The 72,089-nt window shown below is 43.5% G+C and overlaps 1 protein-coding gene across 1 annotated transcript; it reads left to right on the forward strand.

The window, feature by feature from the left end:
- The first annotated feature begins 13,744 nt into the window (after positions 1-13,744).
- On the forward strand, positions 13,745-20,452 carry LOC111156738 (endothelin 1). Its single transcript, XM_022517793.1, has 5 exons — positions 13,745-14,048; positions 15,603-15,771; positions 17,171-17,329; positions 17,480-17,593; positions 19,163-20,452. The coding sequence occupies exons 1-5, from the start codon at positions 13,985-13,987 to the stop codon at positions 19,263-19,265; spliced, it is 609 nt and encodes a 202-aa protein (XP_022373501.1). The 5' UTR covers positions 13,745-13,984; the 3' UTR covers positions 19,266-20,452.
- The last annotated feature ends 51,637 nt before the right edge of the window (positions 20,453-72,089 follow it).

Raw genomic sequence — 72,089 nt, forward strand, 5'->3', positions numbered from 1 at the left:
GTATTTAAAAATATGTTTTACATAGAGGATCATAGAGAGAGGAAAAAATAAAATAAGACAAAATCAGAGAGGAACACCAATCATAAGAGACTCTTAATCACAGGAAACAGACTGAGGGTTGCGGAGGGGAAGGCTGGGGGGATGGGCTAACTGGCTGTCAGGCATGAAGGAGAGCATGTGATGGAATGAGCCCTGGGTGTTATATAGGACCGACGAATCACTGAGCTCTATTTCTGAAACCAGTCGTACATTATATGTTAATGAACTGAATTTAAATTAAAAAAATAAACTAGAAAAAAATGCCTTACCTGGGACCTCCTAAAGGTAAGTTACGGTGTGAGAGCTGGGAAACAAAGATGAGTAAGTGCATTCCTTTCTGCTAAGGAATTTACAGTGTCTCAAAGGTGAGGCAGAAGAGTAACTGGTGGTTATGGTCGGGTGTAGTTAAGTGTTGCACAAGAAGGCTGTTCAGAGTCACTCCACGGGAGCGCTCGGGAGGGGCTCCTCCCTTCGTCTCAGCCAGAGGATGAGAAGCCTCAGTATCAGCTTGGTAACATATGTGCGTGGAAGGGTTTTAGGGAGAACTCCCCCAAGGAGGTGGCGTCCGTTGTGAGTCTTGAAACCCTGGTTGCAGAAGTGAGGGACAACTTCCCCGCAGGCAGAGGGAAAAGCACAAAGAAGCTTTCAGGGAGCCCTGGGTGGGGTGCATAAACAATGAATCTTGGAGCACTGAAAAAATAAAATTAAATTTAAAAAAATAAAATGTAGAACCCCCCCCAATTTTTAAAAAATTAATTAATTTAAAAAAGATAAAGAAGCTGCTGCAGGTTCAAAAGAGCCTGACCCAGTCAAGGACACTACTTGCATACATATGGGGTGGGGGGGATGGGGTGGGAAGGGGACAAGGGCTTTTGGGGGCTTAGATTCCTCGTGAGGACTGTGGGAAATCACTGAAGGATTTAAAGTGAGGGCGAAAAGCAGAACTAGTTTTGCACTTTCAAAAAATAAATCTGTCAGTATTTTGAATCAAGAAGTATGATTATTTTGGTGTGTTTGTGTACTTTTGATTATCTGGAATGATAAGGAAGGAAGGACTGGGACCTTGCTATAAATAAAAATGCATATGATCTCCTGATCATGGTGCTGGGGGTTAGTTTAATCTTCTCCACATGAAACTTTGTATTGAAACAGCTAGTAAGTTATGAGATAAACTGATTTATGTTCATTGTCTTGCAAAGTGGTGAATGCCTCATGGAGAATCTCATGCCTCATTGAGATCCAGTGGCAGGAGCCAGTCATGAAGTTCTGGAAGAAACCAACAAGTGGAAATGCTACCAGGAGATAGAATTGATACAACCGGGAAGGAGGGAAGAGAGGAGAACCAGGTGCCTGGCTTGCGCAACCGGAAGGATGGTGATCATACAATAGGTAATATTTATTGAGCACTGACTATGCACTAAATATTCTATGTGTTTTACCCAGATGACCTCCTGTAGTCCTTACAACAACAAATGGTTTGAGCACGAGTCTTTCCACATTTTCAGATGAGGAAACGGAAACAGGGAGCAAGGATAAGTCGCTTGTCCAAGGTTACATAATTGATAAGAAGCAAATTTGGGAGTGGTCCGTTCATAGAGATCCAAAGGCAAAAAAAGAACATGGACAGAAAGAACCAGAAGGCATCTGTTGGGTGAGGAAAGGAAAAAGCCAAGGGCAGAACCCCAGGAAATTCCAGCATCTCAGGAGTTGGCAAAGAAAGGGGCGCGCCTGAGAGAGATGGAGTTGGACCAGCCCAAGGGGTGGAAGAGCTCGGAAGACAATGGTGTGATAGACGCCAAGGACCTGTAGGCTGGGATTGCCACCTACCTTTTCCAAATGAGGCTGTGCACGCTGGGCCTCGCTGCCATCCTTCCTCCACATTGTGCTCTGCCCACCGCTCCGGGGCCCCTCGTGATTCAGGCGGCCTTTGGAGGATAGACACATGATTCTGATTTTGATTTTTGGACTCTTGATGAACCAGAAGGATGAGGAATGAAAGTCTGGGACTTGGGGATGAATTTAAATTCAGATAATTCCCTTATGATAACGCTGGGTGTTCGTCTAATTTCCTGTGTATGAACTCTTTGCTGGAACCTTTAATGACTTAGAAGATTATTTAATGGTTTAAATTATATCTCCTCTTTTCTCTCCAGGAAGAACTAGTTAGAAAGTATCGAGGAGGAAAAGCCGAAGACCTCAACTGGGGTCCAATTATTGGGATCTGGTTATCCCCCAAATCCTCATTGTTGGTATAGTTAACCCTGGATAGCTTGCAGTGGCAAAGTGTTGGCAACCTTCACTGTTTGTAATAACTGCTACGGTAACCAACTGGGATATTTTCTCCAGATTCAAATTCAACAAACCATGTGAATTCTCAGATCTCGGCTCTCAGGCCATTGGGTGGCCAGACATTTCTCTTCCTTTCCTTGAAACATGTCATCTCAAGAAGATGCTAGATGTCAGTCTTTGTCCTCGCCACAACACTCCTGGGGCCGTTCCTGAAGTCCTCGAGGGTCTTTAATCTCTGATGCCGGGTCACGCTCTGTTCATAAAACGGTCACAGCCACATACAGCTTTTTATATATGCCACATAGACATTTACTTTTCCTTTACACTCTATACTTAAAAGCCTCTTGCAAAAGCCAGCTTGAATACTTGAGTCATTCATAAAGCTTGATGCTTGGCCTGTTTTTTGGAAGAATACTGCCTTTCCATCTGAATTTTTCTATTTTTATCCCCCCTGGCCCCCTCTGGCAGTGTTTGCAGCCAACCTTCCAAGTTAGTAGTCATAAAATCATCATAGTCACTGCTCGCATAGCCCTTAGCAGAGCTTGTCAACTTTTGTTTATTTGTCCATTTACTCCTTTGCCTCTTGCTCCCACTGCCTTGAGGATCTAAGGAGACAGGAATGGTGCCTTTTTTCACTCCACAGTGCAAATTCTATTTGCCATTCAAGCTCAGGGCTTTTTTTCACTGCCACACCCTGGGACCTGAGGCAAGGTGGGGAGGTGCGCCCCACAAACATGGCCCTGAGTAAACAAGATGGGAAGGCCATAAGCTGTCTCCTGAGGCTCCCCAGAGAAGTGCAGTCGTAGGTAGTCAGTTTGAAGGAGGGGAGCTGGGTCTGCAAGGCAGAGCTGAGCTGGGAAGATTAGACAGAGGATTGGGGTGGAGGATAAAGGGGTCTGTGAACCAGGATGCCAGCCAGCCACTCCCAGCACGGACACAAAAGAGAAGCTGGAGGGATGGGGCCAGGGGTCAAAGAGAGATCAGAATTGGGCTGGTTCCAGATAAATTTTGCTAAGGCAGGGTATCCGAGAAGAGATTTCCCTTTATCAACCAATCTCCCATGTTGGATCTGCATTTTCTGGCTCATCCCTTTCTCAGAAAGATGTCATTTGGAAAACCTGAACCAGAGAGGAAAATCTGACTGGTGAAATGAAAACGAAGAGAGCCTTAAGTGGAACTAATTGCCTATTATTCATTTCAACAGTGAAAGAAGGAAAATCCCGAATGATGGTAGGCAGATACCATGGATTCCTAGAAAGAAGATTTCAAAACTCACAGTAAAAATTAGGTATGAACCTCCCGAGATTGTTAAAATGAAAGTATTCAAGAAGAATGGGAAGATAAAAATATGACTCAAATAAAGCATAACTAGAAGAAATCCAGTCAAAAATGATTTGGAGGAAGAAGGAAAGGGTAGAAATCTGTATAACTAAGCAGGAAGTAGTCTTATTGGAATTCCTTATAAAAAAACTTACATAAAAAATGTAAGGAGGAGACTATAACCAACTACAGATGTAAGGACGGCTTTAATCTATCTGTGAAAAAACAATTCTGCAACAAAATAAGGGACAAGAAAAGCTAGTTTCTAGAGTGAACGAAAGCTTGCAAAAAAACAAAAAGCAAAACAAAACAAAAACAAAACAAAACAAAACCCCAAAAAACCCAAAACAAGAAAACCCCAACTCCTGCAGAATGTTAAAAGGGTCTTTTACATTCTCAGTGAAGAGAAGCAGTACCAGCTCTGCTTTTTTTGGCATTGACATGAATTTTAATGGTATAAAAAATGTAGGACCAGGGGACACCTGGGTGTTTCAGTCAGTTAAACGGTCTGAACCATAGCTTGGCTCAGGTTGTGATCTCAGGGTAGTGGGATCGAGCCCCTGCATTGGCTTCCATTCTCTGTGGGAGTCTGCTTGAGATTCTCTCTCTCCCTCTGCCCCTCTCCCCCCTACCCTCCCCCACTTCAAAAAATAAATACATCTTTAAAAATAGGGGTGCCTGGGTGGCTCCATGGGTTAAGCCTCTGCCTTCAGCTCAGGTCATGGTCCCAGGGTCCTGGGATCGAGTCCTGCGTCGGGCTCTCTGCTCAACGGGGAGCCTGCTTCCTCCTCTCTCTTTCTGCCTGCCTCTCTGCCTATTTGTGATCTCTGTCTGTCAAATAAATAAATAAAATCTTTTAAAAAAATAAATAAATAAAAATAAAAATAAGGTAAGACCAGGAGAGAAAATTTCTTCCTTTCCACTCTGCAATAACTTAATCTTCTTAATAACATAGTCTTTTGTTATTAGTAATAACCTCATACCCCACAATAGCCTTTTCCATACACTGTTGTATTGAATAATATGTGACTATTTTCTCCTAACACTGTCCTAAATTGGAAAACTGAAATTCTTCATTCTCTTTCTAACTACGTTAGTGCTTTTATCTATGATCAGTTTAGTGTCTCTGCAGCCCAGGTGAAAATTTCTACAACACATTTCACCCCAGATCAGGAAACAATTATGGGGGATTAAAATGAAAGAGACTTTTCCTCCTCAGAATAATTTTCTTGTCCTTTTTAGATCTTTGCAGACTACATTTTCCCTGCTGCTACTTCATAGCTTGAGTCCTATGTTTTCAGTTATAATGTGGACGAACTCAGATGCTCAGTGTCTGAAGTGTATCTTCGTGCCTATGGCGTAACCTTTGCTCTTTCAAACGCCCATGCACTCTGTCTCTTGTGATTCAGGTTTTTTGACTTTTCAAATCCAAGATCTCTGCCATTACTTATGATTTTGATATTAAGCTACATATCCCCCGCCCACAGTCAACATCTGGTAATGGCAGCTTAGCTAAAACTGTTCTTCCTCTGTCCTTCTTCACACTTCTTTTATTCGCATAATACATTGGTGAAGTCTGGCCTTTCCTCTTTCAGTGGATCCTTGGCTGTAAAAAAGAATCGCACGTCGATCTCTGTATATACTTCCCTCATTAATCTCTTCCAATCAATATGGCCATCTCCTTTCTTTGACAGACAGCCTCTTTTATTCAGGCATCTTGAGATAAATAGATGATGTTTATAATGGGGTAAGGCAGCTCGAGAGGTTAAGTCCTCTGAGTGTGTGAGGGCAGGGTTGCCCAGTTAGCTGACGCCAGTCCCTGCTGAATCGGACTTCTATGTGGACCATGTCACTGTTACGAGTTCCGCTTTCCTAAGAATTGGGTCTTCTCATAATTGAGCATTCTGACTAAATTTTTAATCAGGTCACTTTGCCCAGTTAAGTTTTCCTTTCCTAATGGGTCCTTTTCGCCCCTGTTCTTCAGATAACAGGCGGGAGCTCCTCCAAGGGTGGTAGCCCTTTTTGGATCCCCTGTTGTCTGGAAGCCTTCAAAAAATTCCCGAGAATGTATTTCTTATTTATTATTTCTTCCATTACATGTCTAGGGTTTTAAAGCGACATCGTATTATGTTTCATAAAGGGAAAAAGCAAAGTAAAAATAGATTTGATGGAAAGGAACTGAAATCATCATTAGGATTGAAGTGTCCTACGTGTGATTTGGTCATCCCCTGAGAGGAGAAAGAAAACAATCCATAGCTATAAAAAGATGTTAGCCAATCAAGCGGGGGAGGTGGGCTGGGAATCTCCGTGCACGTGGGGAACCTGTGCTCTCTGTCCCATTTTGTGGGGCCCAAGTCACCATAAAGTGGCAAAATGTTCTTTGGAAGGGGGGGAAGGGCCTTGGAGAGAGAATTGAAGAAAAGGAGGCCGCTGGTGCAGAGACCTGGTCATTAGTCCAAAAAGATAGTTTCGTCCAGATAATGTATAAAAATAGAATGGACGTAGGGGGAGAAAGAACAGACAGAAAGAAACAATGCTGTTAAAATGCTTTATCTAGAAAATGTTAGCTCTCCCTGACTAGTCTTGAAACAACTTGGGGGAAAAAGTCTTTAAACAAGCTACTTTGCAGCTCACAAAATCTTTTCCACTTTGTAGCAAGATAATGAGCTTTTACATGAACATTATCAGTTTCCAAACTCTCTTAACTCATGCTTCCCTGCTTCCCTCACATCCCAGGAAGGGGGGAGACTGAGACCCAGGAGCACAGCTCCGTGCCTGACCCTCTCGCCCCAACCTCCCCTCCCTGTCCCCCTTTCCCAAGATTCCCCTTTCTTATACCCTCCTCCCTTGTTTTTCCCCTCCCCTGCTTTTAAAGTGAACCTTCTGTATTGCATTCCCGGAAGACCTCCAGTGGCCTGAAATTCAGCCATAAGCAGACACCTCCCATCTTCCTTCATTTTATTCCCATATTCTCTAAAATAAATCAGCCTAAGGTGGTAACAAACACAAGGTCATTACTCTGCATTCTTTGCTCTTGTGAGTCATACCTAGGAAAACAAGTGTACTTCAATGTCTTTGGACTTAGCTCACTGTCCTTAGTAAGAACTACACTTAGGGAAAGACAATTAATCAATAAATGTTAAATAATATTAAAACAAAAAATATGCAGGAGTTTTTTGAGCTTCACAGAAAAAAAAAAAGTAAAGACTTTAATTTCCAGGAAAATTATTCTTGTAACCACTCCAAAAGTTTTTTTTTTTATCAAAAGAACAAATGGAAAAAAGCACAAATGCCAAATAAAACACAACCCTTAGCGTTAAATATATTCTGGAGCTTGTGAAATTAAATTTGCATGTTTAAATGAATCCAAATGCCCCTTTAGAAAAGTAATCCACTTTTCCCCTAATTTTTTTCCCTATGTTGACAACCAGTAATAAATATTCTTTCCTTTCTCACTGCATATTCAGATTTGGGGAAAAAATTATTATTTGAAAAGAAAGGTACTTTTGTCAGAAAGATAGCTTAGAGAGGGAGGGTTGCATTCTTACTTGTAAGTAAGCAGCAGATAGGAATAACAAAATCATCCTTGCATTAAATTTATTCTCAAGAAAGGGACAGTCTAGAACTCCAGAGTGAATACGTGTTTCCCCCCGGAAAATGGCTGAGTCCAAAAAGGAGAACTACAAAATGTGGGAATACTTTTAACTCATTTAATATTTTCAAATACAGATAGAATCCAGACCTTCCAATGGCGACATAGTCTACACAATGATCTGTCAACATCCTTTGAGCTTATGTACTCAGAAGGAGTTCTTCATGGTTCCTGTGGCTTTTCCTTCTAGTGGCCCATGTCCATCAGGACGTCAGAAACCGCAGTGTGAAAACAGTAGACGTTTTATATCCTACTGGTATATGGCAGGGGTATGGGACACACTGGCCACATAGGTCACTTACACAATCTTTCTCTCTTTCATCATCGGCCATCTGGTCCCCCTGACACCGTAAATCCAATAAGCCAATCGTCTAATTAGAACACCCTGCCCCTTCTTAGCCAATTTCTATCCTTTGTCCCAGCTCCCAAATCCTCTCATCTTTGAAGATCTTTCCCACTATCTTTTAGACCCTCCATTCAGCCTCCTGCATTCCATGATTATTTCTGGAATCATTTGGTGCCTGGTATGGTCACAGCCCTTGCTCCTTTAGAAATACCCCAGCTTCCCCCAACCACCTGAGTGATTGTTCGCCCGACCCCTCAGTTTTGCTTTTCACCTGGTGACTTTTATTAATCCTCTGCCAGTTTATTGACTTGTGAATACAAAGTCCAATGTACTTGTCCACTGGAACACATGAAGTACGTAGAATCACTTTGACACCCAGTGGGGGCATAATATAGACATGAAATTGGAGGAGTAAAATAACGGAAATTTCCCGCTTTCAGATTTTTAATATGAAAATGACTTTCAAATGAATCTTTTTTTGCTACTTTCCTAGGTTAGTCCTCTAACGTTCAGCAGGATACCAAAGGTTTTTATTACAAAGAAGTTGAGAAAGAGCTAAGACACTTGGCTTATTTTTTGTCATTATAGATGAGGTGCAAAAGAAACCCTTTTCAACTTTATTGAGATATAATTGACATATAACACTGTGTAAGTTTAAGGTGTAGAAAGTGTTGATTTGATATACATTGATACACTTACAGATTGCAAATGCTTACCATTGTAGGGTTAGCTAACACCTCTGTCATATCACATAAATAGCATTTCTTCTTTGTGGCAAGAACATTTAAATCTATACGCTTAGCAACTTTCAAGTACATAATACAACATTGTCAACTGTAACAACATGGTGTAAATTCTACCTCCCCAAGGTATTCATCCTATAGTGGGAAGCTTATACCCTTTGATCAAATCTCCCTATTTCTATTACTGCCCCCCAACCCCAACCATTGGTAACCACCATTCCACAAAAAATTCTTAAAAGACAAAAAAAGAAATACACCGTCAATATTGAAATGGAATCACGGAAAGCATTCTGACCACACTTAACCAGAGGCAGCCTACTCACTCACACACAAGCCCCTGGCCTACGGAAACACGAAGATAGCCATTGTATTTATGGGCAAGTGCTCCAGAATGAGTTTCTTTTGTCATCTCATTCAAAAACATGGAAGGAAAGCTTGTCTAGAATGACTACATAGATCTGGTTTAATGAAGTGACTTGATTCTACTCAACTCATTCTCAAGTGGTGTTCTTCTTTAACCCCCACATCAGAGTCTCTTTAGTTCCACATGTCAGAAATTACATAGGATTAAAATTAAAGAGAAAAAGATGGGGAGGCAGCCACAGGCCGACACATTGTTTGGTCTCTCTGATGTGTGAAATATTATAATTACTCTCCCATTCCAATCTCTATGTCCATATGTGGGGTGCGAGTGTGTGTGTGTGTGTGTGTGTGTGTGTGTGTGTGTGTGTGTGATTGACATGCCGGTAGAAACACTCAAAGAGGGTATTTAAATTCAGGATAGGGGGTCAAAAACAACACTAAGTTGATAAACCCAAGGGAAATACCGACTAGAAACTTTTGGACATAGACTCTGTTTCTGTAGATTCTGAATGTTGGAATATCTGTTTCTTTGAAGTGTGCTCGTATGAGAGCTTTGATGCAGAATATTTTGAGATGACCTTAAAGCAGATTCAGAGGGCTGAATTAAACCAGGGCTTCTCAACATAACAAAGTGTAAGACATTACCGTGTAAGGAGCCATGTTCCCTAAGAGTGGTAAGCATGCTGGTGTTAGGATATAAGGTGATATATGTGGCTGAATATTTTTTATTTCCAATAGCTTAATGAACACACAATAGTTATGTTCATTTTAACATGTATTAAACTATGATTTCATGTACATTACTTAACCCTACAAAGCATGGCTTCATGTATACTGCTGCTTATGGTAGCAGTAATAGTAAATTGCCTTAAAATTACTCAAGTAAAAGAAATTAGTCATGGGGTGCCTGGGTGGCTCGTAGGTTAAGCGTCAGCCTTTGGCTCAGGTCATGATCCTGGGGTCCTGTGTCCGGCTTTGGGCTCTCTGCTCAGCAGGAAGTCTGCTTCTCCCTCTCCCTCTGCCCCTCCTCATAGCTCATGTTCTCTCTGGCTCTCCTCTCTCTTTCTCTCTCTCTCTCTAAAACAAATAATTAAAATCTTAAAAGAAAAGAAAAGAAATTCATCAGTGAATGGAGAATGTTCCGTAAAAATGTACGGGTGGCCCACAAGGATGGCAACATTGTGAAAGACGTTTATGAGTGACTGAGGACAGGGGAATACCATGTTAAAGAATTGCACACATTCTCTGAAACTAAAGACTTGCTGTTTTTGGCTTATGGATGAAAGCGTCAAGGAGACATTACATGTTTGTAAAATGCAGGCAGTGAATCTCTCCTGAGTGTCATCTTATTTCCTTCGCTGAATTGACCATTATATTCTGGGCTGTAGAGGGAAGCTGTGCTGTTGATGACTCCTGGAGGTGTGTAATGTATCACGGAGTAAGGTCAGTAGTGCATGCTCTTGCACAACAGCACGATGGGACCTCTGTGCTATGTCCTATGCAGAGTGAAAATGTCAAACAGGAGACAATATTATGATCGAACCAAGTCTAGTGACATGGAGAGCTTCGCTGCGCCTGTACTAAGCTAGTTTCCCATCCTTCGGGCTATCGTCAAGCAACCTAATGTCTGTTCTTCTTGCTGAGCTAAATGCAACATCTCACGCCAGATTTATTGGCTTGGCAAAGTTGCAAATGTTATTACGCAAAAGTTGAGAAAGAGCAAAGCCGAGGAGTGCTAAAAACAGTACACTTTGCTACTGTGTAGTATCCACATTTTGGGCTCCGGGTGTTTTATTTATAGATATCTATTAATACACAGCAAGAGATACAGAAAGAAATACATAAAAAATAGCTTTATCAAATAGTTTCCAGTATTCAAGTGTCATATCAAAAGCAAGAACAGCAATAGCAAACTGTTCTATTGAAGAAAAAAAAGCCATGTTCTTCAGTCTTCTCTCTCTTCCCTACCCTTTCCTCTCTGAGGTCTGTGGCTACAAAGAGCCCACACCCTCCGCGATCTTGGAGGGGCAAGGTTCAGGCTGTGGAGGGAGGTGGGATGTCCACATGCATTACTTTATCCGCCTTTTTCACATCCACCTCTCCTACCTCCCAGGCCAGCAATGCTGTAAGTGGAGGAGAGGGAACACAGAGCTTGTAAAACTGGTTTGTTGGGGTTCTTCCTCCCTCTCTTTGCTTCTTGGGAAAATGTCTTGCTGGGCAGTCGCCTGGCCTTTTCTGAGCTTGAGAGGGGTTTCCCCTTCCTCTGGCAGAAGGAAAGGGGGCTGCACCCCCAGTTGGAGATAGAGAGGGAGATGGAAAGGGCAGATCCCACCGCTCACCCCAAGACACACAGTGAAGGAGAGGTCAGAGGTAAACATGCCCATAGGCATCTTGGAAACTCAGGATTCAGAGATGGGGGCAAGACGGCCCTTGGAACAATGGGATTCTCCCAGATCTGAAACCCTGAGCATTTACCTTCCAGAGTCCTAGAAGGCCTGGGGTCAGGGCGGGGGTGGATTACTGCCCGCTTTTTGTATTTATAATTGAAACGCATTCACAGGTGACACACACAGAGGAGAGGAGGGGGAGACTGTGGGAAGGCGTGTGGGCAGTTTTCATTTTGCTTCATGTCTCCACCTGATTGTTGGGAGCTGCTGGCACCCGCAGGGGCAGCCTCGGTCATGTGGGGGTGGCGGGGAGAGGGGCTTCCCTGCTGGAGGGTAACCCAGGCTCCACCTGGAGAGACAGGGCGGCGGAGGCGGTCATTTCCGGGGAGGAGCTTAGGACAGGTTGGTCCAGACTGTGACCAGGGTTTTGTCAACATTGCCAGGAGGTTAAAGAAGGGGTGTCCCAGGCCACCTTTCTCTCGCTGCGTGGGGGGGGGGGGTGGGGGGGGAGAGCTTGGGACCTGTAAATGGGACATCGGTTCTTCTGGACTCTTCTTATGTGTTGAGGGGAGGAGGTTGGGACACACCAGCCAGAGCTGAGGGGGGCAAAGCTGGCTTCCAGCGGGAAGTCATCTCGTTTTAGGGCGAGCTATGCCCTCCCCAGCCTCCAGGGGTGGGCTGAGGTAAGCCTATGAAGAGGCAGAAGGCCCAAGCAGAGTCCCCCCGGGGACTGGGTGGAGGCCTGTTTGGTGTGGGTGTGGGAGGGAGGGTTCCTGCCTCTCCTTCAGCTCCAGCCCTTGCTACGGTGCTTTTTCCAGGGAGCAGATCTCCTTATGTACCTGATTCCGCTACTGTTGCTGTCGCACCCACTGGGACTTGCAGGGAGGTCCAGGGGCCCCAGGGTGCCCAGGTCCATAGGTTTGGTTCTAGGATGAAATCTGTCCCTTTGATTCTAGAGGTGAGGGGTGAGCAGGGAGAAGGAGGAAGAAATGGTTTGAGGGGATCCTCCTGAGTATTGGAAGTGGGCCCGCGTTTGAATACCCCCATCCCTCGCCCACCCTGGGGAGGGGACTGGAGTTAAACAAGGTGAGGAAATGCTGCAAGCGTCTATCTGATGGTGTCCCCAGGTGCTAGGTGTAGACTCGCCTTTTTCCTGCGCAGGGAGGATGCTCTCAACTTCTCCCCTTGGCCTTGCACTCAGCGCACGGCAAGAACTTTGGGAGCCTCGGAAACACGAGGCTACTGGAAAAAGTCAATGTCTTACAGTACGTTTCGCTTGATAGCACGTTTCACACAGCACGTTCAACTCCACAGTGGCCGCCCCCCCCCTTCCCGGGGACTTCAGGGGGTAGTTCAAGGGCAAAGAGACAGAAATGGCTTTGAAAATGGAAACGCACGATTAAATGGGAGCTATTATCCGATCTCCTTCTTCAGCCGGGCCATTTCCTCCCTCCCAACACCACCCTCACTTCGTAGCCACCTAACCCCGCACTAGAACACCCCTGCCCTAAATGAAGAAGCCGAGGGGTAAGAACGATTCAGAAGAGGTGTCCCTGCGCAGGGGGCGAGTGACTGTTCTGAGGGGCACCCCTTTCTCATGGGAGGAGGCGCCCTTCCTTCCTGTTCTTCAGCTCGCATCTTGGGCTGCCTTCCTCCTGCTACCGGGCGGTCTGGGCTTTTCGGTTTTGTTCTCAGAAAACATCAGCCCCTGTAGCTCTTCATCGCCCCCTGGCGTTCCTCTCCCCCTATGTCTTGGTGCTACTGAACGGGGGTTGGGGGCGGGGGGCGTTTCGGGAAGGGGAAAGAGGGTGGACACAGAAAAAAGTTTATGGGGCTTCTACTCAGTGATATCGAAAGCACTGAGGTATGTGCCTGGAAGGGCTCTCGCGCTCTCTCTCTCTTTTTTTAAAAACGTTCTTTCCTTGCCGTTCCTTCATTGATTTTTTTACTGTGCGCGCAAAGAACTCTAGCAAAAAAGACTTGGGGGAGGGGGCTTGGAGTAAGGGACAAGTACCTCGATGTGCGAAAATAATCTGACCCCCAGTGAGTTGGGGGGTGGAGTGAAGCGGGAAAGCGTTCCCCTGTTTGATCAACAGTAAGAAATCGGAGACATAAAAGGAAAAACGAAATGAACAACAATTAAAAAAAAAAAATCCCCGCGCGCAACAATACAATCTATTTAAACTGTAGCTCATACTTTTCATACCAATGGTATGACTTTTCTGGAGTCCCTCTTCTGATTCTTGAACTCTGGGGCTGGCAGCTTGCAAAAGGGGAAGCAGACCCAAGCGCCGCACGGGCAGGTTTACCAAAGGTCTCTAATGGGTATTTTCTTGTTCTTAGCCCTGCCCCTGAATTGTCAGACGGCGGGCGTCTGCCTCTGAAGTTAGCAGTGATTTCCTTTAGAGCCTGGCCTTATCTCCGGCCGCACGTTGCCTGTTGGTGACTAATAACACAATAACATTGTCTGGGGCTGGAATAAAGTTGGAGCTGTTTACCCCCACTCTATAGGGGTTCAATATAAAAAGGCGGCGGAGAGCTGTCCAAGTCAGACGCGCTTCTGCAGCGGCGCTGGGGCGAGCGCGCACAGGGTCCTCGGTCCGCGCTGCTGTCCCCGCACGCCACCGCCGCGTGCGCCCGCAGACCGCTCCCACTGCCGGCCCTCCTGGCAGAAACTTCTTTTTTCTCTCCGTTAAAGAGCACTTAGGCTGAAGGCTCACTTTGAGATCTGAATAACCAGAAGCGCTTTGAGGGACCCGAAGCTATTATTTTTCTTCGTTTTCCTTTGGGTTCAGTTGGCAGGGGAGGACTTTGATCCCCACTCCCTCCCCCTTTTTTTTTCAGAATGGATTATTTCCCCATGATTTTCTCTCTGCTGTTTGTGGCTTTCCAAGGAGCTCCAGAAGCAGGTAGGCACGGCGACTTGCAAGTCTCTGAACGTTAATGTCTTCTTGTCCTCCTTGATGTTTTTCTCGCTTCTGTTTTCCATTTCTTTTTATGACTGCAGCTCAGAGAGCAAGTGTCTGGGAATTATTGCTCAAAGCTACTTAAGTTTTCTAGTGGGGAAAAAATTCCTCTATTGAAAACAATTTCTCCTATAGCATTGGGATAACTTATTGTTATTAATGCATAGAGTATTTTTTTTTGGCTTTTAAAAATATAACTCAGGAAAAGTAAAGACAAGATATAATGTAGCCAAATGTATATTTGCAGTGTATGTGTTCGTACAGGGGTAATAGGACATAGAGGGACTTATAGATCTTATTTAAATCATGTTTTAATAGTGTGTGAATGTGTAAAATATTTAATTTCAGCTCGAAGCCAAGGAATTTTATTCAAGTCATTCAAGCAATGTATGAGCAGTAAAATCACCTGCATAACAGTCTGTTGAATAACCCTCAGGCGGTTTCAGGGTGAAGCAGATGTTTTCTTTAAAATTTGTCATTATTGACTTTAGTTTTCTTTTGGCAGGTTTTTGGCACCCAAAACACTGTGAGGGCTATTTTCAGTTTTATTCACCTGTTGTGGGAGGGGAGCTAAGATAAATCTTGGCTGCCTGAGAATTTAGATAGTACGTGTATATCTGCCCGTTTCCCCCTTCTTAGGGTCAATGCCCTTTTTTGTGAGGCTTTTCATGACCCTGACTAAAGAGAAAAGATGTCAAGGGAATGAAAATCCTGGAATGTGTCTGATCATTTGAAATGTACAAAATTGGGCAGATAAGCCGCATGGCTAACTTGTCAGTAAGAGGCCATGCTGTGGTGGGGAAGGGGGAGGCGGCAAGTCCCCCACATGCTGTCCTGCTCCGGGGATCCTGCGTTCAAGATCCACAGAACCTTGATTAGGTCCCTGAGCTGCTGCTCAGTCTCACCCTAGGTCAACACTTACTCTAGAGTCTACCACTTGCGATGAATATTGTAGAGCTGGTTTCTCTTCTTTCTCTCCAATCATCCCCTCAAAGCTCTTGAACTCCACCTAATTTCAAGGACTCTATATCACCTGGGCTCCTCCCTGCCCTCTACCAGGTGTGAAGTGGTGGATTCTCCCGTAAACTGCATGGGGAAGTGGCTCAGCACCTAGGAAGAGGCAGGTGGTTCATGTAACTTTAGCACTTTGGTCATCAACCAACTTTAAGCCACTGTCCTACGAAATTGGGCTGTCCTTTTAAATTCCATGCAGAAGCCACCCCAGATTTCTAACAGGTGGCATGTCCACGCATTTCTCTGGGAGCTGGCCAGTCGGTCCCCTTTTCAGGTGGCTGTTCCCCCTGCCCGTGTGTAATCTCCCCGAAAGTGGATAAGCCAGTCGGGGTAAAGGTGAAGTCATGTTAAGGAGGGGAAAGATAAAGAGCCCTTTTTGCTCTGTGTTTCTTGCTGAAGGCGGGCTGCATGCTTCACGGGCTTTTATCTGCTCGGCCACATCCCAGGCGACGTGCCCTGCTGACCTGCTCTTTCTCTCCCCAGCGGTCCTGGGCGCGGAGCTCAGCACGGGCTTGGACAGCGGAGGGGAGAAGCCCGCCCCCAGTGCACCCTGGCGGGCCCGCCGGTCCAAGCGCTGCTCCTGCTCCTCCCTGATGGATAAAGAGTGCGTCTACTTCTGCCACCTCGACATCATCTGGGTCAACACTCCCGAGTGAGTCTCTAGAGGGCGTCGTCACTCTAGCTATTCCTTACCTCTGGCTTCTCCAGAGACTGGAGCCGAGGGACGCTAGATGCTCTGGGACAGGGGTCCTGGTTTGGATTCTGAAGGTAGCTCTTCTGACAACATGAAGGTGCCTCGGGGGTGTGGGGACAGTGCCCCCCATTCCTGAAAATACAGGGTGGGGTGGTTCTTTGAAACCCAGGGGAGGGTCTTCTTGAGGCCCCGTGGCTCAAAGACTCCAGACAGCACAGATGGAAAAGGCTGATGGCGGGCAGTCCCCTGCTACGCACTTCTGAGCAGGGATGTCTTTTGGTGGGATCCGCTTGGGTTTAAGGAATCAGCTGCCGTGGTCGGACATGGGTTAGTCTAACCTGTGCTACCCCTGGGAGGCAGAAGGGATTGTACAGAGTGATCATCAGTCCCTTTATTTTACTTATAGAAAAGCATAGACCCAAGTTGTGGACATCATTTGTGCAAGAATGAGTTCAGAGCAGAGTCAGATCTGGAACAGGGATGTCCTGACTCCTCTGTACTCTCCCTTTAGAAAAGCCCATTTCAAGACAGCAATGGAAACATGGTCTGTAGATTTCCCTTCTGTCTCTAGAGCGGGGAAGAAAGCAGATTCCCCGTCCTCCTCCATCCTGAAAACGGGCTCACCCATCGGACAGAGTTGTTAACCAAAACACGGCACACAGTGTCCTGTATGGGGCGACCAGTTGGTGAGGGATGCCCCCAGTCCACACAAAATCAAATCAAACAAAAACCGCAAGGAGGTGATACTTCCGAGGAGAGGGCTTTATTCCTTTTAGGTGAGGCTCAAAAGGGACTCTTTGGAATTTACTGGGGAGCCTTCTGGCGACGAGTCCTTCTATTAGTCATGGTTTCACCAGTTGCAGGAGATGTGTGAAATTGGGGGTGAACCGTGCGTGCCGTAGTAGATCCCACCCCCCACCCCCAGGAGGCACTTTTGGCATTATCGTATGACTTGAATTGAAAATAGATTTTCAAAATCATGTGAGTCATGGTTTTGCATCGAGGTCCCTCCCCCGCAGTAGCTGTTAAGTAGATGGAAAGTCAGAAGAGGAAGAAAATAGGAAACAGACACCAAAGCAGAGATGTCATAATCTGGGACAAAAAACAAAGCTGCTTGTGTGGAGAAGAAACCGAAATTTGTTAAGAAGACAAATGAATTTCATTGAGTTAGAAAACTGGTTTTCTCTTGGTGACCCTGACCCTGACCACCACCATTCTTGGCTCTCCTAAATTGCGTGACTCGGTGCTGTGTGGGGAGCTCCTTGTGTCCAACTGCAATGAGTTTGCGCCACAGAATGCATCATTTCAAAGACTATTACTTCTGCTGATATCTTTTGTTCATCTTTTTTGTTAATAGGCACATTGTTCCCTATGGACTTGGAAGCCCTTCTAGGTCCAAACGATCCTTAAAGGATTTATTTACCACAAAGGCAACAGACCACAGGAAGAGATGTCAGTGTGCCAGCCAAAAAGACAAGAAGTGCTGGACTTTTTGCCAAGCTGGAAAAGAACTCAGGTGAGGCAGAAACCCCTTTGCTTCCAGTTTTATGGCCTCCCGACCTTCCCGTCATGATGTCGTCTTTTTGTTTACAAGAAATTAATAGAGACTTTGTGAGAGCTGAAGGTACCATTGCTGAAATGTTTTGCTCTATATGTATTTTAACAGGGACCAAGACGGTATGGAGAAGGGCTGGAATGACCCTAAGAAAGGCAAAGACTGTTTTGGGCTTGGAGAAAAGTGTGTTCATCAGCAGCTGGTGGCAGGAAGAAAAATGAAAAGGTAAGAGACTCCCAAGGACAGCTAGCCCCAGTCACCAGTGCCAATGGGCTGCTCCCCCAGGTGTTCTCACCTTGATAGGAGAAAGGCTTAGAAGAAAAGAACAAAGACTTTCAGAGTCTATAGATTAAAAAAGAGCAAAGGAATCCCTCTCAAATATTTTTTGAATGCAGACATTTGCCCACTGTACCCTTGAATGATCTTAAGCACGTGCCACTCCGCCCAAAGCTAGATTTTCCCAACAAGATACATCTACAGACACCTTTGTCATTTGGTCATATATAGTCCCTGCTTTTCCAAGTCAACGCATTTGCTGCTTTCCTCGGGAAATTAACAATCCTTTCAGGGAAAGGAGTTTTTGGTGTTTATTTTATTTTACTTCATTTTATTTTTAAGTCAGAGTCTCATGTATGATCAAGTTCTTCAAAAAGTAGCAGTTACTCCAGTGGCCAAAGGGGAAAAATAAAGTCCTTAGGTAGGGAAGGTGAAAATTAGAGCATGCTGTTTGGGAGGGGTTATTTGTTTTTTTAAATAGGGAAGTACATTCTGTGGAGAGCCCGTATCATTCTGAAAAGCTCTCATCTCTTCTAGTTGAGCTGGGGCAGTGAAGGGATGGAGATTAGTGCACACTGTGAGGTTGTGATGGGCAGCTCTAGAGGGATGACCATTCCAAGTCCAAAAGATTTTGGAATTCACAAGTGGGAGGGAGGAAATCTGCACTTAGAGCTGTCACGTGTTCTACATTTCCCTACCCTGCTCCCTGGAAATTTTCCTAGAAATCCAGTGGCAAGAAGTTCTGTGATCAAAGTGTGCTGTGTTGCTTACTGTTAATGTGTGGGACGGGACATCCTGAGCTGTTTAGGACGTCTCGCTGGCCATTGTCGTTTTCATGTTTATAATGTCAGGCCCCCAATGCTCCCCCCAGATCACAGGGTTGCATAAGCCACAGTTCCTTAACTGACTTAGGAATTATTATTATTTTTGTATTTGTTTTGATTCTGTCAATGATTCAATCACTCTTAGAATTCCCTTTCTTTTTCCTGCCGAAGGAAAATATTAAACCTGTAAAAAATAGAGATCTATATTTTTTCATTGCTGTACACCATTTGCTTTGGGCCTACCTATCGGCCTGCTCTCTTTTTGTTCCTTTCCCCCCAAGTCATCTTTAACTGCTCTTGTGTTTAAGAAGACATCCATGGCTATTTGAAACCCATGAGAAGGTAGTTTCTCCACAGAGTCATATGGTGGTGGTAGTTGGGATGGGGCAACAGAGGAAAAGAGAATATCTCCAGTTTACCTTAAAAACGTACTTTAAAATTGCATTGAATACCCAATTATCTTCAGATATGACCGTAGCTCCGCTCTCCTTCCCCGCATCCCTGGCATAAAGGGGTGGGGGGCTGCCTTTTCACTTGAGGTTAACCAAGAGTATCACGTTGTTGTGGTCAATGGGGAAAGTTCAGGAACCAGACTTAGATTTGTTTGTACCAGATTCTAATTTTAGATGCTTCTTTTGCCCAGAAATGATTTTTTTTTAAATAACATTTGTTTTCTCTTGTCTTGTTTTCATAGGTTGGACGCCATCAGCAACCACATCAAAACAGCTTTTCGTGTTGCAAAGCTGAAGGCGGGGATCTACACAGAGAGGCAAGTGACCCACAACCGAGCACACTGATGGCAGGTCACCAGGGCCCATGGCTGGCCCGCCCGAAAGCCTTCTCCTCCGAGGAGGGAACCCTGTGGCTGATTCTGCACTCTTTCCCCATGGCTGGGATCAGAGCAACAGCATCCTCCCTGCTTTGACCGACCATTTCTTGCTCCGACTGACTCGCTCTAAACATTCCAGGGAAGGTTAAGGAGTCCCCCAATCCATCTTCATTTGCCTCCATTGGTGATAACTGCTTTCGTCTCTCCTCGTTTGGGGTGACAAGAGACCACTCAGAAGGCAGAGAGACACACAGTGACTTGTGAATTCGGGTGTCACCATCCAGAGGGAGGACAGGAGATTCCACACATGGTGGAATTTCTGAAGAGGGTCCGAAAGGAGTGTTTGTGTCTCACTCAGGCGCCTGGCACATTTCAGGGAGAAACTCCAAAGTCCATGCAAAGATTTTCTAAGGAATGCACAAATTAAAAACACTCTCGAAGGACACTCAAGTTAAAAAAAAAAAGAAAGAAAGAAAAAGACTTTTTTTTCTTTTTAAATTCACAAAATGCAAAACTAAAAGATACTGCTACTACTGTAAATCAGGATGGGTTTGATGAATCTGAGTCTACCTCACCTCTATTGCACTCTGGTAGAAGTACTCCCCCCACCAAAAAAGAAGTACTTCCCCACCATTAACTATTGTCCCCCCCTCCCCCGTTTGGTCCCCTCTTGCCATCCCCTCCCCCGGAACCTCTGTAGTCCTTCTTGGCTTCATAGCTATCTGGTCTACCATGTCAGTAGTAGATGTAACATTTTCGTGGTAATCTACTAGCTCTGATCCATAAGAAAAAAGATCCTTGAAAAAGAAGGTTCCCTTACCTTGATCCTTGGAAACACAATGGTCTAGGGTTGTTTATGAAAGACATTGCAAACTAAATATTCGGTTATGCTTTAAAGCAGTAAAATTATTTTCCTTTATGTAACTGGCTAATGGAAGAGGTTGGATTAAATTTTGATGTACTTATTTTTTTATAGATATTTATATTCAGAACAATTTATTCCTTATATTTACCATGTTAAATATACGTTTGGGCAGGCCATATTGGTCTATGTATTTTTTTTAAATGTATTTCTGAATGAAATTGAGAAAATGCTTTGTTTTGCCTGTCAAGGTAATGACTTTAGAAAATAAATATTTTTTTTCCCTACTGTACTGATTTCAAATGATTTCTGAAATTCCCAAGAAGTGGGCCAAAGTGCTGAGAATTATGAAGGGAAATGATTAAAGTTGTTTTTTTGGGTGGCAATAAGAAGGAAAATAGTCTTGGCTAATCACAAAAGAACTTCGTCTGGATCTTAAAAGTTGCCCTTAGATGACATTAAGTTACGAAAACAAAACAAAAACCCAGCTTTAATACCTCTGTCTCTCCCTGGATAGCAGGCTTCTGCTTCCTCTTCCCCCTGAAAACTCTCCAGGGGTTTGTTTCATGCATTAACTTTGCTTAGGCTATGAGACAGGATCCCACAGTTAAAGCGGATGGTGTGGTGAGAGGTGCTTTCTCCACATCAACGGGCCGAAGGAAGCAGTGGCAAGATGAGTCCCCAAAACATACTTAATTATACACAGTTCCACACCAGAAAAATGCTTGGATTAAACAGCCAGTTCAGAGCAAGTGAGGGGCACCCCCTAGCTTTTTAAATTTGTTTATAGGTTTTTTTGTTTTGTTTTGGCTTGTTTTTGGCTCAGATTTAGACTTTTGTTTATTAAGGAGCACTAAGTGCCTTTATATATTACTTGTTTATTAAGTTTATTATTTGCTTATTAAGGAGCACTAAATACCTTCGCTTCTTTGTGCTAGCCAGGACCGCACATATGCCGGTGGCCGTCAAGATACCGAATGTTTGGTCTGGGGCACAGGCATTGTGGTAACACCCTCCTCTCCATTTGGCTTGCTGGTCTTGCCAAACCAACCAGGAGACTGGTGTTTTGAATAGTTGTTACCAACAGAAGCCCAAAAGAGTTTGATGAGCTCTCAAGACGCTTCACCGTCCTTCCCTAGAAGAAAGAATGCCCGGCATTCGACAAATATTAGCTCATGATGGTGACTGTTGTCCAAACAGTGACACATCCGAGGACACTGAATACCAGCCTTCAGGTGAGCGTAACCGGTGTCCCACGTGGAGTGTCCGTCTTTATTGACACTGTTTTTTTATCTTCCATACTCCTTTTTTTTTATCTAAAAGTGTGATTTCTGGAAGTCCATTTAAAGCAGATTTCTCCCTTTGCACTAAAGATCAGGCAGAGTTTTGATCTCAAGACACCAAGGACCAGGTATCCCTTGACCTAGCCAGTTGTTTGTCGGTGTGTGATTCTTACGGGAATTGTGGCGTTTTGTCCACAATGACCAGGGGCTTGGCTTGAACCTGTGTCATGAGTTTTCCCATGAGTTAAATGAGGTGGTGGGGAATTTCTCTAGTGGCTCCGAGAAAGAGCATGTGATGTCATGAAGCATGAGGAAGTTGAGTAGGGATGAGAGGGCTTGGAGGATGTGGATCCATTACCTTTAAGAGGGAGTTGGGATGGGAAAATCCACTGAGTACAAGAACAACACAACGAGCAAAGGATTTTCTTTTTCTTTCTTTCCTTTTTTAAAAAATACTACTTGGGCCTTCAAATCTTCTTCCTCCATGCTTCCTGCTTCAGTAGCCAACAAGAAAAGCAACAAGAGTGAAGGAGCTCTTCCAGGCCAGGAGAGTCAGTAGTAAAATGAAGCTGGAGGGTTTAGAGGAAATGACTATTTTTCAAGTATGTAGAGGAAAGATTCGATATTATTTGAGGCTCATGCTGGCTTGAGGGGTGAAGTGGTGGAATGGTCTGTCACGTTTCCTGCTGTTTTTCTTTCCAGTAAGAGTGTAGTTTTTGGAAGTCCATTTAGGACAGATTTCTGTATTCGCCCTGAGGCCAGGCAGAGCTTTCATCTCAGGACTCCGAGGACCAGAGGATCCTGGGTGTGGAGTAGTGACCTTTGGTGGAAGGAAAGAACTCCCGACAGGGTATTGAATTTTTCTCCCCATGGAATGGCTTCTTTTGTGATGGAAACCATTGGCTTTAACCCTGTCTGTGCTTCCTAAAATAGTCAGGGTATTATACTAAGTCAAGGTCTGCCAACTTGGGGTTATAATTAAGTTAGAGTTCCTTCAGGAAGACACCTACTGACAGTGAGAAAGAGAAATCTTTCATCTTTCCTGGTGAAAGAGCCAGCACCCAGAGAGGGATAGGACCTTCCTAAGATCACACAGCAAGCTATGGCATCTCTGAACCCTGAACCTTTGAGCACAGATGTTTTAACCAGTGGAGACTGTTGTCCAAGTAACCCTTGACAGAGGGTTCTGGATGGTAAAGGCAAAGTCAGGCTTCATAAAAGTTTTACCTTTCAGCTTCATGGGTGATGGTGGGCAGGTCCATCCTTGCATCACGTAAGGGAAGAAATGTAGGGGAAAAGAAGAGAAATATAAGGAGACATACAAGTCCCATGGCTTTGTGAAGTGAATTTCTATAGGATGAATAGAATATAGCAGGGAAGTTACATTTATCATTATTTTCTAGGGTTCACTCACTAAATAATCCTTAGATAATATGAGTGAAGAGGAATCTTTTTTGCTTCATTCTCTTACTCTATAGTAAAACTCAAGTATATTAATGCTCAAGATGTTGCATTCTATTTTTCTAAAGTCCTGAAAATGCTTATTTCAAACCCAAGTTTTCCATGTGCAAAATACTATTTTCAAGCCCATATTCTCAATGGAATTCCTTCCACATCAGCTTTTGCTCCTTTTTGCAGCCCCTCACAATTCCTGGGATCCTGGGTCTAGGGCTACTAGTGAACATGGCTGTTACTCAGGACCTTATGATTTAACAGCAACTTCTCATCTTTGTAGAGAACTGGACTTCCCGTAGCATTTTTCCTTTTGCCATCGATCCTCCGCCCCTAACAATCTTTTTGGGATGTTGGGGCATATTTTTATACCTGTTTGACAGCTGAGGAAACATATATTGAATGAATAAGTGATTTGTCCAGACTCCTCCATCAGGCAAATAGCAATACTGTATCTCAAGACCCTTGACTATTTCTCCTAAAACTCCCCCAGAGATCAGGGCATAGATCTGGCCCTGACTCTTGGACAAATGTGGGGTATTTCCATCTCTCCAGTGAGCTCCAGCGAATTAACTTTTTATTACTCTAAGGAATATTAATGATCCACGTGTGCCCCTGCACCTTTGTCTGGAGCATTTTCATTGCACAATATTTGCTTACTACATCATCCTGAGCCAGTGCATGGTTGGTAGAGAAATCACGACAATTTATGATGCCTGTTTCCAAGCCTGGTACCATGGAATGCTTCATTGACAACTACTGGTTGTAGGTCCAACGCGTGGAAGAAACTGTCGTGATAAATGTGATGGCAGAGGCTATACTATTTCCCTAGAATAACCAGAGAAAGATCTAGGACTGGTGCCACTGGATAATGAATACAGAAGGGCCTAGACCTTGGGGACACTGGTTAATGGAAATGATGGGTCCCAACCATGACAGGCTGCTCAGAGCAATGAGGATTTAACATACTGGGGATTTAACATACAGACTTGTTGGTTCAGAGAGGTTTGTGTGTGTGTGTTTCTGCCTCTTATTTCTTCCCTTTCATATTCTGAATCATCCCAGGCCTCTACCCTAAACTGCTGTGCAAGTATCTAAAATGAAATTCACAATATTAGGCTACCATTGACGTGGCATGGCCACTGACCAACTGGAACAGACAGGGACAGAACTGTGGGAGCAGGTCCCTGGTGGTCCCCAGCTAGGCCAGATGTGAAGCCCCCAGGTGTTGGATTGTGGGGAGGTCCAGCAGTCTGGGGAAGGGGTGGGCCGCCAGGGTGGAACTTTTAGGCTTCTCGCTATAGCTATTTACCAACAGGATGGAACTATTGCAATATTTTAAAAACGGAAATGGTCTCACTGGTACACGCCCCTGTGCATGGCAGACTTGGAAGGATCAAAACTCTTTTCCACTTGGTCAATTATCCTCTGTACAGCTTCACCGAGTGGAATCCCATTGTCTCCGTGCCCACTGGAGTCACTCTGCCCATCTCTGTCATCCTGCTGCATGGCCATCCTGCCATGCTGTTTCTCGCACTCTCCGTGCTCCCTTTACATGGGCCTCAATCTCCTTTGGTAGAAATGGAAATATTCTAAGGTATTCTTTGTTTTCTTGAAAGTTTTTAGCAGGGCAATTTTATGGCCTCCAAATCTGAGGTTTGCCTTATACCAGGGTTTGGTAAGGTCCTAGGTCTACTCCAGGATCGTCACGAAGAAGGAGCTGCTCATAAGTTCAGGTCTTGCTCTTGTAGGTTAACTTCCAGACCATGGAAGGGTGTCTGTATACTTCCCTGACCAAAATGAGGCTCAACTAAAGAAGGTTCATAAGACCCACTTACAGGGGTCTCTTTGGGAGAATTTGAGGTGTTGAAATATTCCCTTACTCAGGCTCTGCTCTAGTGATAATTATTTGTCACAACGAGATGGATCCTTTTATTTCTCTCCACTCCAATCCATCCTATATCTCACCATAATCATAATAATCCTCCCCAAATGCTTCAATCATACTTACATTGAATCCAGAGTTAGAAAGAACTCAAAAAATAATTCATGTTATTTCCCCATCTCAGAAAGATCTTTCACGGACATTCTCTGCTTATAGAATAAAGTGTTATCTACTGAGGCAGGAGCGTTAGAGAAGGACCAGATTGAGAAGGGAGGAGGGAAAGTATTGTAATTTTGGTATTGAACATCTTGAGTTTTAAATTTCTTATTAGGGGTATCTTTAAACATAGCCAACATTTGAAAGAAAACCATAATAAACCCCATATAACCATCATATAGTTATCAAGATACAATTGGTGGTGTTTCACCTCTATCCACGCTCTGCCTTCCTTCTGTGGATTACTTTGAAGCCACTCCATAGTATCATTGTCATCCCATCTGTAAATATTTCAGTATGGACATAATGAATTTGATATGCTTTGTTCAACCAAGCAAAATGTGAAATAGTCAGTTAGATATGGGGGCCCCGAGCTTAGAGGGAATGAACAGTAAATGTTCCTAGGCCTCATGGGACTCATAATAACAAAGGAGACAAACCCATGTAATAATAGCTAACATTTATTTAGTCTTACTATACGTCAGGCACTCTTTGGAGAGGTTTGCACTCATCAACTCATTTCCTCATGACTATACCCCTATGAGGTAGGTACTTTAATTTGTTCTATTTTAGAGATGACGAAACTCGGGGAGGAACAAGTCCTATGATGGTATGAAAGTGGCAGTGATCAATTCTACCTGGGGACAGGGAGACGGAGAATGGTGGTGTCAAGGTCTCAAAAAATGGACCTTGAGCCCCTCATTAAATAAGATACCACTGAACAGATCCAGAATCCTGCCAAAGGTATATAAGAGTCTCAATAAAGTGCTCTGTCTACAATTGATATAAGAGGAACGTAGCCCAAATTGCTCATATAACTGACTCACAGTGAAGGTAAATAAGTATCGTTTCCATTAAGATGTGATTTATCCTACTAAAATTCAGAAAGGATAATTAATTCAAGAATACTGAAAATCTTGAAGCAACACCACCACAATAAATAAAGTCAGACTTTAATTTTTCTAAGTGGTGTTGATTTTTGTGATAAGTCATTCTGCTAAAACCCAGAAAAAGTAATTAACAATATTGAAAATTTTAAAGCAACACAACAACAGCAAATGTGACAGAAGTCTCTTATTTTTATGTGGCATTCAAGTGGATTAAAATTTGAGGACATAATTTTAAAAATAAGAAGAATGCAATTCTAATAGTTTTCAACTAACTTTAGAAAATTTTACTAAACTTGTGTCTAATAAGATGAAATAACTCCACTGAAAGTCTCCATACTTAAGCAAATATAAAATTATTTTGTAGTTCAGATACTTTGCCCATCTCCTACTATTCGCCACACGGTCACAAATGTCCTTGCACCATGTCAAGAATTCCCACTTCGTATACAAGTAGGAACTACTGAACTAACTGTCGACTTAGATGTCTTCTTCAGGCCAGCAGAACTTGCTAAGGGCCCATTACCAAGCACCCTGTTATGGACATTGTTCAAGGGCTTGTTCCCCCGTTAACTGGGTCATTGCGCTCCCATCAATGGCCCTGAGTTGTGTACCTCAGTTTGGTGAAAGACAAAATGCACAGAATAATTAAGGAAATGATTTTACTCAGGCCATTACACTTAAGAAAATGCTCATTAATGAAGAATGTTTCAAGAAAAGGAAAGGGGCCTGGGGTGTTATAGAAGCAAGCAAAAAAAGAAGGTGTCCATTAGTCTTATGAGAGTCACCAGGAAGGCTAGAGATGGTCTCCTGTGAGTCACTGAGAAAGAGCAGAGAGGAATATGCAAGAGCAGGGTGGTCCTTTGTGGCTAGCCCTTTCTCAGAACCCCAAGGGGGAAGGAGACATCCTAACTCTGGCTTGTGAGGAACACGAGGCTCAGATAAAGTTTGACACTGTCCGTCCTCCCTTTTTGTTCCAGCTGGATATTATTCATCACCAAACAGCTCAGCAGCAACCGTAACCCACCAGAGTAGGACAAAACAAGTTCTCAGAAATGGTTTACAAGAGTTTTTGCTTGGCTCCTGACAAAACAAATGAAGCAGCTGTAAAGAAGTGATGGTAGAGAGCAGTGGTTATAACATTCCAGAGATCAGGCCCCTTCAAAGAAAGATGCTTACAGTGAAAAAGAGAAATGTCAGCATATAAGGTTGTATTAGTGGAGAGACGGGAGCTGAACTCTGAGGGCAAGCAGCCCCAGGGGTTACAAGAGGCCAGTGGAGGAACACTTTATGGTTAGACACCACTGCTTGTTGACTTTCTAGGAGCACTTGAGGTAGGATGTTGATGCTTCTGATCATGTTGTCTCCAGGCCATCCATATTCCTAGCATTCTACCAGGCTTCCTTAATGGTCCAGACAGGGCCTTTTCAGAGAGAAATCAGACCTATGGCTGGCCTGCGGTGGCACTGAGCTTTTTGAGGCAACGTCAAGCCATTGCACTTCAGCTCGCAGTATTTCCTTGGGTCCTAAGGAAAAGGGTGAGTTGCCAAGCAACTTAAGAGTCTCATGGGGATCTGGATAGTTAGGTTCTAGTTCTCAGCGACACTGAGTCAGGCAGCAGGGAGAAAAACTGGAAACATTAGTTTGAAAGATTAGGGTCAGATATTGAAAGGAGCTGGAAGATTGAAGATCTGGTAAAGATTCACAATCTGGAAAGCTAAGAAGAACTAGTTCAATTTACAGATAGAAAACCAAAGGGATTTTTCCATAGTTGGGGACCGAGTCAATTAAAAGAGCCACCACACAATACAGAGTTTGTATACACAATGGTTACCCACAATTTAAAAGGATTTCTATCTAAAATAGCTCAAAGACAATGGACAGGGTCAGAATCTTGTAACCTGGAAGGATCTGTCACAGGCCATATAGTTTTCATTAAGATACATAATTTCTCTTTACAGTCATCCCACTTTTGGTCAAAAATAATCTTAGGGAAAGGTTATTCTTGATCACAAAATCAGGCTAGTTTAGTTAAATCTGGCATAGTTATCTAGATGGGTATGGCAGGAATGATAATTTATCATATAAGCCATTTTAAGTTTGCTTTCTGGACATTTTCACAAGGAATTTCAGATCAAACTTTTAAAAAAGTCTCTTCATGTTAGGATGTCAAGCTGAGAACTTGCGACCAGATTTTAGTTGTAGTAGCTAAACGTTTGGGCAAATTCCTCTCTTCTTGAGGTCACCCAAATATTCTGAGACTCATGCACCTTCCTGGAAATGACCTTTCTTACTCACCTTGAGGTCAGGAATGTATAAGCCGGGTGTCAGGTCTGTTTGCCTATGAGAGCTTTGTAAACACTGGTTCCATAAAGCTAACCTTAATTTCTTCAAAGTATCCGGTTATATCTGATTAAATAAGCAACATTCTCAGATATGACATTCCAGACAAAGCCTTGGTTGCATAATCCCTATTTTTAATTATGTCATGGTAGCAAGGACAGATTCTTATTGAACCTATGTGCAACCATTGCCACGAAAATAAAAATACTCAGCCAGAGTTTCTGAACTCTGGGTTAATCAGGCAAGAAGAGTAAGATGCCATTTGCAAATCTTACAGTTGACAAAACAGCATCTGCTAAATTACCAGTTATAAAGAGTAGAAGAGGAAGGTAAGGGCTTCCTTATTCCTCAGAAAATAGGATATTAGAACAACCACATTCCAGACAAAAGCACAGTCATTCTTCATCAGTTCTTTCAGTCTTAGGTAATTAAATCTTGTTCTTCTCTGTCTGGAGCAGCAGTCTCATGAGCCCATCTGTTTGTCAGAGTTCTAGAAATCCTGACTCAGTCCACTGGTATGATCTCAGCCCACTTGTTTAAGTGATGCTACCAGAACTTTATACCCCAAAGTATTTCGGGATTGGAGAGGAAGTACTCTGGCCTGTAGCTAATTGCAAGAGCTTCAGGGAAGCATTGGCATAAAACAAAGCATTATCTGTAGATGACGTAAGATTTTAAATAGCTGTGGTAAGCTTATTACTGATAATTTTCAGTAGTGAAATATTTGAGGATTGTTCGTTGTAAGGATAGTGCAACTGACCCAAAAAACGTGGTTGTTTATGTGACATGCAGAGCAAAATAAAGTCATTCCAAAAAGTTTGAGACAAAGTAATTACAAACATAATTGCTACTCCAATGTCAAAGAAGAATGGATATTACATCTAATTTATATAAATAGATGATCATTATCTTTGCAGAGAAAAAATCTTCAGATATAACTGTAATAATCCTGACATGATAAATCATGAATATAGTATACCTGATGTATAGTGAGAATATTCAAGAATATGTCAAGAATATCAAAGAAAGCGATTCTGTAAGTCTGGAGTATGTCCTACACATCTATATGTTAATGAAACTCCATAGCTGAGTGATAGGAATCCCATATTGAAAATCAGTGTCCCAAAGATGCCAGATTCAAATTAAAGAAGTAAAATTGTGATCGAGTTAATATTTAAAAAAAAATACTTGAAATTGGGATGTCTGAGTCACTCAGTCATTTAAGCAGCTGCCTTTGGCTGGGGTCATGGTCCCAGAGTCCTGGGACTGAGTTCTGCATCAGGCTCCTTTCTCAGCAGGGAGCCTGCTTCTCCCTCTGCCCCTCCCCCTGCTCATGTGCTCCCTCTCTCTCTCTCTCAAATAAATAAATAACATCTTTAAAAGATACCTGAATTTATGACTGATAGCACTATGCCATTGTTGCCTAATATTAGACAAAGCACTACTAGGACTCTGCTAGACAGAAACATGTTAGGGATAAAAAGGGTACTGATAATTCTCCAGGAACATCTCATGTAACACACAATTTCTGAAATATTTATGACATTGTATCCATACACATCTCACCTAGGGAAAGTTAAGCATCTCTTCTGGTGTGCTAACTCATCAGTGGAATGCTTCAAATATGCCTAATTATTTCTAGACTTTTTTTTTTATTTGGATAGAGGAAAGAATAAATCATGGTGATTTTCCAGGGACCTTTAAAAACACACACGCACACACACACGGCACCTCCAAACTACATGAAAAGAAAAGGCAAAATTATAATGATCTAGCCATTAAATGAATATCCATTCATTTACTCAGTATAGTAAGGTTCAAAGTTTTAAGTTTCTCAAAAATCTTACAAATTCTTTTCAAGCTGACTTACCACAGTAACAGTTATTGCTGAAATAAAGTTTTTCAGAGTAATGATTCAAACAGGTAAAACAGAGATTAACATGTTTCAAAGTCTTAAACATTTACTAGAAGTCATGTTAGCTTATTCAATCAGTAAATCTGTAAAGTTGAGAAAGAACATACACAAGCAGAACAAAAATCTATGCTTATGTTATATTTAACACCAATAAATCAGAGAAAACAGCTGTTTTCATGAAACCAAAATTATTAAGCTAGTATTTCTTGTCAAAACTTAGCCAAATTATGTGAACTCAAATTCTTAAGCTATTTCTGAGTTGGTTTATTTCTCTTTTCTTTCTTTTTTTTTCTTTCTTGCTTTTTTCTGAGTTGATTTCTATAAGAATATTTCTTTTTTCCCCAAGCCGGAAGTGTTAAGATCTAATTTATTTTTTTTCTGGGACTTTAAGGAATGTTCAATTTATATAAGTGCTTATTTACCTCTAAGCCAATCAGACTAGAGCTCCTTTAAGAGATTTTCTAATCTAGTTTATTAATACCATCAAGAGATAGGAAAGTATTACACACTCACACAATAAGAGGCAAAGGCCTTTCTCAGTTACAGGTGTATAAACATACAGCTCAGACAGAGAGAAAGCTTATAGTTTCAATTCTAAAATTTTAGCTAGAGGTCGATCATAAACCCAGAAATACAAAACTCACCAGTCCGGACATTCACTTCCTGATTGGCATTAAATTCTTAGTTGATGTGAGCTCAAAATAGACAAAGAGAAGAGACTGACCAAACCCTAAGTACCTTTCACCCAACAGAGACAAGATGTCTATAAACCATCAGCTTTTGCCAGAGATCATCAAATGGTCAGAACAGGAAACCAAAAGAAGACAACTCCAGAAATCAAACAAGTGTCCCGAAGGAATCCAAATCAACTCTTGATGGCGCTACCTATAGATAAGGGTCTGGGGCGTGGGAGTTGGGCTCACGGAATCAGTTAGGAGCACAAAGGGCTCCAGCTGGCTCATTCCCGGGGTGGAATGGGGATCTGCAGGTGAGGTCCAATTCTACCCAATCATTACACCCAACTGGGAGAGTCCTTATTTACAGGGAGAATATGGGAAGAAAGGGGACCAAGTCAGCACAAATGTCTGAAAGAAATTGGTCCAAATGCCGTGAGATGACCAAAAGCATGGTCACACCGGGATTCAAATCATGGATCCACCACTTATGTGACCTTTGGAAAGCGATTTTACCTTCCCAAGTCTCCATCTTTTCATACATAACATTGGAGATAACAGTACCTACCACATAGTGTGATTGTAAAGATTAGCATTCCACGTACAAGAACACTCCAGAGACCAGCTTTTAATACTTGACTCAAAATTTTCACTGTATACCTCCAACTTCTCCTGTTTTTATCTTCACCCTCTGACATTTACTTCCTATTTTAGGGCAACGCTTCTCCAATTTTATGTGCAACAGAATTACCTGTAAAGTTTGCCAAAAATGAACATCCTGAGGTCACAAACCCCAGAAATGATGATTAGTACATGGCAGGACCCAGAAAACTTCATTTGAGCAGGTCTCCGAGTGGTTCCGATGTTGGCGTCCTTCACATTATAATTGAAAAAAGGGTTATGTTAGCTGTTCCTCACTCTGACTGCGTGCTTTCTCTCCATCCCGGGTTTTCGGATACTGCTTCCTCAGAGCGGAATGGCCTTTCTTCACGGTTCTGCTAGTGACATTTTTATTTATTCTTCAAAACTCCCTTCAAATTTTTTCTATTGTATGAGGTCTTCCTGGACTCCTCAAGGCAAAAGGGCTTTGCTGTCTCTACTCTGGCATTTGTTTATACATCTCATTCCCCACTTGACAGTGAATTCTTGTAGGGGAGGGACTGGGTGTTATTTATCTCTGTGTCTTCAACATGGAGAAAAGGCACTCTTTCAGTGTCTGGTAATTGAAATGACAATCCCAACCCCGTATTTTGGGGGGAATGATTGGAATCTCTCCCACTCTTGACTTTAAACTCATCTATAAGCCTGAACAGAGAATCATACAAAGGTTCAGTCCAGAAGACAGTAAGGTCCATCAAGCTGCAGAATGGGAAAAAAAATTTTTTTTGCAATAAATGTATGAGATAAAAGACTGGGCATCTCTGTGGGGTACCAGTCTCTAAGAAAACCGGTGCTAACACATCACTGCAATTAACCAGAAAAACAGCGCTCGTTAACTCAGGTTCCCACCAGCCTCTCCTTTCATCACTGGAAAAACAGAATTTTGTTCTGCTTCTGCTAAAGTAAATAGTGCCCTTCAGTAGAAATAAAGACCTTCCTAGCCTCAACCTATCTCTGCTATTTTTGTGCATGAAATATGTTCCTCGGGCAGTGACAGATCGCTAACGGCCTCTGAGTCCAGCCACCTGGCAATCACCCGAGGTCAGCAGTGACAGGCAGCTGACATTCTGAACCCAAAAAGGCACGATGAGGTGCTCTTTCCAGGGAACACTGCTTCATCATTACATGTGTGTCGCGGACCTCTGCTGAAGAATGTGAATAAAAATTGCTCTCCAACTCTGGGCAACAAAAGAAGCCATGAAATGAAAGATGATTCAGAGTCAGTTGAAATGATAAATTTGGTAATACGGTCACATAAGGATCTTTACAAGCTCATGAATTTAAAAAAGGAGTTTCAGTGCTAGAAGTCAAGAAAGTCACTCCCTTTGGTTGCGGGGGGCGGGGGGCGGGGGGTGGCCACAACTAGCAGAGCCTGAGGGACTTCTGATGCTCCATTTCCTGGTCCCAGTGCTGAAAACATGGGTGTGTTCACTTTGTTGGAATTCTTGGAGCTGTGCATTATGATCTATGTTGTGTGTGTGCTATATTTCAAGAAAGTGTACCTCCTCCTCCCAAAGAGCATTTTTGTCCCCTTCCTTCACTAAATAAATGCTAAACAAATATGTAGAGAATAATCATCTGAAGGAGTGCCAGAATTATAACACACCTCCAGGAGCCATATATGTCTTAGCCCGGCCTGGGCATCAAGCGTGCATTTTTTTTTTAAGATTTTATTTATTTATTTGACAGAGAGAGATCACAAGTAGGCAGAGAGGCAAGCAGAGTGAGGGGGGAAGCAGGCTCGCTGCTGAGCAGAGAGCCCGATGTGGGGCTCGATTCCGGGACCCTGGGATCATCACCTGAGCTGAAGGCAGAGGCTTTAACCCACTGAGCCACCCAGGCGCCCCAAGTGTGCATTTTTACTCCCCGCAGTTCACTTCATTGTTCCAAAACCTAGCTTTCCTCTTCAGGGCCAAGGCCTCCTGCACACTTTTCCCACGTAAGGTCCCCATCTCGGCTGCACACGGGAGGCTTCTCCAGAGCCACCATCCTGCCTCAGATTCGCTTCCTTGTGCATGTTGCCCGGCTTTGTCAGATCTTGACGCCATCCTGAAGACGGTAAAATGAGCCAAGTGATTTCATCTCTCATGGCACACCTTGAGGACATTACTTGGGCACAAGCCAATTTACTGCTCACAGCTTGAGAGACGTTTTTTTCCCACGAGCTAGCTCACCTCCCCCTCTTTCACAAAGAACTTCCTCCATGGGAAAAGACACATCAGAGAATACAGAGCATTGTAGCTAGTGGGAAATATGCTTGACATGGGAGATGCTGTCCCCACTCCCTCCTTCCCCACCCACTCCACACCGATGTGTCAACTCTAATTTCTTACTAATGCTTGGGTTTCACTTGAAGCTTTCTTTCCTTGCTCAGGCCCATCAACAAATACATCCAGGGATAGAGAGCATCAAGAAAGACTGGCCTGGGTGTAAGCAATTCTTTGTTGCTGATCTGCCTTGAGCTGCTTGGAGAATTTGAGTCCCTGAACTCTTTGACAGAAGTAGGTGCTCTGTAAGTGTGTTTCCCTCCACTTGTGACCAGAACTAAAGGCAAAGATGAGCCTCAATGGGCAGTATGTGTTTGTTGATCGACACTTGACTTCAAGACCAGCTGAGCATTCACACTCTCTTGGTTAATTCCACTGGTCTTTCCACTCGGTCAGTTTCATGACTCTGATCCAGAGCCCAAGGAACTAGCATCTCTACTCAACTAGACACAACTGTAGTACCAAAAGGCTTGTGCCAAAAGGTAGAGGGAGTAGATGCAAAGAATCACGCTTTCGTTGGTTTGTAACAGTGTCGTGGCCAGTGGATTTCAGGAAGTTTTTGTTTTGTGTTCCTCCAAACAATATCTTCAGAGATTTTGCCTTTCATTTTTCAAGCAGCTTTATAAATTTTGCATCTTTTATACTTAAAAAATCTTATAAAGTCTAATTTTTATGCAGTAAGCTTGGTGGGATTGGACAACTCTATAGACTTATCCAAACCAAGGTGTAGAACATCCCCTGGAAAAATAAATCACGTCCTTTTGCAGCCACTTAAACCCCCCACAAATGCACACACTCTTTCTCACTCCACCCTACCTTCCAATGGAACTTAGAGGAAATTGTTATTCTGATTTGTCTCACCATAAATTAGTTTTGCCTTTATAAATTGGAGGCATATGATATGTCTTCTTCAGGGTCTGGGTAATTTCGTTCAACATGATGTTTCTTCAGGGTTGCCCGTGACATTGTTGGCATCAGACGTTTGTTCCACATTATTCCTCTGTAGTATTCCATTGTATAAATACAGTGTAAGCTCATCAGCTGTCCTCTGTGGGTACTACTGGACTGCCTTCCGTCTACAGATATTATTAAGACGGCTATGGACACTGTTGTAAAAGTCTTTGTGTGCTCATTTCCTTTTTCCATTTCTCTTGTGTAAGTAGACTCGTAGGACCATAAGCAGATATGTGATAACTTTATAAACAACTTCCAAAATTTTTCCCAAGGGTTCTTACCATTTTACACATTTATTAGCAATACCTAAGAGTTTCAATTCCTTCACATATGGAATCGCCAATATTTTAATTTTACTTAGGCTCACATTGGTATTTTCACTTTTTATTATTTCAGCTCTCTTGATTTATGTGAAACCATATCCTTTTGTGGTGTCAGTGGACAGGCTCCTGATAATCTGTAATGCTGAGTGTTTTTTCTCGAGCTTATTGGCAATTTTTTCTTTTATTACGTGTCTGTTCACATCTTTGGACTATTTTTATAAATTGGGCTTTTTTTTAATTTTGGGTTTTTAAGAATTTTATATATGTTCTGGGTATAATCCATTATCGAATGTATGTATTACATAGGTGTTTTTCCAGTCTGTGGTTTGATAATTCATTTTTTTAATCATGACCTTTGGTGAATAAATTATTAATTTTCATGCAGTTTGATTTAGCAATTTCTTCTTCTTTTTTTTTTTACACTTCTGTGATTATTTATTTATAATGAATTCCTAGAATAAGAGATTCTAGGGCAGAATACATGGATTTTTTGTTTGTTTTGTTTTTTTTTAATTTTTTAAATTTTTTAAATTTAATTTCTTTTCAGTGTTACAGAATTCATTGTTTATACACCACACCCAGTGCTCCATGCAATACGTGCCCTCCATAATACCCACCACCAGGCTCCCCCAGCAATTTCTTCTTTTATGATTAGTGCTTGTTATACCTTGTTTAAGAAACCCTTTGCCTTTCCAATGGTGATGATACCCTCATGCGTTTTCGCAAAGAAGTTTTATATTTTGTTTTGACATTCAAGTCTATGATCCATATCAAATTAATTTTTGTGTATGATATGAAATGGAAAGTCAATTAATTTTGTATGGTATGAAATAGAAAGTCAAGATTAATTTTTCCCCAAAACACTCAGGTTTCCCAGCAGTTCAAAAGTTGTGTTCAAAGTCTTTAATTTTCTTATTAGAATGACTTGGTCCTTTGGTTGAAAATCAGTTGGCTTATAGAGTAAATCAGTCTTCTGTTCTGTTCTATTGATCTATATCTGGACCCCCTTCAGTTCCACAGACTATGATCTCATTTCCTATAGCTTCAGAGTAAGTCTTAAAATTGGCTAATGTAGGGGCACCTGTGTTGTTCAGTTGGTCAAATGTCGGCCCTTGGCTCAGGTCATGAATCCCAGGGTCCCGGAATTGAGTCCTACATGGGGCTCTCCACTCACTGGGGAGTCTGCTTTTCCCTCTGTCCCTCCCCCCACTTTCACACTCTCTTGCTCTCCTTCAAAAATAAATGAATACAATTTTTTTTAAAAATTGGTTAATGTAAGTCTTCCAACTTTATCAAAATTGTTTTGGTTATTCCAAATCCCCTGGATTTCTATATTTATTTTAGATTTGGCTTGTCATTTTCTTTAAAAGAGTCAGCTGGATTTTTTATTAAAATTAGATTGAATTTATCATCAATTTAGGGAGAATGGACAACTTCATATGTTGAGTCTACCAGCTTATAAAATAATATTTCTTCTCATTTATATAGGTTTCATTTGTCTTGACAATATTTTTTAGTTTTCCAAGTATAGAGATCTGGCACACCTTTCACTATATGTATTCCTACTTATTTAACTTTTTGGATGTTATCATGAGTAATGTCTTAAAGATTACATTTGCCAATTTTCTATCACTAAGTTATAGGACATGCTCTAGGTATCGTGACTTTGTATCTTGAAGCTTTGCTAAATTTACTTCTTAGTTTTAATATTTGTGCAGATTCCATAGCATTTTCTATGCACAAAATTGTTTTCGTTGATAACAGTTTGATTCCTCCTCTAGAATCTTTACACTTTTTATTGCATTTACTTTTCTTACAGAATTGCCACAACTTCTAGAATATTACAGAATAGAAGTAAGAGCCGACATTCTTGCCTTAATCTCCATTCTAGAGGAAGAGCATTTGGTGCCATCAGTTTGAAGAATAGCTTGTAATTAGATGGAAAAAGGTTTCTTCTATTTCCATTTGCTGATAGTTTTTGTCATGAATGGGTGTTGAGTTTCGTCTAGTGCACTTTCTGCATTTATTGAAATAATTGTTTTCTTCTTTGTTCTCCTAATAAATTCACTCATTCAAATCACACTGATTTATTTTCACACATTAAACTAATCATGCATTTCTGGATAAATCATACTTGGTCATGATTTTTATTTATTAATCATGACTTTTTGTGTGTTGTTGGATTTTAACTGCTAATATCTCATTAAGGATTATATACATATATCTGTATATAATTTTAAAGACTCTTTCTGAAAATACCAATACGTCTTGAGCTCTGGTTATATTAACTATTTTTCTTTGATAATTTTTTTGCGGGTTTGCTTTCATGCTTTTTCATATGTTCCTTAATTTTAGATTTTCAGTGTTTCTTTATTTTAGATTTAACGCCAGACACATGCATTAATAAGAACACTGGAGACCCAGACCAATTCTTTTACACCGAGAAGAGGGCATGTCTCTTCTTCTGTCAAACTTTTAGTATAGAGCTTTAATCAGTAAAGTTTATAGTGGAGGTGGGCAGAGACCCTGTTGTTACTTTAGTTCTTCTGTCCTGATCCCAGCCTTCGCCTCTTAGTGAAATCCTAGCGTATCTCAGGGGTACACCTTACAGTTCTTCTACTCTGCCTCCAGCAGAAGCCTAGAGACCCTTGTGGAGATTTCCATCAGCTTTCTACTCCATTCTGCAGCCTTTGACAGCTTCTGCCTTGCACTTACCAAAGGCACCATGTATCTCATATCTCCCAGGATTTTCTTGCCCCCAGCCTTCTGTGCATCACCTTGTGTGCAGATGATAGCCCAATGATCTTTTACTCCTTTTTACATTCTAACAGGAAGCAAATGTTTAAAGGTGGTGGTAAAAAAATCACTAGGTAAGTGAAATTCTATACCATCCATTAAAACACACACACACACACACACACACACACACACACACACACACACACTGTCCATTCCCTAATTTCTCTTAACTCTTGCCGCACTCAGCCATCCACATCATTTCCTGTTGTCCGCCTCTGGTAAGTCCGTGGCTCTCCATGAAGATGCTTTTGCTCCCCCCACCCCTCCAGGGGACCCTTCTGATTGTTATAGCTGGGGAGAGAGTGCTATTGGCATACAGTGGGTGGAAACTGGGGATGCTGTTAAACATCCAATAATGAGTAGGACAACCTTCAACAACAAAGAATTATCTGGTCCAAAATGCTAATGGTGCTGAAATTGAAAAACCCTCTTCTAAGGGAATATGAAAAAATACCCACAGCAGTTTCAGTTTTCTCCTTCTTCTCCTTCTCCTCCTACTCCTTCTTCTTCCTCTTCTTCTCCCCCTCCTCCTCCCCCTTCCCCTCCCCCTCCCTCTCCTTCTTCCTCTTCATCACCATCATCAACAAATTCTGCTGGTTAGCAAGCCGATCTCAAAGGAATGGAAGGAAAAGGAAGAATATATGTATTATCTTCCTAATCCTGGGAAGGCAGTGCCTTCCATTGCCCCATCTCCTGTCCCAGGAACTTACCATGGTAGTCTCTGGAATAAATGTCGCTGAATGAATACGTGGATGAAAGAGAAGTATTGGTGCCACCTGGTATCTGATAGGACTCTTTTATGGAGCCTCTCCCTGAGCCCCTAGTCCTTGTGAAAGGACAAGGGGATTTGAAATGTGTGTCCCCCAAATTATAATACACGGTGATGTTCTGCTTTTTGAAGTTAGCTAGTTCAGCCATCAGTTCATTTACTTTGGATATTCTTTCAAAACCATCCTTCCATTTCTACATTTGTGACTGGCCACTGCCATGGGACACTGTGCTCAGCCCTGGGGTAACACAGTGAGGACCACATGGTCTTTGCCTCCGCGGGATCCTTTTCAGCATATGCTCCACAGAAAAGCACGCACCCCTGAGTCACCAAAGTCATGCTCATGATGGCTATTTTGAAAACATGACCTCAAATTGGGTTTAAAAGTCTGAAAAGATAAAGTGAGAGAATTGAGTATGTTATAGTCTTTATGCATAAATTTAATTTGGGGCTTCTTGGGTGGCTCAGTCAGCCAAAAATCCTACTCTTGGTTTCCGCTCAGATCACAATCTCAGGGCAGTGAAATCGAGCCCTGCCTTGGGCTCTGTGCTTCCTCTCTCTCTCTCTCTCTCTCTCAAATAAATAAACCTATCTTTAAAAAATTTATATATGAAACTCAGTATTTTCTTAAAGCAATTATCAGTAGAAAATTGTATCTTCCAAAATCACTTTGGGGACAGGATGCAAGGCTTACAACCAATTTACCCAGACAGGGAAGTACTACGAGTTAGACTGATGTGGGTTACTGGCATTTATTTTTGTTATTATTGCTCTAGATGTCTGATGCAAATATTTGGATGGATGATTTATAACCATGCTTGAGTCCTGAGGCTTTTCCACTGAGGCTTGAATAGTCAGTGAAGAAATGTTTTTTAAATATATTCCAATTCAAATGATTTAAATAAATTATGTATGTATGTGCGGGCATGTATATCTGTGCTCTGCACTGTACAAGAGAGTCCCAGCAGCTTTCAATTTTCCTTTAAAAAGCTTTTCAGACTCATAAATTATGAAAACCTTGTGAGTGGATGGAATACAATTTCTTCATCTTTTTTGATAATCTTTTTAATTTTTTTCTCCTTAAATTTTCATTTGATCTTTTTTCCTGTAGATATCCTGGGTTTGGGAGATTTAGAACTCTTAATATGACTGGAGTTCTGGTTGAACCAGGGGTAAGGACTAGATCCCAGTCACAGGTGTGTATCCGGAACTCACACCTGGTTCCAAACCCACCCAAAGATAGGACCCCAGCTCGTAGTCACACCTTCACATATCTGCCTCCCAGCTGGGTTACTGTGAATGAAGTCCTCTTAGAGACTTAAGTTAAAGAGGGGAAACCCATCTCAGATGAAGAGGTCAGTCTGTGCAAAGAAGCACAGAAGGGTAAAAGGCAGTGCCTAGTGACTTGCTTCTACGGGGCTCAGGAACTCGGCACTAGGCGTGTCCCAGGTGTGATTCACGAGCAGGGAATTTATTAAATTAGCTCAAGGAGGCCACAGACAGTATTTGCTATCCTAGTCTCACCCTTCGTTCAGCCGAGAGCCCAGCTTGCCAGACGGGACTGCGTGACTCTGAACTGGAAAGAAACGATCTGTAAACTAAAAGGCTGGGAACTTTGTTTACCTTGGTGTACCTGCTCTGTGCTCAATCAGAGGAGAATCCTTTCCTTTTTACTTTTCACAAGATCTGGACTTAGGAATGCGGATCTCCTCACTAGGGAGTGAAGCCCAGATCGTTAGTCTCCTTTTTCCTCCCTACTGGTGTCTTTTCTCCTGCACTCGAGCAAAGGAGATGGGGGGGGGGGCGGGGGGGGGGGTTGGGAATCTACCCTCCCAGCTGTTACTGTGAAATTATCATAAAGATAAGGTCACCAGATACACGCTGAGTGCATATGGTGACTAATTGAGACTCCACGTCTTTTTGCTTCTTCACCAGGGAAGCGGTTAGGAAACCCAGGGACAGGGAGGACGGGTTATCTCACTCCTCTGGAGGAGGCCCTGTTTTTGTCTTTCTCCGCTCGCAGCACCCTAAGGGCAAGACCTCTGCCCGTGGGCTTGTCTGTCACTTTCTGGGTGGTAGGAGCCTGGCCAGCTCCCGGTGGGAGAGTCAGAGCTGAGGAGGGACCTTGTCAACATCCGGGAGGGTGGGAGGTAACAACGGCTCTCTCATTACACCTTTAAGATCCAAGCATGTAATTAGGATTTTGCTGGTAGAATTAGAGGTATTTCTTTTCTGAAGTGGTTTAAGAAAAAGGAATGGAAATGGGGTCACTGGTTTTAGGGCTTCGATGTGAAGACAAGAATATCGCGAGATTCGATTCCCTTGCTATCTTGAAAAACATGAGGAAGCATGATTTCTCAGCGATTAGCAACATCGAGCCAGCCTGGAGGAGGCACACAGGGCATGTGTGGCTCACAAAAGTTAACTGGGCACCCTCTGAGACAGGCAGTGTGCAAGAATGTTCTGGGGAATCCTGATTGGACCCAGCCTTCAACCCTCATGTAGCTCAGAATCTACCTATCATAGAACTTAATGATTTATTCAGGCTCCTTGTTTTTTATGTAGTGTAGAAAACCATGCAGAGTCATATTGAGACACTAGATTTTTAATGGTTGGCATTATATCGAGCAGGCTAGATGCCAGAGATCTGCTAAGCTTTGCAGTTTGCTTTCTTAAAGATCTGGTTCACAATGAACACGTGTGTTAAACCCAGTTCAGCTCTTTGGCTTACGGGGCTGCTGCCTCGTGGCCACCCGCCATTCCTAGCTACATCCAGAGAGCTGGTGACAGGGAACGGTGAAGTAGAACACCTGACAGCCAGTCCTCAGTCATTACTGGGCACCCTTCGCACTCGCTCTGTAACCAGACGCTGAAGGTCAGAGGGACCCACTGAATTAAGCAATTCATCTGTAGTCTGCTCAGTGTGATTAGACAAATTGCAATGGAAAGTGTATATCCTGGAGAGGTACCAAGAACAACACATCCCAGGTGCTGGACAGCACATGGAGAGACGAGATCCCCACCCCTGAGAAGTTTCCATTCTCCATGGAACACTGATATTCCTTCCCCTTGCCCCCCAGAACACTGCAGATGATTTAATTGGCAAAGCAAGAGGAAGGCTCTGAAACCATGCAAACTATCCGGGAATGAAGGGGAAAGAGGGAAGAATGGAGGTGAGGACTTTATTACTATCTCAGGCAAGAACTACTGATCCTTAAATTTCTGTGCTTCCCTTTGAGATAACGGTTTATTAGTTTTCATGCAGTTTATAAAATGCAGAAAAAACATTGACTCATCAGCCCCCCATCTGTATTGTGTGGTTCGTCACAAGAGAATAAGATCAAGATTTCTGCCCGTTCAGTTCTATTCCCCCAATATTTGCTAAGTGACAGATGGTGTTATAATGCCAAGGGTGTGGTGATACACCTTAAGAAGTGTGGGTCTGCTGGAGGAAATCCTCATGAGCAAACAGAATCACTGACATTAGACACAATGAAAATTTGCTAAAAATGGGCATGATGAGATGTAGAAAATTTCAACTGGCAGTATTCTTTTTGGAGAAAACAGTTCAGATGAATTCTTTGGAATAAGGAGATAGATTGCAAAAACATACTCAAGAACAATGGATGGTTTCAACAACACCTTAAGGGGAGAGTAGATCTCGTCAATTGAAAGACAATTTATTTTCCAAACACTATGGGGATATTGATTATGTGCTTTCTGGGACTAGAATCCGGGGAAGTGGTAGGTAGGTAGGTAGGTAGGTATTTCTCCCTACCTTTGCATGGTAGGGAGAAAAGAAACCTTCATTGTATGGGGAGCAGGGATTTGGAAGGGAAAGGAGAGCTGTCTACCAAGCAGGAACACGGGAGGGTGTAACGGTCACATGACACTGTCAGCATGGCTTTGCTGTGGTGATTGCGATATAAATTGTCCCCCATCTTCAGGCCTTCCAGAGGAATCTTCAGTAAAATAGAAGATGGTTAATATGGCCTCGTGTATTTTTTTGAAGAACTGGAAACCCCACTTAAAGTTCTGTCTGGAATGGTGGGAGGAGAGGGTGAAAAATGAGCCTGCATGGACTTCCCAATCGCTAATGACCTCCAAAGTTGTCAATTATCTCAGCTGTAGAAACAGGTTCCCAACTGGTCTCCCTCTTCCAGCCTTGCTCTCCAACAGCCTTTTCTCCCCCACCTAGTTCAAATGGTCCTTTTAAAACATAAGTCAGATCGCATCCAACCTCTGTTCAATACTCTATAATAGCATCCATTTCCTTTAAAACAAACCCACTTTCCTAATCATGCTGATGTGTCCCCACTTGACAGGTCCTTGGCTCCTTGCTGCTCTCCTCGTTCTTGCCCTCCCTGCTGCAGTCTCATTTACTTCCCCTTGTCATTTGAACACTTGAAGACATTTTTTTCATGTCAGACATGTGCATTCAATGTTTACTTTGCTGCGATGGTCTTCCTACAGAAGTTCACCTAACTCATCTTCCCTTTCTTTGATGTCTTTTCTCAAGGGTCATCATCTTCGTTGGTAACATCCTTGTTTCCCGCCCCCTTTTTTTTAAAATATTTTATTTAGTTATTTGACAGACGGAGATCACAAGTAGGCAGAGAGGCAGGCAGAGAGAGAGAGGAAGGGAAGCAGGCTCCCTGCTGAGCAGAGAGCCCGATGTGGGGCTTGATCCCAGGACCCTGAAACCATGACCTGAGCCGAAGGCAGAGGCTTAACTCACTGAGCCACCCAGGCTCCCCCCCTGTTTCCCCTTTTTACTGAGCATTCCTTCACTGTCACCCCCGTCCCTGACCCACCACTCTTTAACTTACAGAATTTATATGTTTGTTTATGATTTGCCCCCACCTCCTGTTAGAGTGTAAATCCGATGGGGGCATGGGCTTTGTCAGCAATGTCGTGCTATGTCTCCAAAGCCTCCAATGGTACCTGGCACAGGGAAGGTAATTAATGAGGAAGTATTGAAGGGATGGATGGAAGGATGGATGGATGGAAGAATGGATGGATGGATGAAGTTGTACAGGGCGAGACTTTAGAGTACGAAGAGAAACCTGAAAGAGAGTGAAAACCTCACCAGCAACTAGAGTTTCCTTCAAGGATTAATAACAACAGCGGTGGGAGATTATTTCCAAATAGTCTTTGTCCATTTTCTTTTATTTTTGGCTTGGCATGTGTTACATCAGTGATGTGCTTTCTTTTATCAAATAAGCCTTTCGTAGGGAGGCATAAGGGAAAGGGTGGGCCAGAGGATGCACGAGTGGCATCTGGACAATGGAACTCCTGGCCAGGCGTCCCTGGGAAGGCAATGCAGGCAAGTATGTCTCCACCAGGCCTGCTTATCCTTCTCTGCTTGGGATTCAGGTAGCTCTCTCCTCAGGTGCCTGACTAAGGTTCTTTAGGCTGGGAGCGTAGAGAAGAAATTGTAGTTGTGATAACTCTTGGAGCAGAGCAGAGAATGAGGGAGAGGGAGAGGAAAAAAGGAAAGAAAGAAGTGGAGTTAAGAAAGGATTTTGGAATAAGTATGACATGTTTAAAAAAAAAAAAAAAGCAGCCAGGTGGGCTGGTAATGTGGACCTAGAATTCACTCATTTTTTTTCTTCCCTGGGTGATGGCTCCTAGCTCCCTTCTCTCTTGCCCCTCCTATTTTGTATCCCCAGCTAGGAGAAAAAGCACAGCAGTGGCTTGGACCTTTTCTTTTTTAGGATCGAAGATACTTGGGCTACAAAATAAATCGTGAAGAATAAGGTACTACAAATGACATATGTGACCATGATAATAATGTCTACTGATTGTGGAGTACCTCTACTTGCTCAAATAAATAGAAGGTCCTTTCCATCTGTTACCCCCATTCTTACACAGCATTGTAAGCTGGAGATGATCCCCATTGTACTTCTGAAGAAACTGAGGCTTGAGAAACAGAAAGTAAATCTAGACCTTTGGTAGCTTAGGGTTGATAGTCCAAGCAGTAATGAATTGAAAGAAAGTAGAAAGCCATCCAGAACAAGATTCTAATTATCTTTGACAATTGTAAGAGTGCATGACACTGTACCTCAACAAATGTTTGGCAGACTGGAGTTAAGGGATTAAATGAAAATGTCAAAGATTGATGAGAACAGACAGGGTAGCAACAGGAAGGGCTCATGTGCCTACATCATCCCCTCCCACCTCACCCCAAACCCCATGTCAGAATGACGATATTATTGGATGAAAATGCAAATTTTTAAACACTAAGGGACTTACTTCTTTGGGGTAGGAGGGTCAAGTGTTAGAGCTGCAAAGGAGACCTTACAGCAAGCTTTGAAGCAGTTGCTGGGGAAAAGGAGGATGTACGAGACCATCTTGAGGGGGTTGTGAAGAAGCAAAGATCTGCTCTGAAATCAACTCTTGATTACCATTATTAGGAACCCAGAAGGGAGGGGAAACAACCAACTCAAAACTCAATATCAAAGCCTCTTCTTCATTTTCTACAGCAGACCTGTTTGGGAGACTGCTGAAAAGTGGCTGAATTCATAATTTGCTTTTTGCTTTCCTTCTCTCTCCTCTCCATTTCCTAATATGAGAATGGACAGACATACGGAGCCCTGATCATTCCAAGATTTTTATCACAGAATGACCAGGATTTGGTTGCTTGCAGATTGGGGAGCTTATTTTCCAGTTTTTTTGTGTGTGTGGCTAAAAGCTGTCTGACCTATCAGGGACCACAGAAGAAGTTAGCTAATTCATCCATTAAAAGATTTGTCAGCTAAGCAGCTCCCCACACAAGACCTGCTCTAGGCTTCAGGGCAAAGAAGCCAAAATAAACATCAGTGGGGCCCACGGGTTTGGGTCACTGGGATAAAAGGAAAGGAAATTTCTAAGGTGCCTGGCTTGTGTTATCTCTTCCCAGGCTGCTGCTCTTGGCGTTGACTGCTGTGAGGCCCAGTGACCCCAGGCAGTTCCTGGTTGAGAGAAGATCATTCACTCATCCCTTCCTTCTTTCAGTTCTTCCAACCATGTGTTCATCCATTCATTCATCAACCTCAGCTGGCTTCCTCTCGAACTCTCAGGGGTGGGTCTGGAGGGCGTTGAGAGCGACACTGAAGGGTCTCAGGGGACCTGGACTACAATCACCATTGCTGTGACTTTGAATATTTTAACCAAAGACATGCTTTGGCTAAAATACCTGATAAGTCCCTGGCAGGTGGTGATGAATAAGCCAGAAAGCCATAACGTCTGAGGCCTGAGTTTTCACCCGCTTGAGTTCTAGCCCACGGAAGTGTCACCACCTCTATCTGTTTGCCTTCTGCTCAGTGGTCAGCTTCTGGAGCTCTCGTGTCCCAGCACCCAGTGCAGTTCTTGGCAAACAGTAGGAGCTTAACAAATATTTGTTGAGTAAATTGAATGAGATGGGGCAGGTTCCCATGATGTCAGCCCATGAAGTCTTTTTCAAGAGGTAGGTGTACGCAGAAGTTTCTCTGGAGCATTCTAGAAGGGCGAGGGAGTACCTTGGGGGCAGGGACTGCCTCTCATTCGTCTCTGTATCTGGACTGCTGTGTTTGCTTAAGGAATGAGTAAATGTCTGTATTGCTCAAGGAGTGGGCATGTAAAAATCTATGGATAGTTGCACCCTATCCTCAGCCTGGAAGTTCCTCAGGCCATCACCAAAGGGATGGGCCAGACGGATGCCTGACTGTTGCTATGCCAGAGGGACCTGAGTGGGGGCACTTTCTACAGGCCATGTTTTGAGTTTGTAAGCTCTTAACAACAGCTCAAAAACTCAAGGAGGTGGCTTGGGATGGGGGGCAAAGGGCAAGGCCCTGGTACCCAGCTTGGGGACACAAATAACAAGAGCCAGAAGGAATGGCTTTAGTAGTAGTACATTGTTATGACTGTAGGAAAACCACCCAGGAAACGCATGCCCTACTTTTGATAACTACAAAAACAGGAAATGAACAAAAGCGATGACAAGATGAAGGAATGAGTAGGTCAACAGGGGTAAAAAAAAAACAAAAAAAATAAGGCTCATAAATGTACCATGACTTTACCTTTCTTGAGACCATTCATAAAAATAAATTCAATGTGGATTGGCATTTAATATGAAAGCTAAAAACAGATTTGAAAGTTAGAAGAAAATAGAAGAGAATCACTGGTACCCGATCTCTTAGAAGGGATACCATTTCTAACCACAAAAGCAAAAACAGAAAGCCAATTACAAAAGACCAACTTACATGCATTAAATTAGAATACACACAGAAAATTTTATGGCCTTCTTTAAGGCTTCATTTCCATATTAAACACAATAAATGACTTTATTGCGAATTAACCTAAGCCCCAGACACTGTCATCTGTTCTCTCAGAGTCAGTGTTCTCCATAGTTCTCCACGAGAAAAAAATAAAAGTATGTGTCTAATAATTAAACCAAAATGAAAAAAATAGGCATTTGTTCCATAACATCTCACACCAGCCCAAATACCACCCTTACCCCACCCCACCCCTGCTTTCCACTTAGGTTGACTTTGTTTGTGCTTGTTAAATTTCTAACCTGGCTTCAAAAACTTGCATGAATACATCTGTGGAGGGAAGGTAGTGAAAGCAAACAGTGTGATTTTTTCCTGGTCTTGGAACACATGAAGGAATGATCTGTAGTAGGAGAGGTCCCCTCTCTACTTATCTATCCACTGTCCCAGTATTTTTGTCTTGAGAGACATCACTCTTTCACTGGACCTAAAGCCTCCCCTCTTCAATTCAACATACGTTTCTTCCTCTTCCTTAGCATGGCATTCTAAACTTCTCACTGCCGATTCCAGGTACCCATATTGCCAGCCCCATCTCTCATCTGGGACACACACATACCATGTTTCATCTGGCATTGTTATACTTGGGACATCTATGACACGCTACACTTTCACATTGTTCTCTCTAGCTGGATTTTGTTTTTTTTTCTCTTTTCCACCTAACAAACACCACTTATTCTTTAAGAATCAAATCAAACGTGATTTCAAGCATTATTAACCTCCTCTCCCCTCCACTGTCACAACAGAGTACCCACATACCCTTGTCTGGCTTTATCACATTCAGTCCACTAGCGTGTGTAGCTTTATGCCCCTGATCCCACCGCAGGCTCCTTGAGGGCAGAAACCATGTCTAATTCCTGTCTCATACAGCTTCATATCCCCAATATTCCTCATGGTGCCAGAGATAGAGTAAGTGTTTGTTTGATAATGAATGAATGAATGAATGATATTATAAATGGTAAAATACAAACTGGTTGTCGCATTCTCCCATGAACTAGTTTTAGTTCCTTAAGGCAAAGTATCAAGTTTAGCCTGTAGGGGAAATAATTCCCCCTTGAAGCCATATTTGTTGTATGTTTTATTTTTCAGCTTCTTCTGTATTGGAACCTGATATGTCGAGTCTGAAACACAAGATTTTACCATCAAGCGTCCATAAAGAAGGTCAAGGAAAATTCTGGCCTCTGGATTCTACTTCTTCTTATACATTTATTTATTATTATTATTTTTAAAGCTTTTATTTATTTATTTGACAGACAGAGATCATAAGTAGGCAGAGAGAAGGGGAAACAGGCTCCCCGCTGAGCAGAGCCCGATGCAGGGCTCGATTCCAGGACCCTGGGATCATGACTTGAGCCAAAGGCAGAGGTTTAACCCACTGAGCCACCCGGGCGCCCCTCTTCCTATATATTTAAAGGTTTAAGTGTTTCAAGTTATTTGTAAGTGAATAATGAAACCCTAGAGGCTGCACATATCTGTCTGGATTAGTATGTTTATTCCTATGACAATGACTCTATTATTCCATAGTTGCAGACAGCAACCAGAAAGCTCCCGGAGCAGGCATCATGTTTTCAGTGAGTAACTTATTGACTTGACCACAGAAACTGGACCACTGTTTGCTGACAGGCCACTAGTTTTCTTCCTTTCTGGAAGGCCATGTGTGAAGGCTGATCGGAAGTTCTTGCAAGTCTAGGGGCATTAGAGGTGGAGGACTAGGCAGAAAGGGTCCGTTTATTAATTGGTGTTCGACAGGTGACTTTATTGAGAATTAACCTAAGCCCCAGACACTGTCATCTGTTCTCTCAGAGTCAGTGTTCTCAATAGCCTTGCATCACACAGTATTATGATTATTTTTAATGATTATTATGATTATTATTTACAGGTAATGAAAGAGAGCCTATGAGAATTTAAGTCCTCTGCCACACCCCATGGAACTAGTAAATCAGACAGCGACACAGCCCAAACTCTGCAGATTCCAAGCCTTCTTCTCTTCACTAGGCCCGGTATCTCCTAGCAATAGAAATTTGGTAGGTCAACAAGGAGTGATAATAGGTGTTTTTTTTTTTTTTTTATCAGTCTTTCCAGAGCTCCTTAAAACACAACACTCACAATGAAAGAGCACGCCCTCTGGATTTCCAGGGTGTTCCTCAGGCTAGGAGAGAGCCCGTGGGAGATGGCGTGAGCTGGTGCCAATCCCATGGGGGGTGACCTGTCCTATTCTGCCATTGACTTAAGGCTTCCATTTTTCTCCATGGCCAGATTTTCCAACTGCCCCATTGTCATAGCCTTTCTATTGCTTTCGAAAGTTCCTTATTTTCGTTTGTTTCTTCCCTTTTTGCTTATTTGGGCAGGAACGAGGAAGGGCCACGCACATCCAGACACTCCAGGTGGCTCAGAGGTGGTCAAGTGACCCCTTTCCTTGCAAAGGCCTTCAGGGCAGAGACTGGCTGACAGCTGACATGATCTCGCCTACCTTCTGACAAATAAACAGAGGAGGAGTTTTTACTAGTAACCAAGACAAAAGAGCAAACAGAGAAGCAGCAGTAAGTGAAGAACTCACCACAAAAGGCTTCTGCAGTCACACAGCCCCACTGGCCTTCCACCTGGGAGAATCTAGAACTCATCCTTGAAGCTATTACTGGCAATTACCGGCAACCAAATCTTACCTGCTCAGCTGAAGGCCATAAAGATGGCTCCCAGCACAGCCAGGAAGAACCTAGGGTTTATGTCCTGACCTTGGTCCCACACCCCTCATGTCTGCAGGGTTGTGGGGTGTGTCCATTGCCAGCTGATAAGGGCTTTCCTGTGTCACTCTCCTGTGGGGACAATTTATCTTTTGACACGTGGAATGGGGAATCTGTCATTACTAATTTAGGGTTGAATGTTTATTTCCTCTTGGGTGGTTCTATTCCATACATCTTTCTCTTCCCAATTAGGATTGATGAATTATTTAACCAAGCAAGACCTTGAAGGGACCTCTTCCATCCAGACACCTTCTCAGATAAGCTCCCGTTGCCAGTGCCTGTTTTACTCAGGTAGGTTGCTTCCGGTGGGATTCAGACAACACCGAGAGATTCACGTGTCATTTGGACTCAAAGAAACAGTGGAGAATTATGGCAACAATAGTATTGATAATGACTAGTGTGTCCTTGCTATAGGCCAAGACTTTTGCTAAATTTTTACGTTTTACTACTTTTTTTTGAAAACTTGCAAGAGCTCTAATGATCTCAACTTAAAGAAGGAGAAATGAGCTGAAACAAAGGGTGGTAAAAACTTTCCCAAGCCCACTTTTTTTATGGCCCCTTCTGGCAGAATCATGATGTCATCCTTCCTCACCCTGTCCTGCCCTCCTTAAGTGAAGCAGGGTCACATAGAGGGTGACTGGCCCCCTTGCTTCCATTGTTAGTGGCCTGAATGAAGCCTGTAAGTCTCTGAGAGTTAAAGCAATGAAGGTGTATATCTAGAATGATGGATCTTAAGGTTGCTATTTAGAAGTTAGGGAAGGGGCACCTAGGTGGCTTAGTTGGTTAAGCTTCTGACTCTTGACTTTGGCTCAGGTCATGATCTCAGGGTCCTGGGATCAAACCCCACCTTGAACTCCATGCTGAGTGTGGAGTCTGCTTGAGATTCTCTCTTCTTCTCCTTCTGCCTCCCCCAACCCCACTTGTGCACATGCTTTCTCATTCTCTCTAGAAAAGAAAAGAAGAAAGAAGAAAGAAAGATGGAAGGAAGGAAGGAAGGAAGAAAGGAAGGAAGGAAGGAAGGAAGAAGGGAAGAAGGGAGGAAGGGAGAAGGAACCCAAAAAGCAGGGGCCAGAGGAGGCCATGTCTTTGCAGAGGGCAGGAACAGTGTGTTTCAAGAGGGGGTTCAAGGGTAAGAGGTTCATGAGCAGCAGCAGGTGTGGAAGAGAGAAGGAGAAAAGAGGATGGGAGTTTTAAGGAGTATTTCTCAGGGTTGTGAATTAGACCTTCCTTGAAAGTGTCTCAAGGGATACAGTAATAATTGCAATTACTGTTACATTTTATTACATATTTTATTAGGGTACGCAGTGTTTCTCTGAGTGGAGTGGCAAGTCAGGAACAGGCCACATGGAGCCCTAATTCTCAGATGGGTTGCACACCCATTTTTAAAGCATGTACTGACAGGTATTTTGTCCTAAGGATGCAAAGATAAAAAGGTAAGAGTTTTAAGATTAAGAATCTCACCAATGAGTGTCTACCCTTCTGTCTGGAATGACCGTTCGACCTTTGCCTTTCTTGGCTGTGTGCTCATTGTATCTGCACCCAAGAGGAAACAAAACAAAGTCAAGGTCCTTGGGAGCTTTGGCTTGGGAGGGGTAGACTGTAACTCACAATGCCGGAAGTGACCCAAAAGGCAACTTAATTCAAACGCTTCATTTGACAAATAAGAAACCTAAAGCCCAGAGGATGAAGTGGCTGCCCAGGGTCTTGGTGCAACAGGACCCCAACAGAGACCGGAGACCCCTGACTGTCTCTTCTCACAGTGGGCTCTCAGGTGTTACTGGGATGAATCTGGGGACCTCAGCCTGCAATTCCATCTCACTTACCCTTTTTTGGGAGTGGACAAGACTTGTCAGGGACTGCAAGAGGGGCTGCATGGAAGCTGGAGGCCAGAGGGCCCTTCCACATTGCCATGGTAAATGTCTGTGATGCAAGTCACAGCTCTCACCCAAGCAAGGCTTCCCAGCTGCTCTCGAATCCTGTCTCCCCTGGGATTCTGGTCTTGACACCACTTCCAAGCAGGTCTGAGGACTCTGGTCATTCAGTTTTACCTTTCACTGAGGGGAGAGGGTGAGAGGGCTATGAGACCCTGTTCTTTTCTAGAGAGTGTTGACTTCCTGCCTCTCTCCACACCTCATAGATGGGAGGCCCACACATCAGAGATAAATTAATACTTGGAAAGATCAAAGGTTCATCAGGAAGGCAATTCATTCCAGTGATCTATCAGCTGTTTGGGATTGTCTAGGTGGGGAAAGAGATGACAATTCTGCTTGAGGGACCACCAAAATGCTGCACATGTGGCAGCGTTGAAGCCACGGAGGAGGCTGGGAGGCTGGATGGGCCTCAGCCTTGTCACTCGTCAATGGTGTCAGCCATCCCAGCACCTGATTCCCTTGCTTATTTGTCAAATGGGGAGGAGACATTGTCCTGGGCCTAATGTTGTGAGGACTAATCTTTCTCTCTCAGCCCAGTGGAGAGCCTGCCATCCTCCCATGGAGTAGCTCAGTCCCTGAAATTCACTGTCAAGACAGGGGAAGAATTAGGGTGGGGACAAATTTTTGTGTCTCCAATGAGTCCTCAAGGCTCTGGGTCTGCCATCGTCTGGAGGCTGGAAGGGCAAGTGGGTGCTTCCTCACTTTCTCTCAGACACACAGAGGCCCCAGAGCTCTGAAGCGGGGTGTTGTCTTAGAGATGCTGTGCCCTGGGGCTAGCCCTGGCCTGTGGACACCCCCCAGTAGGCCAGTGTAAATGACTGTGTTCCTGACCTTGCCAGTTCCTCTCCCAGAAATGTAGGCCATGCCATGAATTTACTGTGTGATCTTGAATGAGCCCCTCAACATCTCTGGCCCTTGGTTTCCCCATCTATCAGTAATGATCTCTGTCCAACCATAATTGACCCTATGTTTTCCAAAGTGCAGTTTGTGCCAAACCCTGCCCCACTTCCTATCAGACTTCCTGGGGACATCTGTTTAAAATATGTGTTCCTGGATCTCATGCCAAGGAATGCCAATTTAATGGCATTGGGGTTGGCGCAGGTATCTGCATTGTTATGACTCCAAAGGTGACATTCTAATGCCTTTCACTTCCATCAATTCATGTCCTGGTAGCAAACTGAGCCATTCCATGTAGTACTGGATCACGTCATTTATAGTGTTGATTTGCAAGTATTTTCATCACATAACACAGCCTGCTTTGATCATGCAAGCTCCAGGACAACCAACATTTTAGGTTTTTTTCTCAACTTTTTCAAAATTGCCCTACAGTGCAGATTGATTAGAATGGAGTGGGAAGGAACTTTCTAGGGTGACAGAAATATGAGGGCTATAAGTTACACTGACGTATTCATTTGTCAAAGACCTGAATTATAACACAGAGAATTTGAATTTCACTGTATCTATGTTGTACCTCAATTAAATAAATTAAATCAATTAACATTAAAAAGAGCAACAAAAATGTTGACTCAAAATCCCATATAGTTAACAAAAGGCTGCCAGCATGAATCAGAAATGCCTCAGCAACGCTTGAAAAGGCTCCGCAGCCAACAGTTTCTTTCTAAACTGAGTCCTTTCCCACCCCAACCAACCAAAGGGATGGCAAAGCCAATCGTAGGGTTAGCCCTTAGAGTGGGGACCGGCAGGGATTCTGGAGTGACTCAGGGGAACTTGTGGAGAAGGAGGAGTGTCCTGTCCACACCAAGAGGGCCTGAGGCGCATGCAATCAGCCCCAGCTTCCGTCCTCTGCCCCTCCTGCCACTGTCACCAGGATCAAGCTGTGAAGGCTGCCCAGCTTCATTCCAGACATTTCTCTGGGGCCGCTTTCCTACATGAAAATGTGCATTCCTTCCTTCCTTCAGTCCACACTTACCGAGCATCCCCGGAGCAATCACCGGGCTGGGTGCCACAGTCGTTAAAATGAGCAAGAGGCTGTGTTGGTCCTCAAGCCCTCACAGTCCAGGGGGTCAGGCTAGGAAACGTGCAGTCTGAGGGCAGGATGCGGGGACACCTGGGGGGGCTCAGTCGGTGAAGTGTCTATTCAGCTCAGGTCATGATCCCAGGGATCTGGGATCGAGTCCCCCATTGTTGGTGGGGGAGGGTCCCTGCTCAGCAGGGAGTCTGCTTCTCCCTCTGCATCTGCCCAACCACGCCCCCGCCGCCCCATGCCCCGGTTTGTGTTTTGTCTTGCAAGCTCTTGCTCTCAAATAAATAAATAAAAATCTTAAAACAAAAAAAATCTGAGGGCAGGATGTGACCCACGCTCACAGGTTGCCTGAGCCTTGACCCCAGAGGAGGAACTCATCACCAAGGGTGATGCCTGGGGCACAGAGGAAGAGACTGATGGTGAGCCAGGAGGGTGTTCTGGAGAGGGGGATGGCATCATTTAGTTGGGCGAGTGGTGAAAAGGGAGGCCTGGGAAGGGGCTAGATCACAAATTTTCTCTGAGTTTGGACTTTATGCTGAAGGTGCCAAGCTGTTGGTTGTTGTTTTGTTGTTTGTTTGTTTTTATTTCCTTCCCCTTTTAACCTAAGGGAACGCAGAGTAAATTTCTACCAATCTGGTCTCCACCCCACAGTGAATGACCCTGAATTCCGACAGCTGGACCTCATCCTTGGGGTCCACCTCCTTCACCACTCCCCTTCCAGTCCTGAGGAAACCCAGAAGCACAGCTTATGGACCTCAGGTTCTCCAAACTCCAGCTGAATATCCAAATCCTGATCTTCTATGACTGTACCTGGGACTCTTACACCTCCTGTGACTTCCACTCTGGCTTGTTAAATAACCGGTTCCACCAATTTCACCAGCGGGAATGCACGGACCATCTCATTCATCCCAAGGTGTCCTGTCTGGTAACCTTGACAACACCAAAGAGAGCTGGGGAGAAGAACATTTCCAAAGCTATAAAGTCAATGCCATTGCTGGTACGTATTCAGTCACCCAGTCCTTTATTTGGAGACTGATCTGCTCTTGTTAAACACAATTGGGGGACACCTGGGGGGACACCTGGGTTAAAGCCTCTGCCTTCAGCTCAGGTCATGACCCAGGGTCCTGGGATCGAGCCCCACATCAGGCTCTCTGCTAGGCAGGGAGCCTGCTTCCTCCTCCTCTTTCTCTGCCTGCCTCTCTGCCTACTTGTGATCTCTCTCTCTGTCAAATAAATAAATAAAATCTTTAAAAAACACACACACACAATTGGGACAAGCCTAGCATTTTCCATTTCCAGCCCAGGGCAGATGAAAAGCAACAGCTCAGAGTGAGGGCAAGATCCAGTTCCAGAGCAAGCAGGTGAAAGGGAGAATTTAAAAGGCACAACCACCTGCAGCAAAGGAAGAAGAGAGAGAGACAAAAGTTCTCATAATTCCCTTTGGGGGAGCGGGGTGGGGGGCATTTTTTTCAAGTAGCAAACAATGAAAAAAAAGTACGCAGTCAGAGGAATAGCCGGTCTGTGTTTCTATTAACTGAGTTAATAAAATGGAAGCCTCCTCATTGCAAAACTTGGGGTTTTCTGACGTCCCCTTTTACTGAAAAATTAGCAAAACCAAAAGGGGAAGATAAAAGCATTATTTTCCTTCTTCACATTTCACTGGTATTTTCCAAATCTCGGCGGTGCTGCTCCTGACGAAGGGTTTGGTTGGGGAGGCCCAAACTCTTGTGCTGGCTCGAGTCAGGGTTTTGGGTTACTTGTTCGGTGACACCCCATGTTTTCCTACCTTACTTTGAATGAAATCCTAGCGGCCTGAACAGGGACGAACACAAAGCCATAGACCAAGAGAACTACGCTCAGGCTATTTACTACCTTCCAGTTTTGCCTTCCTGGGCTACAGCATGAGACTAACAAGCCCTCCCCACCCCCTCACCCCCACCGCCCACCCACCCCCCACCTGACCTGGCTCACAGTTGGTGTGTGGGCAGTGGGAGAGTGCACAAGAAGCATTTTTTTTTAAGATTTTATTTATTCATTTGACAGACGGAGATCACAAGTAGGCAGAGAGGCAGGCAGAGAGAGAGGAAGGGAAGCAGGCTCCCCGCCCAGCAGAGAGCCCGATGCGGGGCTCAATCCCAGGACCTTGGGATCATGACCTAAGCTGAAGGCAGAGGCTTTAACCCACTGAGCCACCCAGGCACCCCAGACGAGAAGCATTTTTAAAGGACAGACCTTTACATGGCACAAGATTGCATTATCCCTGGAACGGAACAGCCTATTTCTAGCTCTTTGGGAAATGGTGACAATTAACTTCCAAACCAGAAAACCCGCGGAGGTCATCCATGCGGTTTCTGGTTAAACTGTCAAGTTCCGTGCTTCTTCTTATTTTATTCGAAAGCAGATCTCTTGAGAAAGAGTTGGCATGATTCGAATTATTGGACGCATTGTCTTAGACATCACACCCCACCTCGGTGGCAGGGAGGGGGGTGTCCGAAGCAAGTGTAAGGAGAGTATCAGGAAGGACCCCCGACATTTTCTCCTCACCTGGCATATTTTCTCTGTGCAGGTTTTCTGATTTCAGTGTGTTTGCAAAAGGCTAGTGAGACAGCCAGCTGCTTCTGGCGGAAATTCCTATGGACATCGCTGCAATCAGACCCATTGTGCACAGTGATATATTTGGTCATAGTTCTTGTCCCTGTGCAAATCGCAGTTGCTAACATACTCCCAACAGGGCAGAGAGACTGCGTGAGCCCGCACGAGGATCTGTGGGATGAATTTAGCCTTCCTGGCACTCAGAACCTGGAGAGGCTGCGGATTTGGGTGGATGCTTTCCTTTGCCCTTATTTGTCGGCCTCTCACCTGCTTTACCAGCCAGCTGGCATTTCCACCGCCTCCCTGGTGTTGACTGGAACTGCGGATGTGTTTGGCTTTTCACGGGCTGTAAGTAATTATTAACTCTGTGGGGGAGGTTATCGTTTTATGTGCATAACATCGCAGGGGGCTTTGAGATGCCGCAGTCTGATAAGACCTTCAGAGGCTGTTCTCCTGGGGGGTTCCTGGGAACCCGCAGATGGTGCCATGGCCCCACACCGGGACTGACCCAGTTTCCTGAGGAGGAAGTGCTTTGCGCTGGAGGGCAGGGAGCGCGCTCCGTCCCCAACCTGGCTCCCCGATCTCACACCAGGAACCTGAAGCAGTAAAATCCTTTAAGCAACAGGGTTCGGGTTTCGCATAAAGCTGTCTGGTTAGGTGAGAGCAAGCAGCCGGTTCACATACATTCTGGACCTTTCCTCTGCGTTGCCCAAAAGCACCCTTCAGGCTGTCGTGCCACCTGTTTGTGGCGGAGAGCTGGGAAAAAACTGGTTCCAGAAAGGTGCCCACAGTCCCTTGGGTGGGGCCATAAATTGAGAGTTCTCTTGGGGCGGATACCTTGTGACAGGGAGACAGGAGACTGGCCAGGGGACCACAAGGAGAGAGAGATGTGGACAAGGCAAGAACGAAAGTGTGACAGATGCCCCCTGCTTGCCCTCGAGGAGTGAGAGCTCCAGCACGGGGACCACACCTGTGCCCACGGAGCAGTACCAAATGTCTTGCTTCATCCCCAGCTGTGAATGTCACATGCAGTCTGAGAGAGACAATCAGGACTGAACCCTTTCCCAGGAAGCTCGGTGCACGCCAGTGTACATGGCACTTTGCAACTACAAGCAGACATCCTTGTTTAGTTAACAGCCACTTGCTCAGGATTTCTAAGCATTCCGTGCTAAATGATATGAAAGCCAGTGTACCAGTGATAGACACTCGTGGGAAACTGGCTCACCCTTTCCTCTGGCCTAGGCCCCACACTGTGCATTGGTTGTCCCTTCTGGTCAGTTCTCCACCCCCCTCAGCAGCTGCTCAGGGACCTTCCGAGCAGCCTCCACCCCCAGTCAAAGTCTGCTCACAGGAAGAGAGCCTAAACTAAGTCCATTCACACTAAAAAGGCCAGTATGTTACCGCTTCCAGTGATACTGGCACGATTATTATCATTACCGGGAGAAAGAAGTTTAAGCCAAAGGAAAACATATCTAACTGTAAAGTTTTGAGAAAAGAAGAACAAGTATTTATTGAGTGTCTACTCTATCCCTGGTATGAGACACACACAATCTAGTTTAATCTGTAAAACAACTCTCTGAGGGAGCAGTTTTCTACTCATTTCCTCAAGGAGTAAAAAATGAGTAACCTCTTTAAAGGTACATACTGGCTTCAACCTGAAATGGCTTCTGGATTTCATTGTTAGGTCTCTAGTTCATCAGGATCCAGGTTTCTGGAAGAACCTCAGAGCTGCTACGGGGAAACAGGAAGCTGAGTAGGTGAGAATGGAGAACAGAGGCGTTTCCCCTCCACTTTGGCCAGAGCGGCACCATTTGCATATGTTTTAAATCTTGAATTTCAGGAAAGTTTCTGCATTAAGAGTTCAACTAAAATATAAAATTTGAAAATAACTTATTTGGCAAAGTGGCATTTTTTTGAAGGGATTGAGGCAGGGATGTACATGGCTCTATTCCCTTTTTACGCCATCACCCTGGGCCGGTGTGGAGAATGGATTCAGCGTAGAACCAGCTATGCCGAGGGCAGGCATGGAGGACCTGAACTAAGGCTTATGAGGTTTGCAAAGACAAGAGGCCAGATGTGAGAGATGCCAAGGAGATCGGCTTTCCAGCCCCTGGTGACTCCAAACCTGGTGTTTGGACCAGCAGCCTTGGCACCACTTGGGAGATGGGGAGAAATGCAGGCTCCCCTCTCCCAGAGCTGTGGACACAGAATCTGCATTTTGACCAGATCGCCCAGGTGATCCCTACGCCCCCTTCAAGTGTCAGAAGCACTGCTTTAGGACTATTTGCCTGGCAAGGGGGAATGAGGAAAGACTAAAGATGACTTTGACCTTCTGTTCGGGCATCCCAAATTTGGGGTGTGTTGGAAGAGCGCTTCACCTCAGCAGCCCAGTTAGAGCAAAGGCTTGGGGTACCAAGACCTCTATCTAACTGAGCTGGCAAGGAATGACCCTAGTTAAGGACCCAGTTGCTCTCTTCCCATATTCTTCCTTTCTCTGCGGGTACAGATTTCTTCAGGCATCAGGACCATCTCTCCAGATTTGAAGTATCCTACTGCACTGGTCCATAGTAAACCTTTGATGCCTAGACTCTTCTTGACTTTCTTTTATTCTCCCCCTACATTTCCTTGTCCAGTGTTTTATTTTCTCTGGGCTTGCTAATTTAAACTCAAATGCTGGTGGCCAGGGATCATATATCTTCAAAGAAATATTTCAGTGTTCTCCAAGTCTTAATACACTGCCATGAGAGATGAGACTACTTGAAGCATGGAGTTAATGGGGTCACATTTGGGGGCACAGGGGTCTTTAAGACCTGCTAACCTAGATGGCCCCGTCTCCCGTGGCTGCTCTACACATAACTTGTACTCCTGAAATTCTTGATCTCAAGGGACTGTGTTAATTCCTATGTGGAATGCAATTCCTCAGCTTCCCGGCAGGCTCTGGACTGAGATAGGTACCCCCCACCTGTGTGGTCTCCTTGGGTGTATCTCCTTCAGGGCGTGCTATCACACTATGCCTTGTTGATTTACATGTCCCTCCCACCCTTGATTCTGTGTCTTTTCATCTTTACACCCTCAAAGCATAGCAGAGTGCCTAGCTCATACCGGAGGCACAATAAATATTTGTTAAATGAGTCAATGAAAGAATGTGTGACTGTGGATGAGGCTGGTTTGGGGGGTAGGATAGATCTGGGGAGTCAGAACTGTAGTTCATTGAACCGTCTGGGATTAGACTCATGATCTTCTTGACCTATGCTAAGGTCAGGAGCTACTCTGTATTCTCACATGGGTTTTTGAACATCTCTGAATTACTCTTAATATCCTCATGGGCCCTTCTGGTGAACAATAATATAGAACATTCTTCCCCACCTTAAATTTACAAGCAAACATCAAAACCTGCTGCTCGGTTATTTTGCCTAAGAAAGGCATACCTCTGACTTTGAAGTGGGTTTGGGTTTGGTCACTTATTTTTACTTTTATGGGTGTTTTATTCTTAGTGGCAGAGGTATTTTTAGTAAGTTTTTATTCATTGAACACTTACAGCCCAAGAAACAATAGGCTTGCTTAAGTTGACCCTGGCCACCAACTCTGTTTGTGGGGGAATTCCTGGCCTTAAGAAGTGATGCACTCCTACCCAGTCTAGCTACCCCAAACAAATTCCAGGACAATACAAAGAATGTCAAGAATAGTCAAGCAAGAAAATACTTCTGTTGCAGCTTCAAGCTTCGAGGATGCATTCCTCCCCACCTTAACTAAAGAATCTCCCTACAGAAGGAGGAAACAAAAATCCCTGGGAGCCAAGAATAACAGAGTGTGTGTCTACATGAATAGACACTATTTTGTGTTTTGTTGTCACTGTTGTCACCAATGATCCTCTGTTGTTGCACAAAGACCATAATATTATCCTGATGGGCAAGCTGGCATTACGATTTATCTTGTAATTATTCTCTACTAACAATCCTCTGAACATAGTCTACCGATCCCTTTTTCTCTGCCTTTCATTCTTTATCCTAACACCTCTGAAATGTAGTTCTCATTCTGCATGCTCCCAACCTCCATGGTGGCCATTTCTTCTTCATTTCAAGGTTCCATTTCCCCATAGCTCCACTCAATGTTACAGCGTCCTATGTGGACATAATTGCTCTTTTCTGGTCACTACCGCATGTATATTACATGAGATCATCGAGAGTTTCTTTGGAAGTGAACCCCAAGCTTCTTTTGAGCTGTTTCTTTCCTGTGCCATGGTAACATCAATTGGCTTATTACATATCACAGATGAGCCACCCATATGGACAAAGATCATTCTCTTGCCCTCCAGCAGAAGGACAGCAGCGGGCTCCTCTTCCAATGTTGGAGAGAAATGCCTTGATTTCATGTTCCAATCATCAAAGTTAGATGGCATGCACATGGTCAAGACTCAGACAATGTGAAGATGAGTGGATGTCCTGGAAATGATGCTCGCTGAGAAGAGAGAAGCACCAAAGGCCTCCTTTGCCTCTTTTCAACGTTTCTTAGAGCCAGTCCCAACTTGATACACTACTTCTAATTTAAGAGACGTCACTAGATTTCCTCTTGTGTCTGCCATAGTTTTGTCAATCCCCAAAACAATATTGTTTCAACTCTAACAGCATTTTTGACTAGGCAGAAAATTGACTAATGCAAGGCAAAGTATACTTGAAATGATTAATATTTTTTCGAGTTTCTATGTTGCATGTCTAAGGTTAAAATGAAAGATTCAGAATCCATTGTGAATGGAATTTACCACTGCCATCTAACCAAAAACATTGACCAAACTAGCTTTTGATATGCAAATGAGTGCCTGGCTCTGGCACCATCATGGGAAAGCAACAACTTTTCACTATGCGAACAATTTATATGTTCTATGAAATAGCCAAGGAAAGAAAGAAAGAAGAAAAGAAGGAAACAAAAAGAAAGAAAAAGAAAGGAAGAAATGAAAACTGAAACACCATGTCCAAATTAAAAATGCTTTCATCAGTCTTAGTGACAATAAAAGATTTTTCTTTTTTAACATCTCTGGAATGGACAAGAGAACATAGGGGTAAACTGTGTTTAAAGTCCCAAACTGCAGGGGACTTTCAGCTCAGGTCATGATCTCAGGGTGATGAGATGGAGCCCTGCATTGGGCTCCACACTCAAAGGCATCTGCTTGTGATTCTTTCTCTCTTCCTCTGCCCCTCACCCTACAGGCACACACACTCTCTCTCAAAAAAAAAAAAAAAAAAAAAAAAGTCCCATATTGCAGGGAATATTATTTTATGTTCTAATTCAGTTATTTTATTTCCTTTCTTTCTTCTTCTTCTTTATGTATTTAGTTGGGGTTTTTTTTTGTTTTGTTTTTGGTTTTTGCTTTGTTTTTGTTTTTGTTTGTTTTGTATGTGCATGTTTTGTGTTTTGCTCTCTGGAAGATGATAAATTGTATAGTTCAGTGACATAAATTACCTGAACAATTTACTGGAGAAGTTCTTGGCAGAAAAGGCCTGCTAGCGCCTGTGTTCCCTTCCTTGCTGCTGTGGGAACGCTATGTACCCTCCGGAGCCTGGGGCGGCCTGACTGGGCTCTATTATTTTCATATGCACAGTCCGCTGCTGAGAGGCTTAAGAAGCAGGGCACATTCTCCTACTCTGTCTAAGAAGGTTTGGGCCAGACCTTATTATTGCCCCTTCTGTTCTGCTCCTCTGCCTCCGGTATGCTCAGGATTTGGTAATTCAGGGAAAAGACGATGCCAGTTATGCCCCTGGACAGCTATGACAAAATTGCTGTCCAAGGCATGCCAGGATTTTGTAAATTCCAGCCTGTGATCGGTTCCTACCCTGAAGAATGTGTTCTGATGGTGTCTACCAGTGCTGGCATATCTACAAATAAGATCTAAGGCACCATTGTTAATCATCTGGCACCTTTTAAAAAGACAGGATCGTCGTGCTGTCTAGCTTTTGGTGCTATTATGGTCTGATATGCAATTGCGAGACGTGTTAGTGCTTTCCTCTATTGGCTCCAAATCAGGGATGATCAAAATGTTTGCAGATCAGGGCTCAGCCAGACCCTTGAGCTGCAAAGGCTCCTTTTACCTGGCCCGAAAGTGGTGGCTCCCCGGTCTCTCCAGGCTTACCTAAGCTTTCATACTTCTTCTGGAGGGCACAGGTATAAATACATTAAATGTATCCAGAAGACAGCAAGTGTACATAAAACAGTCTCAACTTTAGGTAGTAGTGAGCCTTACTGATTCAAGATATCCTCGGCCAGAGAATGGAATGGGATTGGCCACCTTTTTCCTTCTCTTTCCTTTCTCACATTCCAAAGGTGAGTTTGGTGCTGCCCAAACACCAGACATAGAATGCGCCCAACCCCAAAAGAAGAGCCAGTTAAAACCATCAGTTTCTCCCCTACGGTGGTCACCCAGTCCCTAAGTTCCCATTTCTGGGGTTAACACCTGTATCCCCTGTGTGTTGTTGAACACCTGACCTTCCACACCTGCTGAAGGCTTGGGCATGTCTTCCTCATGATCACCACTGCTAACCCCTGCAACCGGGCTCACATCTGGGTAGTGGAAACAGCTCCTAATCCATGTACCTGCATTCAGCCTTTCTCTCTACCCCCCGCCCCCATGACTACCAGAACAAGCATCCACAGGTGCTGTTGGCAGCGCTATTTGGTGACACAGTAAAAAGTTTTGGCCATTACCTTAGACGTCCAACAACAGGCTTTATTGTAACATTTCTCCTTCCTCTCTTATTTCTCCTCAACACTGCCCATTTCCAACTCAGATAATGTGCTTGTTTTTCACTTCACAAGACTGGCTAGATATTTGCCCTGAGGCATTGTTCAAATCTTTCCACTAATCTGGGATTCTTTCTCTCCTACTCTCCTTGCTCCTCTCAAGACCTGAGTTCGTTATCCAGGAGCCCACTGTTGTTAACCAGGGCCTCTCTCAGATGGCCTCTTCACTCTGCTTCCTCTGTTCCCTGGAAGGTTTTAGTCTATTGATGTTTGAGTCAATAGCAAATCATTTTGACCTGATGATCTTTCATTTTATAATGACTCACAAGGCACTCCTGGTATTTGGAGCGTACCTGCACCAAACCCTCCCCAACCCACCTACACCACAGAAAAGTTTTTGAAGTCAGGAGCATGTCTCCTCTTGTTTGGATGCCGTCCCCCCAACAAAGTCATGTATCTATTCAGCATTCTTTCAACAAATGTCCATCAGCATATAAGGGCTGCAGGCATAGGGGGTGAGGAAGACAGACCCAGTCCTTGGCCTTAAGAGCCAGTGTGGAGTGAGATTATAGAGCCAATATCCTGGGACATAAAAGGAAAACAAGGCATATATTTTCTGAAGGAAGAAAAAAGCATGTGTGATAACTTCATGGATAGTGGCAAGAGAGATGGGAGAATCACATCTAATGATGTATTTCATGACACAACAATGTAGGTGGAGAATACCATGACAGGTGGTGAACACAGCCCATCTGCCAGATTCTGCAGACTTTCTACATCCTCTCAAAATAGTATGGCCAGTCTTCAGGGGTATTCTGGGAGTATTCTATATCTTGGTCTGTGTGATGGCTACACAGGTGTATACATAGATAAAAATGCATCAAGCTGTGCCTATTTCATAACTCCATAAAAAAGGTCTTGTGTGTCTGTGTATGCTTAAAGAAAAATGGTGAGAAGGAAAGCAAAGTAAAAAATCTGACTTCTGGTGTGACCTCTTATTCCCATAAAAATACCCCCAGATCAGTCCTGCCTGGATCCCAAGGACACAAGCTGGAGATGTTTTTTGGCCATAAAGTGCAGAGCCACCCGGACAGGTTCTTGTTGCTTTCCGTGGGAGCCTTGGAGGGAGTCAATGGTTCTCACATGCTGGAGGATTAGTACTGAACCTGAAGATCAGGGCAATGTTTCTGAACTCTGGCAGCACATTAGGACCACCTGAGCATTCTTAACAAAACCTCAGTGCCTGGACCCCGCCCTCTAAGACTCTGATTCAGTTGGTCTTGGATGGGGTCCTGTAACACTATTTTTAAAAAGGTGCCGTTTTTAATGTGCAACAAGAATTCCTAATCCCTAGTGAATCCCATGTCCTCTTCAGAGTGTTAAGGAAATGGGATTTCACAAAGTTGAAGTGATTTGCCTCAAGCAGTGCTCTTGGGTACACGTCTCAATTATCGGGGGAGCTTCTGGAGTGTATCCATGCCTGAGAAGAACCTCTGGCTCAAGGTTACAAAGGACTGAGTGGTCAGAGCCAGGAATCCAATCCAAGTGCTTTGATTCTTAACCTCTAGTTTGTTCCACTTCATCTCCCCCAAATGGAGACATCATTATTGGCAAAAGCTTTTGAAATAAAAATTGTAGCTATGGCTTTAATCTCAATTTGAACTCATTAGAGCAACCCCACTGACTGGAAACATTAGAAGGAATCTAAGAAGGTGGAATTCACTCTTTAAAATTCTTCTTGATGGGAATAAACAATGTCAATGGCTCTCCCAGATCTTAGTTCTCACTTTGCTTCTCACCAGCCTCCCCCTACCCAGCTCCCACTGATAGATTCTGTCAACTCATTTGACAACTATTTGACATAACACACTTTGTGCCATCACTCTGGCACACCTCCATATTAAAACATAGTAACTTGAGAAACCAGAAAAATGAGGTGGGAATTAGTCAGAAAAAGACTAATGTAGAAGCTGATGTATCTTGAAACATCTGAGAAAGAGCATTAATGAGATCTTCACAAGCTAGTTTAAAACTTCCAGCAATAAATGAGCTGCCCAACGAAAATGACTTCCCAACTCTATGATGATAACTTGAAGTCTTCAAGCAGTTGTTTAAGACATTGACTACAATGTCTGTTTTTAATAGCCCACGGAAAATTCGTTAGTGAGATCAGCATCTAGAAGCAAATGCGAAGGACTTTCTCAGAAATCCATCATTCAGATGAGTTGAAAATAGCTCATCTCCCTACAGCTTTTTATCAGTGCCTTCCTTTGAGGTAATCAAGGCCATTTCTGCATTCACATGTGATGATGCTCTTTTCTCCATTTTATCACTTTCATCTGGATAGTGATGTACATTTTTGCGAGAGGATCATTATGTTTTTAACAAGAGTACAGAGTACATTCAAACACAAAAGAAAGATTCCTCTATTAGACTGTGTCAGTGTGGTTGGATAAGTGCATGTTAGATGAGAGCTGGTTTAGATCAGATCTAACTTGTCTTCAGGGCTGGCAAATGTAGGAAATAAAGTATGGTGGAGCCCTGATGCTGAGTAGCACTGAATTCAGCTGCAATCTGGCATGGGGAGGACAGCACGGGGGATTTTTCCAGATGCTCTCATCCTTCCTTTCTTTTTCTTAGTAAATTTTTTAAAATTTTAATTTCAGTGTAGTTAACATACAGTATTATCCTAGTTTCAGGTGTACAGTCTAGAGATTCAACAACTCTATACGTGACTCAGTGTTCATCATGGCAAGTGCCCTCTTAATTCCCTTCATCTATTTTATCCACCTCCCATCCACTGGCCCTCTGGGAACCACCAGTTTGTTCTCTCTTAAAGAGTCTGCTTTTTTTCATTTGTTGGTTTGTTTGATTTCTTAAATTCCACATGTGAGTGAAATTATAGGGTATTTGTCTTTCTCTGGCTTATTTCATCAAGCATTATATTTTCTAGCCCCATCCAGGTTGTGGCAAATGGCAAGATTTCATTCCTTTTTTAAAAGATTTTATTTATTTATTTATTTATTTATTTGAGAAGGAGAGCAGAGGGAGGAGCAGAAGGAGAGGAACAAGCAGACTCTGTGCTGTGCATGGAGCCAGATGGAGGGCTAAATCCAAGGACCTTGAGATCATGATCTGAGCCGAAACTGAGTCAGATGCTTTAACTGACTGAGTGACCCAGATGCCCCAAGATTTCATTCTTTTTTTTTTATGATTGAGTAATATTCCAATGTGTGTGTATGTGTATGTGTGTATGTGTGTGTGTGCGTGTGTGTGTGTGTACCACCTCTTCTTTATCCATTCATCTACCGATGAACATTTGGTTGCTTCCATAATTTGGTTACTGCAAATAATACTGCTGTAAATATACTGGGTATATTTACTGGCATGTATATACTATACTATAAATATACTGGGTGTATTTACTGGCATGTATCCTTTCAAATTAGGGTTTTCATCTTTTTTGGGTAAATCCTGGGTCGTGAAGTTACTGGGGCATAGGGTAGCTCTATTTTCAATTTTCTGAACCTCCATACTGTTTTCCAGAGTGGCTGCACCAGCTTGCATTCCCACCAACAGAGCACAAGGACTTTCCTTTCTCTGCATCCTTGTCAACACCTGTTGTCATCTTTCCTTTCTGACTTAGAGGAAGAGTTGCTTCACAGATATTCAATAAATGTTTGTTCATTCATTCATTCATTCATCTAACCAATTATCATAAAGTTGCCAACTGTTTAACAAGTGCTGCTAGGTGTTAGAGTATACATGTGAATAAAACACAGTTCATTGGGGCGCCTGGGTGGCTCAGTGGTTTAATCCGCTGCCTTCAGCTCAGGTCATGATCTCAGGGTCCTAGGATCGAGTCCCACATCGGGCTCTCTGCTCAGCAGGGAGCCTGCTTCTCTCCCTCTCTCTGCCTGCCTCTCTGTCTACTTGTGATCTCTCTCTGTCAAATAAATAAATAAAATCTTTAAAAAAAAAAAACACACAGTTCATGACTATAAAGATTTTGCGGATTCCTTACTGAATGAATGACTATAAGGAGGAAAGAAAAAAAAAGGTGTTTTCAAGGGGCACCTGGGTGGCTCATGATTTTGGTTCATGTCATGATCTCAGGGTTGTGAGATCAAACCTTGTGTCAGGGTTCCACACTCAGCGTGGAGTCTGCTTGAGATTCTCTCTCTCCCTCTGCCTCAGCCCCTCCCCCTGCTCTAAATAAATAAATAAATAAATAAATAAAATCTTTTAAAAACCAGCAACAAAAAAAAAGTGTCTAGGGGAATAACAATACTAGAACAGTGTTAAGAAAGTATGAAGTTTTGAGTCAGGCAGATGCTGGTTCAAATCTTAAAATCCCTTCTTATCAGCTCTTCGTGCCTAACATCAAGAACTCAGAGTAACAGAAGCACTTGGTCAAGAATACTTATGTTCATTGGGATCCTTTGAGAATCAAAATGCAAAACAAGACTAGACGTGACAGATTTATTGAAGAAAACACCTGTGAAGGGTAAGGAAGGAGGGAGAAGGAATATGTAGGAAGATGCCTCAGACCATGATGCAGGTCTGATTCTTGGGAAGCAGAAAGGGAAGGGAGGAGGGTTGGATAGGGAGAATCTGAGATTCCAGTGCAGTTGCACGAAAGTTTTAGCCAAGTTGATGGGAATCTTTGAGCCAAAGTCACTCATTGGAGGAAGCCTGCAACTCATGGGCTTGGCATCTATGCTTAGCCATTATGGAATAGCAATTTACCTGAAGTGTGGCTTCTGAGAATGTGGTCATGGATCCACAGGTCATGGATCCATGGATCTGGGATTGCTGTTCACTTATGCCATTCCCACAGCAGGACATCCAAGTAGCCCATGACTACAATCCTTTTGACTGGAAAAATAAAAAAGAAAATTCAATTAATGTTTGCTTAAATCAAGAGTTGAGAAGATTGGGGCACCTGGGTGGCTCAGTGGTTAAAGCCTCTGCCTTCGGCTCAGGTCATGATCTCAGGGTCCTGGGATCGAGTCCCACATCGGGCTCTCTGCTCAGCAGGGAGCCTGCCTCCTCCTCCTGTCTCTCTCTGCCTGCCTCTCTGCCTACTTGTGATCTGTCTGTCAAATAAAAAAAATAAAACAAACAAACAAACAAGAAAAAAGAGTTGAGAAGATTAAAAAAAGAAAGAGAGAGAGAAGATAGTAAATCTTATAAGCTTTGTGGGCCATACAACTCTGTTGCAGGTAAGAGAAGCCATAGACATTATGTTAATTTGGAGGTGTTCCAACAAAACTCTATTTACAAAAACAAGCAGGAGGACTGTTGGACTGCGGAGCATAGTTTGTGGATACCTGGTTTGTGTGGATAAGGTGATATTTCCTCACATTATGTCTAGAGATAAGATTGCAGGTGATGCTTCAGGGACTCAGCATGACTTAAGACTTTTCCATATTTTGATCTTTTTTTTCTCAGCATCATTTTAAGGCTACCAGCTGATTTTCAACAGAAATATTCTCAGCAGTTTTAAAGATAGCAAATGATTTCTCAAGGGATGCCTATCCCTTATATAAGGGAGGAAATGTCATCTTCTAAATCCCCTAGCATCAATGAATTCATTAATTATTCACAGATTTATTGAGCAGTTATTTCAGATCAGGTATTATTCTAGGTGTTCCCATAGTTAACAAAATAGAACAACTTTTTGTCCAAATGAAGCTGACATCCTAGTGGGGATGGAGGGGGTGATGGAGGATAAATAAGATAAGTAAAATATGTAGTAGTAGATGGTAGGAGATGCTATGGACAAAATAAAGTCAGGAAAAGGGAAGGATACTCCATGTGGTGGCAGTAAGGAGAAATTGCATTTTAAGTGAGGTGGGTCAAAAAAGATGTCATTGAGTGGGTAATATTTGCATAAAGACAAAGTAGTGTTAAACTATGAAAATAAATTATGGAAAAATTTTCCAGGGGAGGGGAATCTATCCAGTGCAAAGTTCTAATGCCAATCTATGTAGCTGGAGTAGAGTGAACCAGGAGAGAGGGGGACACTCAAGGAAAAACAGGTCAGGAGGCCAGGTCACATGGTGGGGACTTCTGGGGCTCTGTGATGACTTTGGCTTCTATTCCGAGGGAGATGAGAAGCCATGGGACCATTGTGAGCTGAGGAAGAACACAATATACATATTAACAGAGCCACTGTGGGCGCTGTATTGCGACTACATGGAAGGAGGCGGCAAGATGGAAGCATGGCGTCCCACTAGGAGGCTTCAAAGCCAAGAGTTGCTGGCGACTTGGAGCAGGACAGCCCAGCAGGGGTAAGGAGAAGCCTAGAGTTGCAGAATCTGTGGATTGACTGGATATGGACAGACCGTGAGAGGAAGAGGAAGCAATGATGACTAAGCTGGCAGACTTGCACACTGGGGACACTAGGGTTGACATTTAGTTAGATGGCGAACACAGGGACCGGGCAGAGACACTGGAAAGGCCAAGAGGATGAGTCGGACCAGTTGGACTGAGAGTCTTATCAGCTCACTGGCTAAAGATGCTGAATAGGCAGTTGGTTATGTAAGTCTCTGCATTTAGACTTGAAGTCTACCCTGGGAATCTTCCGCAGATGCTTCCATATCATTGCCTGGAATTTTGTCATATAGGCAGCTTACCCCTAGCTGCAGGGAAGGTAGAGAAGTCCATGTTCACCTTTTCCATTTTCCACAGAGAAAGACAGCAAGAGAGAAAGGGATTGGTAATTCAACGAGCAACATCTGACTTATTGTCTCTTAGCTCTTTCTATCAGGGATAATGAAATCTACTTTACATGATTATGGTAACAACTCACCCGAGCTAATCTATAGAAGGCTCCGGGCATACATAACATGTTCTTTAAATACCCGAGTTCCCCTCCTTCCCTTCCCTTCCTTTCCCTTCCCTTCCCTTCCCTTCCAGTGACCTGAGATGTCCTGGTAAGTTGTTAACTCTGTCAATAATACTTATTTTTGGACTTCCTCATTTAATGAAGCAGTGACACTACTATTTTTATAATTACTACTGTGGCAGAAGAAGGGAACTTTTCCTCCCTCACGTCCCCGCCCCCCACAGCCACATACTTTCGAGAGTTGGATCGGTGAAGCTGGTTCTCTTCCTCTCAGTGACTCTTCCTTCTCATTTCTCAGGGGGTTTTGTTTTCACTTTTACATTTCAGTTTCTGTGCATAATGATGGTCAGAGAATCTACAAATTCTTAGTAATGATCAACCATCATGAGACAGGCACAACTCTCCCCCAGTCTGAGACTTCACTGAAGAGTGTCTGGGAAGAACATTCACAAATACAAAGAAGTCCAAAGCAACATGAGGGGTATCTCGTTCAAGGCCAAGTGGAGACATGTGTTCGGGCCACTTGGTGGGACAAAGTCAGAGTGAACCCAATGGCTGTCAGAAGAAAATAACTCTAGAGACATTATTCTCCACTCCCACATCTGGCAGAAAACTATGTAGGAGCATTCCGAAGCCCTGTGTCAGCCTTATCTGTCCATTTTATATTTGCTTTATATCCCTTTCTCTCTCCCAGAGCAAGGAGAGGGCAAAATGTTTGTGTGTGTTTCTACCTATAGAGGATGGCCATAAAGTCTTGACTCTAAAATAATATCGTTTTATCATTTACTGTAGTGTGATAACAGTAAATCTTTTACAATGTGTTTGTCTGCTTTTCCAGACTTTGTGGCCACCGTGCGTGTGTGTGTGCGTGCACGCGCACACATGCATGTATGAGTGTTATGTATTTATTACTAGGGCTGCCATAACAAAATACCACAGAGTGGACAGCTTACACAACAAAAATTTATTTTTTCACAATTCTTGGAGGCTGGAAGTCTGAGATCAAACCTTCAGCAGGGTTGGTTTCTTCTGAGAGCTCTCTCTTTGTTTTACAGATGGCTGCCTTCTCCTGTGTTCCCATACCGTCTCCCCTCTGTGCATTGACTGTGTCCTAATCTCTTCTTATAAGAACACAAGTCATAGTGTGTTAGGATCCATCCTTGTGGTTTCATTTTAACTTAATCATCTCTTTAAAGATACTCTCTCCAAATACAGGCACGTTCTGAGGTACTGAGGGTTAGGACCTCAAGATATGAATCCTGGAGCTACACAATACAGCTCATAACGGTATGTATTTATATATAAATATAAATATAAAATGTTACATATAAAATACATATATAAAGCACGTATTGTTTTATGTAATGCATTATATTTATACCTTTTATGCATATACATACATGTATCTGTGCACACGCATTATACACACAAGGATTCTGAGATATTGTCCAATTTGTGCTTGAAACTTCCTCCTGTCTGTAGAAATACCAGTCCCCTGACTGCCTAGGGCAGCTTTCCCCTGTAACTGTAGATGTCTGCCAGAGGCTCATTGTCCAGATCTGTTAATCTTTGTAAGATGCTCTGAAGGGCAGGATACCTTAACCTTCTAACCTCACCATGCCTGTTAAGTAGGAAGGGAGGTGCTCTGCTCCTGGGGCAACTTCACCTGTGGTGTTCAAGAGCAGAATCTCAAAGCAGAAAGGCCTCTTGGATGGGGTGCATGCTCAGTGCTTTTGTTTCCCTAAAATTCCTTTAGCAGCAGGCAGGAAAAGTGAACACAGCAGGGTAGGCCTCTGTTTAGGCTGAGGAAGCAGGGAGCCAGCCAAAGACCAGGAAAAGACCCATGCTTCTGGGTTAAAGATAAACTGAAAAGGTATTTTAAGAGTTAGCTGTTGGTCCAGTGGGAACAATAGATAAGTTAAAGGCCTGGGTATTAAGCCAATTTCATCTCTGAGTAATATTTTTTAGGAAACTATGAATGACATAGAGATTGGCAACAATTGTTCACTTGAAAAGAGATTTTTCAAGAATCTTGACTTTGGTGATGGCTTTGGTGACCGTGATGTATGGTCAAAACGGGGAGAAGAAACTAAGATTTCCCTGTCGCTCAACTTCACTCCTTTGGGGTGACTTCTCTACTTGTCAGTTACAGATTGGCCAATTTTATTTTCAATCATGTATAGGCACTAATTTGTCCAGTTTCTTTACTACTCAAATTAACAAGTCTGGACCAGCAAAGTCCACACCTCCTGGGAGTTGTGAGACATACAGAGTCTCTGGCCCCTCCCAGACCTACAGAATCAGACTCTGCATTTTAAAAAGATTCCCAGTTGATCTCTATTCATATTTAAGTTTGAGAAACAGTGGTCTTAGGCCCTAACA

The sequence above is a fragment of the Enhydra lutris genome, unplaced genomic scaffold, assembly GCF_002288905.1.
Source record: "Enhydra lutris kenyoni isolate GAN:26980312 unplaced genomic scaffold, ASM228890v2 scaffoldscaffold48, whole genome shotgun sequence".
Lineage (NCBI taxonomy): Eukaryota > Metazoa > Chordata > Mammalia > Carnivora > Mustelidae > Enhydra > Enhydra lutris.

What these genes read in the sequence shown, in the direction of transcription:
- LOC111156738 (XM_022517793.1), top strand. Translation starts at nt 13,985, where the DNA reads ATGGATTATTTCCCCATGATTTTCTCTCTGCTGTTTGTGGCTTTCCAA. An exon ending in ATCTGGGTCAACACTCCCGA is followed by an intron (nt 15,772 to 17,170) that starts GTGAGTCTCTAG and finishes TTTTGTTAATAG; the next exon opens with GCACATTGTTCCCTATGGAC. An exon ending in GCAGGAAGAAAAATGAAAAG is followed by an intron (nt 17,594 to 19,162) that starts GTAAGAGACTCC and finishes TTGTTTTCATAG; the next exon opens with GTTGGACGCCATCAGCAACC.